The sequence below is a fragment of the Clupea harengus genome, unplaced genomic scaffold (assembly GCF_900700415.2).
Source record: "Clupea harengus unplaced genomic scaffold, Ch_v2.0.2, whole genome shotgun sequence".
Lineage (NCBI taxonomy): Eukaryota > Metazoa > Chordata > Actinopteri > Clupeiformes > Clupeidae > Clupea > Clupea harengus.
This window is the reverse complement of record NW_024879746.1, coordinates 10,123-78,113: the sequence shown is the minus strand read 5'-3', so window position 1 is coordinate 78,113 and position 67,991 is coordinate 10,123. Positions and strand designations below refer to the sequence as shown.

The 67,991-nt window shown below is 41.2% G+C and overlaps 4 protein-coding genes and 2 long non-coding RNA genes across 6 annotated transcripts in view; 1 reads left to right on the top strand and 5 right to left on the bottom strand.

Annotated features, from left to right (window-relative positions):
• Nucleotides 1–7,522: 7,522 nt before the first annotated feature.
• On the top strand, nt 7,523–11,351 carry LOC122130211. The gene is made up of 3 exons (XR_006151841.1): nt 7,523–7,558; nt 8,599–8,644; nt 10,674–11,351. It is a non-coding gene; the product is annotated as an uncharacterized LOC122130211 (long non-coding RNA).
• A 5,822-nt stretch (nt 11,352–17,173) lies between these two features.
• On the bottom strand, nt 17,174–22,709 carry LOC122130213 (apoptosis-associated speck-like protein containing a CARD). The gene is made up of 4 exons (XM_042704874.1): nt 22,579–22,709; nt 22,264–22,307; nt 17,796–17,852; nt 17,174–17,562 (listed from the first exon to the last, which is right to left on the bottom strand). Exons 1-4 carry the CDS (start codon nt 22,707–22,709, stop codon nt 17,294–17,296), a joined length of 501 nt encoding a protein of 166 aa, XP_042560808.1. The 3' UTR covers nt 17,174–17,293.
• Nucleotides 22,710–22,754: 45 nt separating this feature from the next.
• LOC122130215 lies at nt 22,755–28,474 on the bottom strand. The gene is made up of 3 exons (XR_006151842.1): nt 28,259–28,474; nt 25,994–26,081; nt 22,755–22,883 (listed from the first exon to the last, which is right to left on the bottom strand). It is a non-coding gene; the product is annotated as an uncharacterized LOC122130215 (long non-coding RNA).
• Nucleotides 28,475–34,473: 5,999 nt separating this feature from the next.
• On the bottom strand, nt 34,474–35,490 carry LOC122130212 (ladderlectin-like). The gene is made up of 3 exons (XM_042704873.1): nt 35,398–35,490; nt 35,067–35,201; nt 34,474–34,632 (listed from the first exon to the last, which is right to left on the bottom strand). Exons 1-3 carry the CDS (start codon nt 35,488–35,490, stop codon nt 34,474–34,476), a joined length of 387 nt encoding a protein of 128 aa, XP_042560807.1.
• A 3,062-nt stretch (nt 35,491–38,552) lies between these two features.
• LOC116218628 (galactose-specific lectin nattectin-like) lies at nt 38,553–49,683 on the bottom strand. The gene is made up of 6 exons (XM_042704872.1): nt 49,611–49,683; nt 49,482–49,517; nt 49,182–49,264; nt 48,851–48,985; nt 44,651–44,768; nt 38,553–38,743 (listed from the first exon to the last, which is right to left on the bottom strand). Exons 1-6 carry the CDS (start codon nt 49,675–49,677, stop codon nt 38,553–38,555), a joined length of 630 nt encoding a protein of 209 aa, XP_042560806.1. The 5' UTR covers nt 49,678–49,683.
• Nucleotides 49,684–67,275: 17,592 nt separating this feature from the next.
• LOC122130214 (T-cell-specific guanine nucleotide triphosphate-binding protein 2-like) overlaps nt 67,276–67,991 on the bottom strand; it is a 1,382-nt gene continuing 666 nt past the window's right edge. Inside the window, exon 1 of the mRNA XM_042704875.1 lies at nt 67,276–67,991. This exon is cut by the window's right edge and continues 666 nt beyond it. Coding sequence (XP_042560809.1) covers nt 67,942–67,991 — 50 coding nt within the window. The 3' untranslated portion in view covers nt 67,276–67,941.

The following is a 67,991-nucleotide window of genomic DNA, read 5'->3' as shown; positions in this document are numbered from 1 at the left end:
CTTACACAGTCTTTCTCCCTCATGTGACAGTCATTGCTTCCCCAACCAAACGAGTTCTCAGAGAATATTATTTTATTTACAATTTTATCAACATCTGTACATCGCTTTGGGTAAAAGTGTCTGCTAAGTAACTTACGTTTACTTTTCATTTAAGAGCCCCAGTCCGCTCCATTTCTGAATATAGCTGCTATTTGTTGAAATGCTAATGAAAGCATAATCTGACTGACTAACAGGTGGCATCAGGGAATGTCAGCAGCAGAGGGAAACAGACGTCTGGCTGGGCACTGCTGGGCTTTGTGCTCTGGGTTGCTGTTGCGTTGTGCTGTTGGGAGCTCTAAAAGTATTCAGCATTCTGACTGATCAATCCCCCAAAAATGAGAAAAGACAAACGATTGCTGTTGTGTAAATCAAAAGCAGCTGATGTACAATTTAATCTGATCCGTCACCATCTTCATCTTTTAGCATTCATTTCTAAGCTTTTTCTTTTCCAATGCAAATTCAATTGCAACCTATATCCATCATAACAACAGTCAAGATTTAACAGGCCACTGTTCATTAATTTCCTTCAAGATTTGAGCTTCCCCACACCTTTCAATATTGTAATCTATTAGACATTTATCTTAACCATTATGAGCCCTGAAGGACAGTAGTCTAAAAAGCCTCTTAACTGAACAGACAAATATGAAATTGATATTGGTGGTAAACTTTCCATTGTCCCAGAAGCACATTACAGTTATCTGGGCGACCTTGCAGACAGGGGCGGTTTGTCCATAAAGGCGATTTGGGCAACGCACCGCCAAACGGAAAAGGAGATATTTTATTCTGTACGATTCTACGAGAAAATGCCAACATCACAGTGAGTTTCCCACATCCACACACTACTTTTTTGAATAGTCATACCAACAGATACACAAATTCCCCACCAACCAAATCAAAAGGCCACCACTGCATAAACTTCCATCACAACACTTTCTGTTCATCGGCTTTCAAAAGGGCATGCTTAAAATCAAAAAACAATTCATGAATGGATCGGGCCATTATTATTGCATCTGTCTTAAGTGAACGGAACTAATGTCCTTTTATGGCTGTTTTGACAATGTAACATTTCCTCTCTTAACTGCAACGACAAGCTGTTGGTACCGAGAAGTAGCTAACCACCAAGTGTCTGCTTCTGTTATGAAAGCAAAATCTTTTGCAGACAGGCACGCGTCTGTCTGCAAAAGATGTCAGTACATTTTAGGCTGGCAAAAACTGTGTTTAGTTCTGCTTTTGTCAGACCTCTGAAACATTTGTTGGCATTTGAGCTCTGGCCTTGGCGGAGATTCTTCACTCTGTGAAATATGCAACCGATGAAAGAGAGAATTCTGAGCCATGCTGCTGTACCATCTTCAGAAATTATGGCACTGCTTCAGGATATTGGGGAACTATTAACTATTTAACTGGATAAGTTAGTTTGATAGCCGTTATACTGGTGCCAATTCTTGCAAAGATGTTATTGTGTTATTTGTAGTTTCTTTTCTGGCATTTCAATGAACTTCTGCACAATCTGAGCAACTATTTATAATAGGTAAAAATTCACTCTAGTTACCTCAAGACTCCGGAGCTGCATATAAGTATATTTATTAGACAACAACAATTGCAATCGGGCTCACTCACAGCACAAGACTGAAAGTGAAGCAATATTAAACACATTGCACAAGGTTCATATAGACAGAAGTTTAGCGTTCAGCAGGGATAACCATGTGGTGGATCTCTGACCTCCGAGGCTCTCTGTCTTGCAAGGATGGCAGTTTTGCACAAGGTCGGAAGAAGCACAGTTCCCTTCTTATCACCTCTGGTCTAAACATGCTGTTGTACATATGCAGACTAAGTGGCACCTAATAATCTAAGTTACACACACGCAGAAACACAGAAAAGCCATGTTCCTGCTTACATAAGCACATGATTCATACAAGGTATATATTAATACAAGACACTTGATTCAAGTCATTTGAAATTCATTGTTTGGAGGATAACCCCTTGAGATGCAGCATCTCCTTTTTCGAGGGGGTCCTCAAGACACAAGACAAATACAAATACATGCACATTGAAACTCGCTCAAGTTCCCCCTCTCCCAGACCTCACCTACCCTACCGACTCCCTATTGAACACATATCGCATTATTGAGAGGCATATATACACATATACATACATACACATATACATACATACATACATACATACATACATACATACATACATACATACATAGTATATATGCACACATATATACACAAACCTTCACCCATACACACGTACAGTATGTACTCATAAATAAAAAAGAAAGAAAAGTCCAGTCACACATGAGCAAAACATTCACAGCAACAATTTGCTTGTAACTAATTATAAAGGGATATTTTAAAGGAGTGCAAAGAAGTGACAGATCTTAGAGACCCTGGCTGGCTATTCCAGTCTGAAGGGGCTTTAAATTTAAAGGTACGCCTGCCACTCTCTTTTGAGATGTTTGGCACAGTAAAGAAGGGATATTCGGTGTGTCTCAGTCTGTAGGTAGATCTATATGGAATTAAATATTCCTTCAGGTAAGAAGGATAATCAGAGTAGATACATTAAAAAAGAATCTGGTACCAGTGAAACTGTCTTCTGGCTTTTGGTGATAATAAATTCAGTGTGTTATACTGTACATAATACAATGGTGAGTAGTAAAAGAACATCTCAGCACAAATCTGCATATATTATTGAAAACAACATTTATTGCTTTTAGATTGGATTCTGATGTGTTTTGATAGACAACATCTACCTAGTTTAATATAGTAAATATTAGCTGTGTCACAACTCTTAACCTAATCAGTTGAGTCGTCGTCGTTCGTTTCATTTTTTGTCTTTCACAATTCAGACTGGGATGTCTGCATCCTCCAGCCACTTAATAGTAATGTGGTCGAGAGCGAGGAGACCGTCTAGCCCAGGGGTTTTCAACTGGTTTTGTCCCAGGGACCACCATTCTGACTAGAAAGTAATCCACGGCCCACTTATGTGCCTGCGCGCGCGCGTGCGTGTGTTTGTGTGTGTGCGTGCGTGCGTGCGTGCGTGTGTGCACGTGTGTGCGTGCGTGGAGAGAGGGGAGACCTGTCAGTGTAATGTCTGTGCATGGTGAAGTCCACACAGCCGGTCTATTCGTGGCGAAATGGTATATAGCGACAGTCTCATATCATTCTCTGGTTCAAGCTTTGCCCTGTACTTATTCTTCAAGTACGCCAGTGCAGAAAAAACGCTCCCATACAAGTATTTGAAAGGGCAAAAGACACCATTGCATTTGCAGCAAGCTCTGGGAATTCTGTCTGGCAACTTATCCAGAACTTAAGTCATATGAAAATAACGCAAGATCTGTTGCATGTACTCAATAGGCTTGGCATTCAAGAAAACGTGATGCGTCTCCATATGCCGCAATAGTTTCGACGGCTTTTTGGCTTCAGTTGACAGTAATGTTGAACACACGAAACACATTGGTACCTCCTCTCCTGCTCTGTCTGTCGTCACTGTAAATCCGTATTTGATGTATTCCTCATTGTGTTTTCTTTTTCTTTTTTGAATTTGTTTCCTTGTATCCTGTGAACGTGTAGCTTCAGCAACTCTCCATAAATTGCCTCTAGACAAATGAAAACTAAACCAAATGAAATATAGGAATAAATAAATTATAGGATTGTAACTTTCACATTAAGGCAAGGAAAACAAATGTAAATAGATAGATATAGGTTTTATAAAACTGCAGTTTATACATTGTTACATCATCCTGTCATGTAAAATTCTGTGTAGTTGTGGTGCGTGTTATACCACATCATAACAAAAATGGAATATTCAGTTATTTTATAGTAGCACCCATAAGAAAGTATTTGTCTTCTTTTAAAAAACATTCTGTATCATGCTGTCAAGCAGGGACGTGCACAGGAGGGGGCTAAGGTTGCTTGGGCAACTGCCCGTTTGCCCTCCTCGACTGAATTTGCCCCTCCGAAGGAAATATATATTTTTTTTTAAATAGTATTACGGATAAAATAATCGCGGAATAAGCGCCCAGGGGGAGAGGGCGTGGCGGCGGCGGTTAGTGATCGACCCTGACAATTTCAGAGTTTCAAGTGATATAGGCAGAATATGCGTCCAGGGGGAGGGGGCGTGGCGGTGGCGGTGACAGAAACTAACGTGTTGCCCCTTTTTTCCAGGGCAGAGCAATGGCCCTTAAAAATTCCTGTGCACGTCCCTGCTGTCAAGTATTTTAAAGCAGCTGAACTGAAGTTCTCCGACAGAAACCAATTTGCAAGCTGATGTGCATACGTGTCATTCAAAATCATTTCACCAACATAATGATGACACACACACACACAAACGGGATGTATATTTGGTTTTCAGACACAGCTGCATAAGTATGGAAACCATTGCTTCTATGTTTGGCCTGTCATGCTAGGAGGGAAAAAGCTGAGTATTTGGAGTTAAAACTGCATTTTATAACAGTTATGAATTGATTTGCATTTGATTGCATGAAATTCTTAACTTTTTTGTCAGCCTTCTTTGACTTCACAATCCTCCCTCACACTCCATCTCTCTGCTTCACTCCATTTTCTCTCCTTCTTTCAGTATTTTCCCTCTTCACTCTCTCTTTACTGTCTTTATCCATGGACACTCTTGTTCACTTTTCTTTCCTTTCTTCTTTCCCTCTTGTTCACTCTTTTTCCCTTCTTAACTTTTGCATTTCATGCACTGGTATTTCCTTCAGAATGCATATTCTAGTTATGTAGTTATAATTGTATGTATTATGTAGGCCTCAATGGGAAAGAGCTACCGCTACTCTATCTCAGGTATTTACTGTAGATTATCTATTTGGGCTATGGACAGGAACGGTAGATTCCTTTTTAGAAATTTTTTAATTCCCATCACCCCAAAATTGAATTAAAACACAACCTGCAAAAAGAGAAAGTGGAGTTTTTAGACAGGCTGGCATTTTTCACAGAATTGGACGGTGTCAAGAATACCAAATGTTTGGCCACTTAAGTTTTTTATTTAAAGATACTGACTGGGACGCTCTTTTACATGAACAGAGTTTCCATCCCAAGCACACTTTTAAAGGTCTTATCAAGGCACAATTAATTTGCTTTTACCATAGTTGCACATACTCTCAGGACATAGAGGAGGCCACTTACATTATTTGTAATGCCCTCCTCCCTCATGGATATTCCGAATCCGAATATATTAAACAGGATGATACTCAGACACCTCTTATTCCCCTGGTTATGTCTTACTCTAGCAGTGTGATGAGGCTTAGGAACATGGTGGCACAGAACCTCCAGCAGGTCTGTCTTTATTGCCCTCAGCTGCAGTCCTTTCACCTCATCACAGCACTGAGGAGAAACAAAAATTCACGAGACATTTTACTACACGCTTCCTTGAAAATGTACACAATGCCTCAACCTTTGACAGTAGTTGACCTTAGGCATTGGAGTTTTCTTTTTAACAGACACTGTAAAACAGGTAGATGCATTATACCGGGGATAGCCGCCAACACACAGAATGCATTATTGGCCAAAACCGCCACCAGATTTACATGGGAAAACAGAACACAGAATAAAAGAGCACCTGCATCACATTAAGAAAGGCGACCTTCCTGTGCCTCTGTATGCTCCCTTTAACAGACAAAGATGTAGTGAGTTCTTCTTTGTAGGCCTTGAGACACAGTCTGTGTGGACAGATGCACAAAGAAAAAGAGCAGAGAAGATTTGGACTGACACACTCCAGAAAATGCAGCCTTTGGGCCTCACCTGTACCTCTGCCTTTAGAATCCATTATCTCTGCTTCTATCTAGTGGCAAAAAATATTTACTGCACAAATACATTTGAATAATTTTAGTATTTTAGATTTTCCATTTTAGTGTTTTCCATTTCAGTATTTTACTTTTTAGCATTTAACTTTTAAGTACTTAATCATTTAAAGTTTGACTTGGTCCTGTTCCCGTATGACAGTATGCCTTCAAGACTAACCATATTATCACACTCCCCTCCACAGCACTTAGGTTCCCTTTCTCCCTTCCGCTGACAGACCCCCGCTGGATTCCCGCCTTCTGCAACTTTGCACAAACTCAAATTACTCATTCAGATTTTCAGTGTCCAGTATTTATGATTGTCTGTGGTATCCATTGTTAATAAAAATTTTTTTTAATGTATTTATATTTATCTTTGGTGTGCGGTGTTTTTCACAGACTCTGACTTAAATTGATTTGATTTGAAATTACTTTGATGATTTGATTTATTTAACTTAATCTCCTTTCTTAGCACTTTTTCACTGGTTGCCTCCATATGTCCAAAACCTAAGGTCAGGAAACAGGAAACACAATCGAGTGACCAATATTGGTACACTGAATGACACATGTATGGTACGGCACAGGACACAGCTTTCTCAATTTCTTGTTTTAGCTTTAAAGTTTAGTTTTGATAATTTTAGAGAAATTTAGAGAGTGAAGAATCTATTTTTTTATTCATTTATTTTTTTATCGTGGAATGGCTGCAGCTGTGCCTTCGCACGTGACTTTTTTAATGGTTCAGTGGTGAGCCTATGGGGAAGATGTTGAGTGATGGAGCGAGTAAGTATATACTGTGTTTGTGAGTATGTGTGTCTGTAAGTATGTACTGTGTTTGTGAGTATGCGTGTCTGTGAGTTCACTGGCTAATTGCCTGTTTTTCATCAGTACTTTGAAGAACAAGGAACTCTCCCCTGTGATTGGCCAGAAAGCCATGCAGTCAGCGCCATCTAGTGGACACTCCCTGTGCACTGATCAGAGTCCTCACACTCTACGGAAAGGTATGTGTGTTTGAGTTAAAGACTCTGTTTACTGATGTGCATGCATGTCATTGTAGCTGTATGCTATATATAAGACTCTGCTGACTTACTCCCCTTCTGTACAGACTCTTGATAACATATCTATGTAGTATTTGAGGGAAGCTTAACAGTTAACTATGTTCAGTGAGATGAATTCCTCTACATTATGTGTGTGTGTGTGTGTGTGTGTGTGATTGAGTGTCTGTGTGTGTGTGTGTGTGTGACTGAGTGAGTGAGTGAGTGAGTGTGTGTGTGTGTGTGAGAGATAGTGAGTGTGTGAGTGCATTTGCCTTTTTTTATATTAAATATCTCTTCCCTCTTCGTCCTGCTCCAGTCTCCAAGAAGCTGGCCCCCATCCCCCCTAAAGGCTCCTACCCTCCGTCCGACCAGTCCACCGGACAGCCCTCGCCCATCAGCCTGTCCCCGACCCCGCCGAGCACGCCGTCCCCCTACAGCTTCAGCTACCCGCAGGGCTACGCCACCATCGCCTCGCCCAGCCAGTGCCAGTCGCAGGCCACCACGCCCCCCTCCTTCTCCGCCAGCTCCACCGGCACCCTGCCCAAGGCCCGGCCTGCACCCAAACCCCGCCAGCGGCCCAGCCTGCCCCCGCCGCAGCCCCCCAGCACCCCGGGCTCCAGCCCCCTGCCCCTGGAGCACGGCGGCCTGCTGGAGGGGCTGTCCCCTGGAGAGAGCATGTCAACCGGTAAGGATGCAGCTCACATCACATCACATCTACATCACATCTACATACATTATGTATGTATTTATGTATGCAGAATATTTATGGATGGATGGATGGATGTATGGATGCAGATAGCACGCCCACTGGTAAGGAGGCAGATAGCATGCCCTCTGGTAAGGATGCTGTTCACCTCACAGATTGTATATACAGTATGTATGTATGTATGTATGTATGTATGTATGTATGTATGGTTGTACTATGTATGTATGTAGTTATGTATGTATGCAGAGTATGTATGCAAAATATGCATGTATGTATGTATGCAGAATATGTATGTAGTATGTATGCAGAGTATGTATGTATGTACATATGTATGTATAGTTGTATGGTTGTATGGATAGATGCAGATAGCATGTCCACTGGTTTGGGATGCAGATAGCATGTCCACTGGTTTGGGATGCAGATAGCATGTCCACTGGTAAGGATGCAGATAGCATGTCCACTGGTAAGGATGCAGATCACCAATGATTCTGTAGGGGTAAAAGTGATGCATTGTTTTGGTGAGTAGGTAGGTGTTGGCTCTGTGTGTGATTTGGCCATGATACAGGCTAGATCAGGGTCAGGTTCATACCAGAGATGAGTGCTGTTCCAACCATTATCATCTCTCTCTCTCTCTCTCTCTCTCTCTCTCTCTTTCTTCTCTCTCTTCCTGTCCTTCTCCGTCTGCCTCCCTCTCTCTCTTTTTCCTTTGAATCACTTTCATTTCTGACATGTTGCCTTTTTTCAATGAGAAAGCCAGATACATCTTACCCAGGCTATCCTGCCACCATATTACAAATGCTCTATGTCTCTGCAGTTACAAACATGTGTGCTAAACGTTTAAAGATCTTATTGTTCTTGTTCACGATAACTCAATTCAATTCAGAAATTTCAATTCAGTTAAATTATTATTATTTGTTTAAGGTTATTGGACTTAATATGGTAATTATGGCCATTTTTGCTAAATGTTTCCAAACTCAATATCCTCTTTGTCGACTCCTCTTGTTGTTGTTTACCTGCAGCGGTATGAGGCCAGTCATTGGTTCAGTGTGAGGCAGTGAGTGAGGGGTAAGCAGGCTTCGACTGTACACTAAAGCTTGACCCTTCCCAGCCACCGTCCAAGCATTCACGCATAATAACTCCTGGTCTGGCTCTCCGTTCCGTATATGTGCATATACCTGTTCACACGGATCCGCATACGTATATATGAGTATATATGTATGTATATATATGTATGTATATATGTATGTATGTATACGTATATGTGAGTATATATGTATGTAAGTATGACACCGCTGTGTGTGTATGGTCCTCCACTAACCGTCCTGTTCCACCTGTGCATGGAGGGCTGAGAGGCTGAAGCAATGCATGGCTTTGTGGACCAGTCTGATCGAAGAGGCCATGTGCAAGTGTACAAGCAAACACACACACACACACACACACACACACACACACACACACACACACACACACACACACACACACACACATACACAAACACATACACACACACACACACACACACACACACACACACACACACCGGCAAAGAGTGTTCATAAGTAAGGAGTCCATTTCAAAGCACTCAACATGAACTGACAGACTTCTGCTTCGCCCGTGCCCCCTACCCCAACTTACCCCACAGCTCCCCGCTCCCACCCTCTGGTCGACCCCTTGAACCCAGTGCAGTGCTTGGGCCTGGGATCAATCTGCCCTCTGACCACCCCCCCCCCCCCCCCCCCATCACCAGTCGAACAGCACCCTGTTGCCCCTGCCTGTGCTTGCCCTCCACCAACGGACCCTCTGCAACGATCCCGGGCACCATGACCATGTGTGTCCCAGCTCCCATAAACAGCATCAGCGGCAGCTATGAGAAGCACTACAGAGCCCAACAGAGCCTCGTGATCTCTCCAGGCCTTATGTTATATTGTTGTAACACTAGCCTAAGTTTGACATTTAAAATATATGTCCTTCACGGTGAGGCAGTGCTTTCCTTAGCTGCATTGGTCTGGTCATGGTCACTGATTAAATGTTGTATGTCATCGTGAAAAAACATGTTGTCTTTCTCACCAGATGTTTCGCCCCAGCAGTGTTGCTGCTGCTGATGCAGATGTCCTCATTCTCAGTCCTCAGGGGCATGAACACACACACACAGGGCCCTAGTTTCATTGACGGGCAACGAGCAAAGCGGCTAGCGAAGTCCGACGCGCGTGAACTAAAGATATTGTGCTGACCCACCCATGTTTGCGCTTAGGATCTATCTCACGGTATTAAATTAGCAATATGATTTTGCCAATATATTAAATTGTCGTTAGTTTCACGCGCGGCAGACTTTGCTCATTGCTGGTTCCTTTGCTCATTGCCAGTTGGCCGTCAATGAAATTTGGGCCCACACTGTGTAACAGTGTTCTCCCTGTTTGCCTGGTCATTTGAGAGCACTACAATCATTATCGGGCGGCAGTGGCGCAGGAGGTAGAGAAGTCGTTTAGTAATCAGGAGATTGCTAGTTCGATTCCCTGTCGAAGTGTCCTTGAGCAAGACACTGAATCCCTAATCGCTCCTGATGTGCAGTGTGCCATCAGTGTAAATGTAAAATGTGTATACATTGTAAGTTGCACATATGTAAGTCGCTTTGGATAAAAGCGTCTGCTAAATGACTAAATGTAAATGTAATTACGGTCATTCAGAAATTAACAACTTACTTCAAATCAAGTCAGTGAAAATGACAAATGTTTAGAAAAACTACAGCTGTGGCGTCAGTCGTATGTCGCCAGTCGCTCATGTGTCCAACAGAATGTTCAGTGATTCTGATGGTGGTACCCTCTACAATGACCAGGAGAAACACCACATTAATATAATGTCTATAATTGTATGTTAAACATTGGTCAGTGCACCTGTTCCACATATCAAAGAGTCAAGTTTGTTTAATTACTTACTAAATTGCATAATGACATATTTACCTCTTTTTCTTTGCTTTTTCTTCTCTTGTTTCATCAATGCTATCTTTTAAATTCATTCTTCTTCTACATCTCTCTTTTGCCATCCACTCCTCCTTCCTTTTTTGACCCCTCCCTCACTTATCCACTGCCCCCGTCAGAATCTTTCTGCAACCTGGACATTCCCGCCATCAACGTGGAGCTGGACGGCATTCTGGAGGTGGCGTACGGCGCCCTCCACAGGCACTCTGTGGTCATGGCGGCCGTGGCGCTGGAGGCCTCGGGCAGGGCGGAGCCAGAGGAGGACTCAGAGAGCACGGCATTATGACATCACGACACCCTCACCCAATCCCAGACCACCTCCACTGCAACCTCATACACCAACACCCCCTCCACCACTCTTGGATGCTATACACCCAACCCATGTTCTCCACCTGCACAGGATTGGATTGCATCATCTACTGCAACTACGGAGGCCTGTAGTGCCCAAAATAGCCCTTCATACTAGCTTTCCCTACAGACTACGACATGACATTGTCAATAAACAGTATATAAGATCAATATGAAAACAGTGTACAGAAACCAGAAGTACCACTGGCAGAACACAACCGTGATGCATCAACAGAGGACACAAAGTCAGTTCTTTTTTTTAAACATCGTAACAAGTTTTTTAATGTTGTTATTTTTTCTGTTGTTTGTGTCTTTATCTTTTTCTTTGCCTTACCTATTTTGCCTTTAATGACCTACGAAGACGGAGCAGAGCTGCAGAGAAATTAAATAAAAGACACTTAAGGCATCTTTAGCGCTCTCTTTCACGACAGCTAATCTGATTTCCCTGCACGGTGTCAGTGAGGTCACAATGAACATGGCATCTGTTCTATCCAATCGGGTTTCTGCTCTCAGGAGTTGGCCAATCAGAACAACTTCCCTTTCGCTCATTGTCCAGTGAAGTAGTGGGTATGTCAGGTAATGCATAAATTCTAAGAATGTCCACAAAATAAATAGTTTATGATATAACCACAAGATGACACACTTTAAAAAATATATAAGAGGAAAATAGGAACAACATGACTTTATTTTCGAAGCTGGGTTAAACATTTAAGTTGAAGGTGTATATACAAAGAGATGTGTTTGAATAGGGAGGGGGTAAAGATGTACTGTGGGAAAAGATAAATAATCTGGTTGTTGAAAATGGTCGAGTATTAGACAATTGTGTGTGTGTGTCTGTGTGCATGTTTGTTTTATGTGTGTGTGTATGTGTGTGTGTGTGTGTGTGTGTGTGTGTGTGTGTGTGTGTGACTGTGTGTGTGTGTTTGTGTGTGTGTATGCGTGTGGTTTAAGCTCATTGGTCCCCCTCAGTGTGATACTACCACAGACTCCTGCTGTTCATGAAGGAGCCGATGGCTGATTCAGTGTAGATGGTAAAGGCCCTATGACCACACTTGTGACTAAGGCTCACAGCAGTAGCTCATCCACACCTTCCAACAGGTGTGTGTGTGTGTGTGTGATTTTTGAAAAAGGGAAATGTCCTCTGTCCATTTAGTGACCGCTGAGATAAAATCACTTTGCTTAAAGGTGTAGTCCGCAAATTTCTGGCTCTGTAGATCAGACCGATCCATACACTATTCCAGCCAATCAACACTTTTGGACAGGTGTAATTTGATTGGCTGTTGAGCTGAAATGTCAACAACCTTTTGTCGGAATCACAGACTCAACCTTTAGCCAGAATCACAGACTCCACCTTTAATGTACCATGTATTAGCAAAGGAGGACAATTAATAAATAGTAATTATTTAAGCGAAGCAAGGAATGTTTGAACCAGGGACATGTTTGTCCATTTAGTAAACGTTGAGATAAAATCACTTTGCCTAAATCTTACCCAGGTTTGAACAAAGTAGGACAACGGTGCACTGCTCCCCCAGCAGGTGAAGGTAGATAGCTGCCCGCTTTGGAAGGACTCTGGTCAGAATCTGGTCAGAATCTGGTTTGGACCATAACGCTGTCATACTGTGCTGTCAGTCAGTGTTGCTCCAAGTTCTTGTTTGCTGAACATCAGGTGCACCTTTTGTCAGGAGATGATCAAATATGTCATTAGATGCAGTAAGGACTAAGAATAGTCTAAGGCCTTTTTCTTTGAGGAGGATTAAAATGTGATCAGCTGCACTAAGGACTAAGAATGGTCTAAGGCCTTTTTTTTCAAGGAGGATTAAAAGTTGACCTTCTAAAGTAGAACATATAACACTGGTTCAGATCTGAAATACTAATGTTGCCAATCTCACCACATGATTTGAGTTTCTTTTCACACAGTGTGTGTATTGTACTAATCATGTTCTCATTTGAAGACCAATGTCCACCCTCCCCTTCAGAAACCATGGCTCCGAGGAAGAAGAACTGTGTTGATAAAAAAGATGCTCACTGATGTGCTTGCTTCCTCCATACGCCATTCTCCACAATGTACATAAATATACAGTGTGAGGAAACCTTGTAAATAAAAAAAGCTCAATGTGTATATACAGATGTGAAGGGAAAAAGACAAGCTATTTATAAAGAGAAAAAAATATCTATTATATGGATCTATATATTGATATGGTGGTGTGCATTTTTACTGCCTCTTAACAGTCCTGAGCACAACGTTTTCAAAGTCACTCGCTAGGCTTGAGCATGGTGAGAGCTAGTTTTCTATAGCTAGGCATACCATGCAATTTATCAATAAGTATTGAGGTAAGACAAATTGTATTTATGGAAATGATTTCATGGCACAACTCAATGGACTGTGCTGTATCACATGTGTGTGTGTGTGTGTGTGTGTGTGTGTGTGTGTGTGTATGAGCGTGAGCGTGTGTGTGTGAGTACGTGCATGAAGGCTATGTCATATTTTATTTCTCTGTACTGATAAATAAATATATGTATTGACACTCAGTGTGGCACATTAGACAACCCTATACGTGTCAACGTGTCACAGAGATTCTCATGTTTGCCAAGAAAATAAATAAACAAACAAACAACTTAAAAAGCATATCATAGTCTAGCAACCCCTCAGCTAACAACCTATCCAGCACAACTTGCATACTTAGAACACCCTTCTGCTTAGCTGAGGTGATTTAACAGTCGGCTTGCTTCTGCTCACATACTGCACCTTTAGTACACACAGACAGATGAAGGAAATGAAGACGATCAGGATGAGGTTGCAATTCAAAAAACAAACAACAACAAGAAATGACAACAACCACAACAACAACAAAAATTTCCATTGTAAAGATGAGATGGCTGCTCACAGTCTCACTGGTTCTGACCCGAGTCTGTCATGGAGCTACTCCACATGAGAACTACATCCAGGCCAGACCTAGGCTAGATCCAGTACAGACTTGGGTCAGACTTATGCTAGATCCAGTACAGACTTGGGTCAGACTTAGGCTAGAACCAGTACAGACTTGGGTCAGACTTAGGCGGGATCCAGTACAAATTTAGGTCAGACTTAGGCTAGGTTCAGCACAGGTCCTCTCCACAGTCAGTAGTTATCTGGGACTGTATGTAGGCTTTGCTGTTACCCTTTAGCAATAAGAGATCAGGTTTGATGTGAATAGACAGACTGTAAGGAAAGTGATTTTTTTTTTTTTTTTGAAAATCAAAAGTTGAATTGTTGTATGTCATGTGTAACAGCTGTTTGAAATTCTTTTGTAATTTCATAAATTCTGCTCATTACTGAGCTATAACTTGTTGTACTGCTGAATGGAGAAAAAAAAGAACAACACAATTTGGATGAACTTTTTTGTCAAGAGTAAATGAAAAAAAAACTGTTTCTAAAGATTGTTTGATAATGTTTGGATATTCTGGGAGCCACGGGGCGATTTTGTACAGTATTTGTTCGGACCCATTTTGTCTGTGCAGAACCCTGGTAGTGGCTGACTTTGAAAACGGATCTGATCCTTAACTTGGAATACCCCCTTGACCTGAGGTGCATTCAAACTAGCAAACAAAGGCAAATGTTCACCATCATCTTCAAAGTATTTAATTTTTTTACTTTTGCTTGGGGTTCACTGCAAACCTTTGCGAACACACACAAGCAGTCTTAAGAGGTAGTTCTCGGCAAACAAACACAGACACTGGACCAAGGGTTACCGTTTAAATCAAACAATTTGGAATATTTGCACATGAACGTTAAAATTCAAATAGTTTAAAGAAAGCCAGTTGGCCTCAAACGTTCGCTGAACTTGAATGCACCTCAGGTTTGGAGAATCTGGAGATCGTGGCCCGATCAATTCGGGTATCAGCCGCTGCATGGAAAACGTCTTGTAAAGATGGATCGTCTTAAATGTTATGAGGTGTCAGTGCTTTGTACTGTACAGACTTATTGGCTGCTAGAGGTCTCACAAACCTCGTCCAAGAATTGATATATTTGAAGCATGCCCATTTGAAAGTTAATGAGCAGAAAGTGTTGTGACGGAATGTAGCTGTTTATGCAGTGGTGGCCATTTGATTTGGTTGGTGGGGAATTTGTGTGTCTGTTGGTATGACTATTCAAAAAACAAAGGGAAATATTGTTGGATAATCTCCTGTAGTGTGTGGATGTGGGGAACTCACTGTGATATTGGCATTTTCTCGTTGATATGCGCTCACATCACAACTTCTGTATCACCCTTATTTTACATTAAAATACTCATCACAGTTTATGAGTTAAAGATGTTACATGATACTGTTCTTGATTGTTTTGTACAACTCTGTGGAATGATGTTATTTGTTTATGGTCTCTCATTGGCTAGTTTAGGTGCTTGACAAAGAATTAGAGCCCCCTTAAACCCGGACATCGTTTTTTTTTCTGTGTTAAACCTTCATTCAACAGCATGACTTAGCTTTCTCATCAACCTCTCACCCTTCTTCAGGAAGTGCAGATAATGGGTGAATGGGTCAGTGATGTCAGATGGGTCTCACACTTTGGGATCTAAAATAAAAGAGCATCCAAGTCTGAGGGTTATATATGGAACATCTAACTGTGGTGCATGCATGTTATTTTTTGGTTCATTTTTACACACACACACAAAATACAGACATACCATACAAAAATAACTCTAGAATGTTTTTCTCTGTCCCTTGTTGTCCACATGGAATCAGTGAACGGGGCCAAAATGAAAGAAAAGCTGTCTGTTTACTTGTTTGTTTGTTTGTTTTTTACAGAATGGCTTGGGTCAGGCACAATGATAGAGGGGTACGCCTTCTTTGCCCCTCTCCTCCAAGACACTCTGTGTGCTGTGCTTAAAGACAAACAGTCCTCATCAGAATGTGGTATCCATTAAAAACTGCATTTGTAATCAATCAGGTACCTGAAGCTCTTCATGTTTATCTTGAGTGCACATTTAGCTTCTGTGCATTCCCATATTGTGTGGAGTAGGGTAGAGTTTTGGGGACTAATCCTCAAGCCACATTTAACCATAAACCATAGAACTTTAAACCATAACCAACTAAATCTTTCAAATGTAGCTTGACAAATCCAAGGTGTTCACATGTACTGATAACAGAGCTGAGTGAAATCCAGAGCGTGTCACTGCATGCTCAGCAAAACAGTGAACACAGAACAGTGCAGATTAAGCTTTTTTTTGTCATTTTTGCATGTCACAAATATGTTGCCATGGTTGAATATCATCTGTTGATGGAGTATGACCTTCAAGGATCAGTTTTTCAAAACTTTAAGTATGGATCCAGAATCCAGAAAGTGAAATCTCTATTTCCACATTGTTTAATTAGAATAGTCTCACCTATTTTAGGGATCTGACACTTATCAGTATTTGTTACTGTGATGTCAAATATCAAATATGTGTTGGGCACATAATGCCTCACTATGTTTTTTAATGAGGAACAGAAATCATTAATGAGGCCACTAGGAGATTTCCCATCTATTAAATTATATAATGATATGGCCAAACGTTGGACAGATTATCATTGTCCACATCAATAGTAATATTATGAACATACTGTGTTGTTCATCTGTTTTTCAGGGCACAGGTTGTTTTGCCTTAAATATTTACAGTCATTTTTTTAAGAATTGTATTTAAATGTCTATATCAGTCCTCCCTAAACACCCCTCTTTGGCAAAAAAACAAGGTGTATTAATTTGATTTAGCTTGGAATGTACAATTACCAGATTTAACTGAATGTAATACCTATAATCCCATCAAAGAAGTTGGAAAAGTCATAGTTCCACGTTGGTGGAACGAGCTGCCTAGCACTACCAGAGCAGGGGCGTCCCTCTCTATCTTTAAGAAGCCCTTGAAGACCCAACTCTTCAGAGAGCACCTCCTTTCCTAACTTGTACTTCCTCTTCCTTCCTTAACCTCTCTTTATCTTTCCTCTAATGCTATCTCATCTAACTAGTACTTAACTTGCACTTACAGTAGTAACATTCCTGCACTTTCCATTTCCTATGTAAAGTAGTATTTATTGTTACACTAGGTCTCTATTGTTCAAGGCTTGATTGTTCTCTCCTTTGTACGTCCCTTTGGATAAAAGCGCCTGCTAAATGCCTAAATGTAAATGTAAATGTAAATGTGAAAAATATTCATAATACATTCATTTATGGGCAGACTTGATTTTATGACATTCAAGGACTCATAAAACTGAATAGTTGCCAAAGGAATAACAATCACAGTCTCAATTATGACACAGTAGATTCTGTTTCAATTACACAAAGAGCTTGATAAAAAAAAAACATGGAATGATGGAAGTCCTGTGCCCACACTTGGTAATTATCTAGTGCGAGGGCTCTGGTGGACCTAGATGATGCTGGTGTTTACTTCACACCAGCATCCTTCAGCTCCTCCATGACGAAGGGCTCCAGCTCCATAAGCACATCATATAGGCAGTCTTTGCCATTTAGAGTGGAGAGACTGCCTAGGTCAAAGAGCTCCCTCATTTTCTGGGTACTGGTGGACTTGCTGCGGATTTCACGGTAGTTCTCTTGGGTGATGGTATTCTTCGACATCAGACGATCCAGGATGGGGTCCACCGTGGAGATAGTGTCAATAAGCCGAACGCGATGTTTGTCGATGAAGTGCTGATCTACACGACAAGGGGGGGGGGGGGGGGGGGGTGAAGTGGAGGGACAAAATTAATAATTGATGGAGGTGGAAGTAGAATAGAAAAAAGCCTTGTGTTTAAAGAGAGGATGATATTATGTGAGTTTGCTTCTTCAGAGCCACTCTAAATGGCTGTAGATATCAAAACATGATTTCAAGTGTAATAAATTATTAAATCACTGTTGTTACAGGCTACACAGTGTAAAGGTATCTTACCTCCGATCATATATTTTGTCCGGCTCTCAGAATTTTCTTGTCTTGAACCAGCTGCAGCTGCAGCATGTAACCACAAGGAGGTACAATGAGTCTCCCTATAGCCTACTCACAATTTGGCAATGATATCCAGCTTCGGTACCAATACACAACACAATCATAACCATGCATATATAATACCCATGCACAAATAATTCCTTAAAACATTACAACCCTAATTTTCATCAGACCATCACATTAGCCTTTACTTATGGTTTGTTTTCAGAGGATAGTTTGTCAGGTTACTATGCTTTTTCCAGGGCACAGATCAGTCAAAAATAAGCCAGCTACGGCAAAACATTTGTTGCCTGACCTCATTTGAATGGTACCATCCAGCTATCCAGTGACTGAATCTAGGTCCCGGACTAACAGCACCCAACTCATCCTTTCCATCCCCATGTTAAGGGGCGCCAAATATGTTGCGGCGGAAAAACCAGCCACACTCTCTCAATTCCACAATCAATAGTCGAAAGGCCACATGTGTAGATCTGAGGTTTATTGTAGTCATTAAGCTACAATAGGAAATGGTCCATGGATTAGCTCGATCTCATTGTATGAATGTCGGGTCAGACTTTTTAAAGGAACCTAGTTCCTCCCACTCTCCTATGTTTGGCTATTTTCCATGGCCAATCTCCTTAACCCCTTCTGTCTGTCTGTCTATATGTGTGCATGTGTGTGTGTGTCTTTCTTACCCTGGTATCCTGTGGAGGATCAATTAATCATGTCAACAGCTGGGCTTTTTTCATTAAGTCAGTCTGCCTATTCCATTTCTTTTGTTAGTCATGTGAGAGTTTTCATACTTATGAGTTAATCTATGTTCATCAAGTTATATAAAATATCCGTCACAGGCCCCACAGTAGGAACTCAATGCAACAACAGTCAGTTTCATTTCTAAATTTTAGTTTTTTTAATTCCTATGTCCGCCTATGTTTTTGATGTCAGACTCCTCGACATGGAGGATACCACTGTTGCACTGATTTCTGAGAGATGTTCAGCCATTCTTCGGAGAATTTTTTTTTCAGATTGACTGGAGAGGTGGTATTGCTCTACCTATGTTTTTAAAAGCCCCTAAAGGTGTATTGGATTCAAACAGGACACATACATGGCCAGGTCATAGTTTTCATTTTTTCTTCTTTAGAAACTCTTGCGTGATTTTGCCCGTGTCTTTAATTAGGACCACTCATTGCCGGAACTCTGCCAGGCACCAGCTCCTTGACTGGTGCGCCTAACGTGCTATTACGTAAATCAAATAACCCTAACACACGAAAAAAATTATACGGTCAACCAAAAATAAATCAACCCAACAAATAGCTACTTGTGATGGTCCATGCAGCTCTCAGTTGCACGGTGCTTAACGTAATCACTTGCTTTAGATCAGACAAGGGCAACACTCACCAATGAACTGGGAGGGGACGAATTTAGCTCCCAGTCCATGTTCAATGCTGCTTCCCTCAGCCGTCGCAGTCACAGACTGTCCGCTGCTCATTTTAAAAACAATGCCAATCAGAGCCATGACCAGGCACAGGGATATTACAAGGCCATTGCTCTGCCCTGGAAAAAAGGAGCAACACGTGAATTTTTGTCACCGCCACCGCCACGCCCCCTCCCCCTGGACGCATATTCTCCCTATATCACTTGAAACTCTGAAATTGTCAGGGTCGATCACTAACCGCCGTGATGGCACGGTAACAGGTGCTGATGGTCATGGCTCTGATTGCCACCCTTTTTAAAATGAGCAGCGAACATTCTGTGACTGCGACGGCTGAGGGAAGCAGCGTTGAACATGGACTGGGAGCTAAATTCGTTCATTGGTGAGAGTTGCCCTTGTCTGATCTAAAGCGAGTGATTACGTAAAGCAAGGTACAACTGAGAGCTGCATGGACCATCACAAGTAGCAATTTTTTGGGTTGATTTACTTTTGGTTGACCGTATTATTTTTTTCGTGTGTTAGGGTTATTTGATTTCTGTTTCCTGTGAGTGTGCATTGTTACTTGTGGAGATACTGGTGATTCCCTCTCTCTGTGTGGGTGTGCGTTTGTCAGTGGGCGTGTTTGGCAAACCAACGTAGAGCTGCTGCGGTGCGGGGTGGCGGATGCTGACGGACTTGTATGAAAACCCACTGTGCTCCTTTCGGCAGTGGCCCACAGACTGTTACACATGTACTTTAATAACTGTCATTGTGTTTCTTTCTTTTAGAAAACAAAGTTTGCAATAACTATTATATTTTATCGGAAATTGTTGGCTGGATGAATATGTGGTGTTTCTCCCACTAAACTAAGAACCTGAGTACCTTAAGTATATTAGAGTGCCATCTCTGTAAACTGGGTGGCGTGGTCGATCTACACTGCCCGATCCCCTGTTACACAAGCAAGGTGTTTTTTTTATACTCTACCCATAGAGGTTGACGTTAATTGATACCCCCTGTTCCTGGTCTGAAGCACTTGTCCATCGTTTTTTCCCGAGATTTGGCAGGATCGATCTGTGGCGGCGGCGGTAGCAAAAGAGACTTTGGCGCAGGGGAGAAGCGAGCGAGAGAGGATCTGCCCACACAAGCGCTCGCACGCTCAGCCGACCCACGGCGCTAAACATCCCCTGGAATTCTGTCAAATCCATCATAAAGAAATGGAAGGAATATGGCACACGTGTAAATCTGGCTAGAGTAGGCCGTCCTCACAAACTGAGTGACCGTGCAAGAAGGAGACTAGTGAGAGAGGCCACCAAGACACCTATGACTACTCTGAAGAAGTTACAAGTTTCAGCAGCTGAGATGGGAGAGACTCCCTGTGTGTGTGTTTTTGGCACCACTTTCTTACCCTGGGATCCTGTGGAGGATCAATTAATCATGTCAACAGCTGGGCTCAGCTGGGCTTTTCTCTCTAAGTCAGTTTGTCATTCCATTTCTTTTGTTAGTCATTTTAAGTGAGACTTTTCATACTTATGAGTTAATCCATGTTCATCAAGCTATAAAGAATATCCGTCACAGGCCGAACTCTGGGAGTAGGAATAACTGAGATTCAAATTTTTAAATTCCTATGTCCGTCTATGTTTTTGATGTCAGACTCAATCCTCGGCACGGAGGATACCACTGTTGCACTGATTTCTTAGAGACGTTCAGCGGTGTTTCCCCTACCATTATATTAGGGGGGCGCCCCGCCCCCCCAACGGCAGGAGAATGAGGCCCAATGAAAATGGCTACACCAGACGTGGAAACAGAACGTACCCCCATGTCCGCACCGAAAATTCAAAAATAGATCTGGGTTCATTTTCCTTAAGTTGTGCGTGGCCCTTTTTACATAGAGTCTGGTAAAAAATCTATGAAATGTAATGAAAACTATTTATTTTGCTGTGAATAATGAAGGAAGCAATAAATCCAATTATTTCCCAAACCCTCGAGAGCTGTTGCCCTGGAGATTTAACGTTACTCTCTGTTTGAAGATAAGGTAGCAGCTAGCATTGGAATGGATGATTTGAAATTGGATGACTTTAGATTAATAAATGAAATAGAACAACATCGACACCTATAAGGATAAAATAAATAAACAAGGATAGCAAAACAGATTGATAAGCATAGAATGAGAACGGCAGAAACGCAGGCAGGACGTCAGATGACGAGACAGATCACAGTGACACAGGCTGTTTTTTTTCCGTCATATGTGAAGGCTGAGACATTCATAACATTTTATTCAGTCTTACTGATGGTCCTTTTGTAATGCCAACAAACAGGTGCACTTCGTTGTGGATAAGTAAAGCCTATTCTGCTACATTTTTGTAGTCCTGGTAATCTTTTGTTTGGCATATTGGTCAGGTTATTTAGAGGACCATTTCTCAATGGTTTTGTTCTTGATGAATGAATGTTTGTTTATTAATCAGTTATTTTTCAACAAATAACTTAATTATAATTACAAAGAAGAAAATTCACAACTTTTTATCGCAACTTTCACTTGCTCCGGCAATTTCATTGCAACTTTTTGGAAAAGCTCCTGCGAAATCAGAAATTTTAGGCCGCAACCAACTCAAAAAATGTCCTTCCAGAAGCCCAGAAAGATGCACTGCAGTGACAAAAGCTGCACACTTTGTGGATAATTGTCATAAAAAGACATGTTATGTTTAGTTCAATGTACAGTTCCAAAAATTGTTCAGTTGGTATAATGACTGCTGTCATTAAATAAACACATGAACACCATGATTCCTTTAAGTGTTTGTGTCGGTGGCCAGTATTTTGGTACTGTAATTTCCCGACTATCATCCACAGTTTATACATCGAATTTCTGCTGCCCTGCAGTTAATACTAGGATATGGTCTATACATGGGAATATTAAATAAATGAATTAAGTTTGATATTAAAATGATATTGTACAGAGGGGTACTCACTACTTTTGGATACTTTATATCAGCTATTGCTGGTAACTATTAACTGACCTAGAAAACTCACCATATCCATTTGGTTTATCACTTGGAGAGGCATCTAGTTGACTCCTAAGACATGGTAGGAAACATAACAAAAGCACCACAACACTTTCAATACCAGAAAAAGAAAACCATCAATATAGATGAAATTGTCATTTAAAGATGATAATAAAGTATAAGACCTAGACACACAGCACAACTGGAGAGTTTTAAGTAAATATAACTTCAAACACTATGGAGCTCTGTATGTTTAATAGACTGGTAAGAAACGGCATACATGTGGTTTACAGGCTCTCACCAAAACATGGCAAATAAGATTGAGATTTGAGAATTTGGTCACCTCTGACCCACTGAATTTCTCTGTGTCCCCCACTTTTGCTCAAGTCTTGCAGCAAGCTCGATTTGTTTAATTTCTTTCAGAATATGAAGCGCGATCTTCAGCGAGCGTTCACCGCCATACAGCTCAGTCATCAGACGGGCAATGGCTGAGGCATCAAGAGCCTTCTGCAGCTTCCCTCTCGGTATGCGCTCAATGCCCTCCAGTGCCCCCTGGCTCAGATACAGTTTGAACTCATCCAGCTTCTCCGACTCCAAATCGTTCAGACCCTCCAGAAGAAGTGTCAGGTGATTTGCCATGATGGACACCTGAAATAAAGTTAACTGACCAGTTGAACCACAGTATGTACAATTCAACCACAAACACCATGATCCTTATCAAAGACCAACATGTTCTCATGTCACACTAGTTAAAGCCTTATGACCTTACTAGTTTAACTAGTGAGAGCCAAGATGCTCGAAAGATGCAGGAAAGGGGCATCAATTGAACCTTCCTATTGGCTCTCCATCAAGAATTCCGCCCAGTCAGAATGTAATCCTATAAAGTCCGAAGAGCATTCACAGTGTCAGCTCCTCGCTTGCTATCCATGCAGGATAATACATGGAAATGTATGTAGGCTACCGTCAGAATAATTCCTTTTTTTTTCTATGCACAACAATGAAACAAAATATACAAAATTATTTCCTGAAGTAGAAGTTCCCTGCTTCTTTGCTTCTCCCTTTAAAGCAGCAATAAGGAGTTATGTTTCAAAACTATCAAGCTAACTACCTAAAAGGTATGCAAAAACCTTGCAATCACCACCAACAGCCCAGTTGACACTGATATAAGCTGGCCAACACACTAGCTGGTGTGTTTTGGCATTATACCTGGCAATGTAATGCTGGGAAAGCTTTTCTTTCATTTTTGCGGGGTGTCCCAGCCCACAACACAGAACTACACAGGGCATTTCCTGGATGGCCAGTGGGGAAAACACAGGTGTTTATCTGTCTTTCACATGACCATATGCTATCCAAATGAATTTGAGGATGGTACCAAAACTATCTGCCTATAAAACCATAACTCAAAAAGTGTCAACTTATTGCATGGCGTTCCTTTAAATAGTAAAACACAAAGCCTTGTAAGGTGGTATAGTTGCGCGATATTGCATATGGCCTTGGCAGGGGTCGGCGCTCTCCGAATGCCCTTCTAGTTTTGGAATAGACAAAAGGTCTGGGTGACCTCACAATGGGTGAGAGAAATCCAGAGGGTGTCTCAAATGGGCAAAAAATCTACATGCACAGTGTTGAGTTCAAAAGTCTGAAGTTGAGATGGCAAGTATTCGACAGTGAGATCACCAAGTGTGCTAATCCACTGGCAATACACCAGGGTCCCGTTCCTTGTACGTGGTTCAACTAAGTCGATGAAATGTCCTATTAGCCAGCTTAAATTAACCTGATGATTGAAGTCAGATCTCAGTTTCTCAAAGGCTTATCCGCAAACAATCTTGTTAATTAGAACCAGACTTCAGTTATCAGGATAATTGCGCATGCCCGTCCTACTTCAAAAGGGGGAAGCATCGATCACCGAAAACATGATTTTCTAACAGTACAATGGCAAATAAACTCAAAGAAAGAACCTCTTTTTTCTCCGCTGACGAGCAGGATATGATCATGAATGCATATGAGGAATTCAATACCATAATCATGGCAAAATCTTACACCACCACCGCTGCGAGGGCTAGACAAGAAGCATGGCAAAATATCGCAGACAAGTTATATGAGTAATTGTTGGGAAAATGTATAGGCTAATTTGAAGTGCCTCATCACCCCAATCAATCAGATTATATTTCTTTAAATTTGCCTGCTGGCAGTAGGCTTAATGGAATGCATCTATAATGAGCTATTGTTTACGAAAATAATTATCTCAACTCAGAATAAGTAGATAAAAACAAGCCCAAAGAGTATCTAATTGATACGAATGAATATATACTTATGAGGATATATGTACTGTATGTGCTTATGTATCATGTACTATATATGTGTATATACATGTATGTGTAGATGACCATATAGAAGCAGGAGTTTGAATATGTGTGTGTGAATCTGTGTATGGACGGATCAGTATGTATGTATGTATTATTCATAATCAGAAATTCAATCAATTGAAGCAGTGAAAAGAAATTGTGTGTGACTCTCTTTATTCTTACCAAGAGTCCACCTTAATCATTTTCTACAATAATGATGTGCTATGGTGTACTCATAACACTGTCATATAATTATGAGTGCTTTCAACCCCCATGAAGTTGCAATCCAGCAAATAAGAGGACATAGGAGCAAGTAAAAACTAAGCACCAAAACATTATTCAGAATGGTGAGTCAATACAATATGTGCCATGGTAATGTATTGAAGAGCTTGTCAGTGTCATATCCTTCATATTTTAGCAAACATAAAGAGGGAATGTAATGAACACATCCATAAGTTTCTTAAGGGCCAAATGCTCTTTACAAACAAGCACAGCATGCAGCGTCAATGTTATCCGCATCGCCGACACTGTATAAAACCACTTGCAAAAAGAGCGCAAGGCTATACATACAGTCTGTGAGACAGTCAATGCTCGGCTGCGGCCTGTGGTGTTCGCAATGTATGGATCGAGAAGTTCTTGTAAATAAATGATTCCTTGTCGGCAGAATCGATAGCGCTCATATAGGAAGTCATCATGATGTGATAACGGATCTTGGCGATCTCGAAGAACTCTCTCCCTATAAAACGCTAATATAACTAATATCACTCCTTAGTCAATGGGATCTCTGAGGAAGGGAGCTACCATTTTTTCCCGGGGGAGTGGCACGCTTATCCAGCTAACTTAAGTTAGCCTGCGCTGGAGCAGGTTCAAGTTTATGGATGTGTTCCTATGGTGATTTTGCCAAACTCGCTTTGTGGAACCGAAAAGTCTGATTTATGAAATCTTATCCTGAAAACAATCCGGCTAACTCAGTTAGCCAGGTACGAGGAACGGGGCCCTGCTCAGTAATCCACAAAGTAATCAAATTGGGAATGAACCCCGTTTAGGAGGACTCTTAGGTGAAGTAGAATCTGTATCTGACCAGTGACATTCTCTAGTGGCCACAAATGTCTATCACTAAATCTGTCATGTGACTTCTCAGGTCGCCATGTTGAATAGAAATGACTGTTTCGCTGATGTTCTCTATAAAGATCTGAAAAATAAGTTGCAACTCTTTTCCTATTTTGCATTCTGTTTGGAATTGTCTATCCAGCTACCAAATGAATGATTATATTCATACTGACTATTTACATACACAAGTGTTGTCCATGTTTACAGAAGTTTGGGTTAATTCAGTTAATGATTATACATCATTCTAACTTGATTTGCAAAATCAAAATCAATAAAAGTGTGGTTTGAAAGTGTGTTTAAACTTACGCGGTCAGTTTTCAGCTTTTTGTCCAAACTAATGCTGATAGTAGTCAGGGAAAGTTGTCTTCAGTACAGAAGTTATGTCTGGACACACCTGTGAATGAAGTATCAGTGTAAAATTGGGGTTGTGATTCTAACTGTCTGAATATTCAGCAGTGCTTTTGTCAAGGTGTTGATGGGTGTTTTAGAAAAGCATGTGGTACACCCTTAGGACTTAGTACACGCCTTAGGAGTGGTGTAATCCCCCACCCTTCACCACTTCCACAGTCTTACTCCCTCATTCTAAATGTGATGGTCTTCTCAGGTCACTAAACATTGTCATCATAGGGAATTGTTATTAAATGAAGTAAACTATTAATTCTCCCTCAAAGTAGATCCCCATGCCTCTAAAATGCACTGTGGGACTTGAAGTAGACTATCAATATGGGCCAGCAATAAAATATCAGCTCTGTGAGGAACATGAGAACAGTGGAAGTTAAAAAAAAATAACACACTTTTGTGAGTGTTGTAAATGAATGACTTCCTTTCAATTTTTTTCTTAACCCTCCTGTTACCTTCAAATGTATTACATCTTTTATCCTTGGGGTCAATTTGACCCGAGCAATTTAAACCTCTAGAAAATGAATATAATTAAAACCCTTTCACCCTTCTAATCTTTCCTTAGAACCTGCAATCTCATGTGGTCTGCATTTCCAATATCTGTCTGACTTCTGTCAACATATACTCAAAGAGTGAAACAAAGATTCACTTTGTATTCACTCCCAAGAATACACTTTTTATACGAGAGAGTGAACTGTCCCTAGGCTGGATCCTGCGTGGTTAATGGTTGCGATAAATTCTCTTCAAACTTACTATACAATTTTAAGATAAATGTTATAGTCTGACTTAATCAAGTCTCAGCTACACAAATGTATTAAAGACCTAAATATCATGCCCGCCGTGTATTGCTTTTAAAATAAAACGTCCTTATTAGGGCTGTCAGCGTTAACGCGTTAATCTATGCGATTAATGCGGCCGCAATTAACGCGATAAAATATTTTAACGCAATTAACGCAAAATCAGTTTTTTTTTTTTTTTTTGAATGCCTTTATTTGGATAGGACATGAAGTTATGACAGGAAGTGAGGCCGAGAAGAGGTGGGGAGAGGATTGGGAAATTACATCAGGCCAGACTTGAACCTGTGTCCCCTCGGGCAATGTAACCCGTAAGTAGGGGGCTTGGCCTACCATTTTATGGGAGCGATGAGGGACAGGTGGGGCTTGAATAGCCCCCCTTGTTCAAAGTGGGGAATGACAGAAAAAGTTTGAGAACCACTGCGGTAGTTGAAGATGGAGAGAGCTGAGGGATTGTTGGGCGGAAAGTCTCTGTTTAAAAGCCAAAATGACGGAACAATCGACAAAACTAAAGTTGTATGTAGCATTTGTCAAGCTGAATTTAGCTATCACAGAAGCAGCTCGTCTTGAAGTTATCACCTTAATGCAAAGCACCCGACAGAAAGCAGTCCCAGGTTAGATGATCGCCAACCCACACTCCATGACTTCTCTAGGAAAATAACTAGACCAGTCCTTGAAAAGGTTACCATTTGGGTTGCCGGTGACTGTCGGCCCATCTACATAGTTGAGGACAGTGGGCTGATTGAGGTGACTTGAATTGCTTCAGGGGAAATTCTTGCGATTTACTGTCGAGGGGCACCATTGTGTTTAAAAAAAATACAATTAAACAACAGTTTCTAAAATACACGCTGTCTGAAGTGATTACTTGATTTATTTATTTATAAGATTTAGTCTTAAGAAGAAAAACAAACTTTTAATCGCGATTAATCGCGATTAATTCATTTTAAAATGTGCGATTAGTTAGTTAATTTTTTTTAATCGATTGACAGACCTAGTCCTTATATAACCATCCAATACCACTCAACCCAATTCACTAACCTAAACTGCCAACGTTTCAGATCGTGGAACACCCCTCGGCAGATTCAAGCTGAACACCAAACCAAATTTAGAGCAAAAAAACTTGTTATGACTGCTGTCCCAAACAGGATTAATTCACCTTAAATGTTTCTAAAATAATCACTGGGTGGACACAGAAGCTGCAAATCGGCTCTGTCGAATAACTTGCACACAGATGCATTTGGCCCCAAAGTTTATTTAAAGGCACAAGTTGCTTTAGAAGTCAATCCAGTAGAAAGCCGACAGTTTACTGTTGATACATTACTGAAATGTCTACATCCTATGTCTAAATTAGTAACTTAGAAAATACAAAGTTTCTTACCCAACTTTCAAAGAGCTTCGGAGAGAAAAGTCAAACAAGAAAGAAAGTATAATTTAGCTTGATGTACTTTACTTTGTATATTCAAACTGGATACAAAAATAACAATGGAAAGGCAAAATAAAGAACAAAAAAACTCACTGAAAATGAAAAATAAAATCTAGGCAGATTGCTGCCGTTAAGGCTCGCTCTTAGATAGAGACGTTGTTGTTCCACCGAAGCAGGCTCTCAAAATGAACCATAGTGCACCGTCAGCAACTAGAAACCCTCATCCTCACTGACTGATTTCAGAACACTTTATTCTTCACTCCTCCCAGCTCAACATGTCTCTGAGCTAAAGGTGACCTCACTGTTTTCACAGGTTGTAACCAAATATTATCGTTATCGTTAATGTTATCGATATGTTATACCACATAATAAAAAACAGTTCATTAATTTGTTACTTACTTTCTTCATAAGCATATAAATCTCTCACTGGAATACTTCACTATTTTCAAAAAATATGATATTTCGTAATGACACACTAATGCTAATAAGGATAGAAAATAACTGTTTGTGAATAAAATAATGTTTTGTGACAACTAAACTACTAAAGTGCCCAAGACTAGAGAGTTTCATTGTAAGTCTTCATCTGTCTTTAGTGAACTCTGACTGAACTATTGTCCTTTTCTGTGCTGTTTGACAATGTACCTCTACCTTTCGTTACTGCAACGACAAGCTGTTATACAGATAAGTAGCTAACCACCAAGTGTCTGTTTCCGTTATGAAAGCTACATCTTTTGCAGACAGTTTTTGCAAGCCTAGAATGTGCCTGTGTGCACGCATGGGTAGGTCATAAATATATCTAACTTTAGTTCTGCTTTTATAAGACCTCTGAACCATTATTGGTGTATGAGCTGCTTTTTGTTGCCAGTCCACTGCTGTTCAACTATAACATATGTCTTCATCTATGATGAAAATCACAGTTTAGGACTAGGAGCCTTATTTCTTCTTCATAAATAAGCGCAGCCACAATGAACAAAAACAAAATGATGAGACCAGTTTGTCTTTAAGCACAGCACACAGAGTACCTCCCATCCCCCCCCCCCCCCAACACAGGATATTCTGTAGAAAACACCAAAGAAACATAAGTGATCTCTAGCACCCTCTAAATTCAATTAAGAACAGGACAGATTAATTGTACAGGCCTAGCAAACACTTTTTTGCCATTTCTGTAGACGTGTTACCATGGCATCTCAGTCCGGATTAGAGTCTTTTGCTGCTGCATTCTGCCGGTGGGTTTATAACAAATTGGCTCTCTTATAGCACCAATTGTTCATAATTATTTCAGGACAGTGTAAAGATTTTATTTAAAACAAACAATAAGTCTCAATTTATGTTTCTAAATTCCTAAGTCCTTCAGGTATTTTAGTCCATCATGCACCTACCCTGTGACCCTCACAGTCATCACAGTGGTCAACAGGACCTGGAACAGGTGCTGGAATCTCTTTTGTTTCCAGTGGTGGCACTTGTGGTCCTTAATAAGGACCCAATTCCTGGGTTTATATGGTTCACAAACCAGACAAGAATCTTGTGCAAATGTTGAAAATCCATGCGTATACCATGATGAGTTACACATTCCCCCTTTTCCCCCTTTTCCCCCTTTGCACACGTGATCCCTTCCATGAGCTATTTTAGCATTAGAGTGGAAGAGAGCGTGTGGCCATCATGCTTTACCCTCAGGACCCATCCACACAGAGTTTGTGAATGTAGCGCCTGATTTTGCACAAACTGCACTCTCTTGAGGGCTGGAAACGGTCTGTAGGACTGAAAATTCAGCAAGTGGATGGAGGTCTGGGGAAACAGACAACATTAAACAGTGTACAGAGGAAGTAAAACCAGACACAACAGCTGCCTTTGCAGCAACATCTGCTGCAGCATGTCCTGTGGAAACATGGTCAGAGCTCTTAGTGTGCGCCTCACATTGTCTTACAGAAATATACAAAGGGAAGAGAATAGTATCTAGCAGTGCGTTCACAAGCTTGTGATGCAAAATGGGTTTGCCAGATGAGGTGAGAAACCATCTGTGTTTCCATAGTGCGCCAAAATCGTGCACAACACAAAATGCATTCCTCAAATTAGTATAAATGTTCACTGTTTTACAGAAGCCAGCTTTCAGACTTCAGTTAGGGCCACAAGTTCTGCATCCTGAAATGAAGTGTGAGGGCAATTTAAAACGTCTTGCTTCGTTACAACTGCAAATCCCACTTTGCCGTTGTGTCTGCAGAGCGAGAGGCAGAACCATCAACAAACAATTCCATGTCTACATTAGGCATGGGTTGGTCTAAAAGCTCAGCTCTACGTAGGTGTGCAGACTATGTGGAGAATCTGCAGGCAGTCATGGTGAGGCTCACTATCCACTGCTGTAGGAGAAAGAGTTGCTGCTCGTTTGAGCAAACTGACATTTTGAACAGCTTACTTTATGGCCATTAAGGCCAAAAATAAAGAGAAACGGTACAGAGATCTGGAAAACGCAGAACTAAAGATATGTATGACCTACCCCTGCATGCACACAGCCACGTACACATTGTAGGCTTGCAAAAACTGTCTGCAAAAGATTTCGCTTTCATTAGGGAAGTAGACACTTGGTGGTTAGATACTTCTCAGTACAACAGCTTTTTGTTGCAGTTAAGAGAGGAAGTGGTCCACACAACAGCACAGAAAAAGACAATGGTTCAGTCAGAGTTCACTTAAGACAGATGCAAACTTACAATGAACAAAAGTTTGCAAAAGATTTTGCTTTAGATTTAGACAAATGTATTTCTTTATTGTTATGAGATATTCATTGTAAGTTTGCATCTGTCTTAAGTGAACTCTGACTGAACTAATGTCCTTTTCTGTGTTTTAAATTTTTTAATTTTAAAAGATTTATTTTGGGCTTTTATGCCTTAATTTGGACAGGACAGGGGAGAGTTGTGGACAGTAAGCGAGGAAGAGAAGACGTGGGGAGATGATCGGGAGGACGACAGCAGCTTATCGGCTTGTGCCACAGTGCCCCCCTTTCTGTGCTATTTTGACAATGTACCACTTCCTCTCTTAACTGGAACGACAAGCTGTTGTACCAAGAAGTAGCTAACCACCAACCACCTTCTCTTATGAAAGCAAAATATTTTGCAATCTTCAGTTCTGCTTTTGTCAGACCTCTGAATCATTTGTTGGTGTATGAGCTCTGCTGCAAGGTTCTTCAATCCTGACACTGCTTCAGGATATTAGGGAACGATTTACTATTCCACTGGATAAGTTAGTGGGATAGCTGAAAAGATCTCACTGTACACTGGTGCCAGTTCTTTTGCATAGCTGTTATTTTGTTATTTTGCCCATTTGTAGTTTCCTTTCTCCTAAATACCCAAATCATCACACACCACATCAGGTCTGCTGCCATGTGCATGTCTGTCCATGCTGTGACTCTAGTGTAGGGCATGTGTGCAGCTGTATCATCTTCAGAGTTTCTGTCCACTAAATGAGAAAAAAAAGATTTGTAAAGGGCTTTTAAAGAAATATTGCCCTACATAGTCTTAGCCTAGGCTAAACATGTTATATTTGTGCTTCATATACATATAAACATGTTATATATACACACACCCTAGGCTTGCAAACACTGTCTGCAAAAGATTTAACTTTCATAAGGGAAGCAGACACTAACCCTCGTTACAATTAAGAGAGGAAGAGGTACATTGACTGAAATATTGTCCTTTTCTCGGCTGTTTTGACAGAGTTCACTTATGGGAAATGGGCCTCTGTCTCTGGAAATGCGCCTCTGTCCCTCACAATTTTTAGTTGAAAACAGGAGTGGACTGGCAACAAAAAGCAGTCAGCAAATGTACTGTCAAGTGGCGCCAATTTGATACACAAAATTTGAAGGCAGAGTAAAGGACAGAGGACCACCTCCTAGTACCCAGTTCTGGTGTGGATAAAGTGCCATATGTAAGAGGTTTTGAAACAAGATATACATTTATACGTATCTATCTGAAACACTCATGCATGCATGAAAATGCAGTATATATATATATATATATATATATATATATATATTGTTAAACACTTATACATTCATAACTGAATCTCTTGCATGTGATTACAAAGATATAAAAAGTTTAGATACATGTGCAAGTGTTTAACATATATTTGTATAAATGTTTCAAATGTGTATGTATAAGTTTTTTTAGTAACAAGTGTATGTATGCTCTTACATGAGGATGTGCAAGCGTTTCACATGTATTCATACAAGTAATTTCAGTAGTGACCGTGAGAGCGTTTCAATAGTGAATGTAAGAGCGTTTCAGTAGTATGTATGAATGAAATTTCAAGGTCAAGGTCCTCAGTTACAACGGTCGTCAGTTACGTCAGTTACACCTTACGTCTAGATATAGTTTTCAGTCCCACTGCGTTGGCTATCTGTAAAGCATTGTAGGAAGCACCTGGATGATCCTCGAAGTAGGAAAGTATTATCTCCTTCAAACACATTTCAAACATCTGAAGTTTATTAGGACCAACGCGAACGGTCAATGGTATAGCAGTGAGTAAGAGCGTGACATTTCAGGGTTATTTCAATCAATATGTTTTTGTGATTGAATATAAAGGTGCAACCGTCTAACTATTTTGATCAATCTGCAGGCCTTATTCGTAATTGGCAATCGCGATGACATCGTTGATTTTTTTCAATAGGGTGCTGCGCTGCGTTCAATGCGCTGCGTTCCTACTCACCAGTCACAACAGTGCAATACTGCCATCTTCTGTTCACGTTAGGAGTGGAAATGTCTTTAAATTTTGGTCTACAACCAATGTGTTTAATTAAATTAAACATATATTTCACAATGATACACGCATGCCTTGATAACCCAGCTGCATACCTACCACAGGGTATGAATGCAAGTACTGAAATGTTGAAATTACTTAAAATGCCCATCCCTGCTAGTAGCCGTGATGAACTAGTACGTTTTGCTACCCTTAGATGAAGCTAAATGTTTACCTCTTCAGGAGAAAATGAACTTGGCACCTGTCTGAAAGTCCTTCTGGGCTCTTAGCTGTCTCCATCTTTCAAATGCACCACCAATATTGAAGCGTATTTTACTATGTCTCTGCTCAGGCAAACTTTTTAGAAGGCTGCAGAGGTTTTTTTGGTAAGGTAGAATCAAACATTATATCTATTGGTCCAGTTAGTTTGCTTACTTCCATGGTAGTCGCACGTTGTGTTTACGTTCCTATCTGGCAAACAGGGGTGTTGAAATGGTACTGGAGAAATGGGCAGTGGGCGGAATCACACAGGCCAAAACACAAACAGACGTTCCGCTCCAGAACAGAAATTTGAAAAGGAGAATATACTGGCTGTAGCGTTGTTGGAGAAGCCAGTATTTCAGTTTAGCATGTTTTCTTAATCTCTGATGACTCATTCTGTCATTTCATGATTTAATGCAGTACATTTTATATAATTGTGCTTTAAGGTTTAGTTTGCTGGAATAATGGCAACATTTTTTTTTACAAAAGACAACAGGTGGTGCACAACCTGTAAATGTTAACATACCTTCCGTTTTTTCCCTATTTGGGTTAACGCCTCATAGGAATGTGTGGGCTACTATTGCGAATTAATTATTTTGTTTGTTTTGAGAAGTAATTTGCTTGATAGTTTTATGGGGGGCTGAGTTGAAAGACAGGTGGGTTGAAGCCAGTCCTAAAAAGAGTCTAGAAACGCCCATGATGGTGATATGAAAATGAAAGACACATGTACACAAACACAGAAAACCCACACCTGTACACTGCATGCAAAGCAATTTATTTACTGATTATTTGAAGCTTGTACTACCACCATCCCATTCTGTGTTTAGGGCAGTGGGATTTTGCTTTTGAGCTTAAAATTGAAGGATTTCTTGTTAGCTTCTCCAGTTTCACATACGCTGGACAGCACACACGGATGGAAACAGACCCTTACATGGGGCATCATTCCAGAGCTCTAAGAAAAAAAAGGTTGATTTTAATACAATATGTCATTTTGAAGTCCTTCTTATCTCCATTGGGCTGCAGTTGGCACTGTGGAACAGTAATGCAATACAAAACTGATGGTCTACTACACTATGAGCTGACAAGAACGAACAAGGTGGTGATACCATAATTACCATAAATTACCATACCATGATTATGACTTGGTTTGATGTATATATAATTATAAATTCATTTCAAGGGATTCAAGATTTGTATTGCAGCAGAAATATTATTTGAATAGTGATGACTGTACCTGGAAAATTCATTTCCACACAATGCTCTCCTCCAGCATTATCAGGCTGACCAGGAGCCCAGTTAGTGTAATCAAACCTGGACCCATCACTCCAAAACCACAGACCCTCCTGACGAAAAGAGACAAAATGTCAACCTAAACAGATATCTGCTTGTGAACAGAATATTGCTTTAAACTGAGCATGCATTGGTATGTCATCATATTGTGTCGTCATGTGTTGCTGTTGTAGTATTCAACATGCCAGAATCAGAATCAGGTTTTATTGGCCAAGTAAGTTTGCACAAACAAGGAATTTGACTTGGTAAAGTGCTTACACAAAATATACATTACAACACAATACAAAACAAACAGTGCAACAGTGCAATGGTCTAAGAAGTTTAAGAAAGTATATACAAGGCGGAATGGCTATATACAGTAGCTGTGAAATGTTACACAACAATAGTGCAAAGAAGAAGTGGAGAGTGCAAGAAGTGCAGGGATAAATATATATGCCCATGTTAGGAAAGAAAGATGACTATGATCAATACATTGCAGCTGTCATACCTGAGCAGCATCATATCCTCCGATCCAAGTACGAGGTGCGCCTTGAGTGCGTTTGCGGATCAGTTCCTGGATGAAGCTGTACTCAGCTATGCTGTGCACCGAAGCCAGGTTCCCTCCCATCGCCACACAGTGACTCTGCAAGAAGAAGTTTCTGTTGAAGTTTTGTTGATGACATGATAAACAACAGGTGGACAAAATATCAGAAACACCCCTGAAGATATACAAGTCACATCAGTCTTCTGGTTAATAATCAATTCATGTGGTAGTGAAAGGGTGAATACAAGTTAATGACAAACCAGAATGGCTTTAATGTGATAGAAATAGGACACACCTCAGATTCGGCCCAAGTTCTTGCTGTGGAGACAAACTGGAAACAGCGGGTACCATAAGGAGTCCAGTGCTGAGGGCAAGTCTCTGTGAGCATTTTTGGATACAGATGTCACAGCAATGCATACAGACACACAGCAAAACACAAGTTATCTAAAAATTCTGTCTTTTACTTCTCCTGATTTTTTTTGTTGCTTTGCTCAACCAATGTGTAGGATTACAAGAAAATACTGCTTAGAGAAAATACTATTCAAAACATATTTCAAACAGAGAAGTCTGTGGCACCAAAGAAAAAATACTTACGAAGACAGTGCACTTCAGCCTTCTGATGTAAGCCCTCTGTACCTCCAAAACCAAATGTTAGATGTAGATTTAAATAATCTTTGAAATGCCATGTATTTGTGTTTATTTGTAACTGATGAGGCTGCATACCTGTGTCTCCACAGTAGATGAGGAGAGCAGAGAGGAGAAGAAAGCTGGCTTTGTTGATCATGTTGCTGGCCAAAGCAAGAGACGATATTAAATACATTGCATAAAGGAAGAATACAATTACAGAAATACATTCATTGAAATGTGTGATACATTGCTCACATAGAAAAACATTTGTCAAAAAATACTGACAGTTAGGTTAAAAGATGGTAAAATGTCAAATAAAGATAGACAACAGTTATCCAAAGTATTTTCATAGGATATTCCTTACTTGAAATGTCCAACCTTAAGAGAAAAGGTATATTGGATTTGCCTAATATACATTATCTATGTGCTATACTGCCTTTTATTTTGATCAATTCTGAACCTAACTTCCACAGGTGTACGGACGGAGGTTCTATGTATTTGTGTATTTGTGTGGATGATGTTTGTCCTTTTATAACGTTGTTTTAATGTTTTGCAACTGCTTCAGAAAAACGTCCACTTTTCTGCGTATCGTATAGCATAGTCATTGTGAGATTTCTAACTATGACCGTAAGTCTACTCTAGTCTTGAATAGCCAACAGACATATCTGAGAAAGGCCCATTTACTTTTTAACTTTCTAAAAAAACTAAGAACTTGCAGAATTCCATATATTTTTCCACAATGTACAGAGATTCAGGGGTCAAAGGTGTCAGCCTGCTACCCCCCTTCCAAAAACTAGTTGGTGAAGGACACTGCACACTCATACAGTTTGTTTGCCATGTTTGTGTGACATACTGTACATACTGGCACCTGGACTGTACTCCTAAGTCATGTGACTTTATCATCCTTGTCAGGAACATGTTGTGTTGGCAGTATTGTACGCTGGGTTGAACATGTGTGACATGACTTCATCTCCTTCTCCCTGCAGGCTGCCCAACCTGGGGCAGACCTGCTACCTGAACGCTACACTGCAGTGTCTGCTCCACCTGCAGCCTCTCTGCACTCAGCTGCTGGTGCAGGAGGTCTGAGGATGGAGCCAGAGGCACTGCTGCTCAGGTAGGAACACCTCTTTCTCTCTCTGTCTGTCTGTCTGTCTGTCTCTCTCTCTCTCACACACACACACACACACACATTTGGTTTTATGTTGTTTTCTGGTGCACAATACAATTTTGATTGCAATAGCTAGAGGAAGATTTTCTTGTATTCATTTCTAGGCTCCCACCTGTAGCAGGTGCTGATGTTGCTCTTTGTGACACATAACAATCGCTTATTAATAAGAATGGAATATAGATTAGCTCAAATAAGCGGGGTGTCTGTTGGCGCCCGACCTGGTACAAATACGAAAAGGTGGGCCACGGAGTAGAAAAGGTTAACAACCCATGATATAGAGGATCATAACATCAAATTACACTTTTTTCATATTACCGAGTTCAGATTGTAACTCTAACATTAAGCCTACTAGAAAGTTTCCTTCTGTTTTATAAGGCAAGATAGACGAAATTAGGTCTATATGTGAAAATATTAACTGTCCAAATATATGGTCTATCATGGAAAAGTCAGCAATCGCCAACACAGTAACAGAGGGCTGTGCAGTCTAAGGCAGCTTTTTTGCAATTGCACTTCTTAACACAGCCCTTCTTACATTTGCAGGAGACAAGTTCATAGCTGGACTGCCCTGCATCTGGTAGGCATGTCCAGAATGGTTCATAATGACCCTCAGATGTCTTTGACCAGCCCCCTTTACAGGGTGAAGGTAGCTCTGGTGTAGATACCAGCATCTGACCCCACACATGGCCTCCCTGGTAGACGGCCCGCTTCTAGCATGCTCCTTTAGGGCAGCCTTTGTTGGGGGGATTGACTGCACATTGTGCCGTTTCGCAAATAATTTCCTTCTAGCATGGTCTATTTCTGTGGATGTGCTGGTTCGGTCATAGAGCAGGATGATAAACCTTTCTATTACTCATTATTATTATCATTTCTCATTACCTCCTGTGGAATGTCATGTGGGGCGGAACATAGCTCTAACAGGGCATTTGTAAGCTCTGGAGAGACAGTCCACACAGCCCATGCAGTCTTTTTCCCATGACCAGCAAAGCTCGATACTGTCTCACAGCCAGTCAATGCATGAAACACAGGAAGAGCAGGAAGAAACACAAGTTCTGCAAGTCTGCTTAGGGCTGGGAAGGTTTGGTCATGCTTTTGCCAGCAAAGAATTGGATCCTTATCTCGTGGACAAGATATCCAACTACTCTATAAATTCTCAGGGCCCATGCAGTCTTTTCCCATGCCCAGCAAAGCTTGATGCTGAGTCACAGCAAGTCAATGAATGAAACACAGGAAGAGCAGGAAGAAACACACGTTCTGCATGTCTGCTTAGGGCTAAGATGGTTTGGTCATGCTTTGCCACCAAAGAATTGGATCTTTATCTCGAGGACAAGATATCCAACTACTCTAAAAATTCTCAGGGCAGGGCAGACAAGTAATCAGTCAATCAATAAACAGTGTGCAGTTTGTGCAGAAGTGGATCCTTATCTCATGGAACCAGTTTTTACTCAGCAAAGCTTGATACTTTGTCACAGCCACTCAATTCATGAAACACAGGAAGAGCACGTGCCTTCTCAGGCCCAAGTCCTCCTGAGATTTCATGGGCTGCTAGGTATCAAAGCTTTGTCCAGTACCAAATGCCAACCAAAGCTCATCGGCTGGCTTTAGATCTTGAGCTGCTACCACCGCCAAAACCACAACATCGGTATTAACAGTTTGGATCATAATTCTCTGGTGACCATGTTGTGCTGCATGAGCCACATGAATAACATGCGGGTATCAGCTTCCTTGTGTGTGCATGGAGAAATTGAGGACAGATCAGCTAGGGGTGGTTTGCTGAGGACTGCTACATCATCTGTGACAACAAGCTCTTTATCCTCCCGCACAACATCAAGCCATGTGAGCAGAGCATCTGAGAGGAAGGTGAACAACTCAGTCTTATTGCTGTCTACACTGAGAAAATATTCAGAAAGTTTCTGACTAGTCAGTGAAATGACTCGGGGGCCACACCCTTTCGATAGGGAGGGGGAGAGAGCTGTCCACAGTTTCGAAGTTGTACTTTTAACTCTACCCTTTCATAGAGGCATTCAGAAAATGACTATTACAAAGGAGGTAAAATAGCCAAGGACAACAAGTTTTGAAAAGATTGAAGTCTATATTTTACAGTGCATTAGCAAAAATATAGCACATATCTGTGTCTCTGCTATCTTCCTACCAAGTACAGTCTCATATCAACAGCAACCTACCATTTCGAACTGGTGTTAGCACGTTAACTATTTATGTAGAACAGGGTATCACTAGGGGGGAAAAGATTAAAAGTGTTTTTCTTAATTTTAGATATGGAATTTAATCTAAATTGAATGTAAATTGTATCTATTTACCTGTAAGCCTAATTACAGCATATGACAAATATGAACACAAGGTTTGTTGCACAGTCAAATCATATCTCTCTTTTAACTTGGAGGTGACACCAACATGTCACTTAATAGCTGTAAGAAAATGGTCTTGATTTGTGAGAACAAAAAAGATTCTGGGCTAATGTTAACATTACTGATTTTAATTCTGCATCTCAAAATGTTTGATTCAATATGGAAATCATCCAAATCATATGCAATATACGTAACTTTATTGTTATTACAAATTCCATGCTAATCATGGCTATCACTTGAATTTTAAATATTTTTAAAGTATAAAATTCCCAAAACTATGTATTATGACTAAATTTAACTAACAGGATCATCAACATCATATTATATTCCATAATAATAAGAAAATTGATCTGAAAACTCTTGAAAAATGGCTGCTATGACCGCCATGTTGAAAATTCAAGATGGCCCGATATCTAAAAATGTTTGGACTGTGTCTTTGGCTATATGTGTACCAAATTTCATGCTTTTATCACAAAATGCACAATTGTTCAGGTTATCTGCCCCACTATTAGTAATTATTTAAAGAATAATTAATGAATAAAATAATTCTGTATACACACTGTCCACGCGGTCCTGTTAGTCTTCCAATGATCTCACCCTATAATGTGTCATATACGTCTTCTCCTCAGACTGCTACTCTTCCCACTGTTCTCTTCAGTTTTACACAAAATGTTCTTTTTAGTCAGTTCCTCTTTAGGAGAATTTTGCAGGATCGGGTACAATGGAACTAAGATCTTATTTTTGGCAAGAACAAAATTGTCATACCTTATTTTGATGTTCGTTTTTTTTATGTTCTGCCGATTCTTGGTCCCCCAACCCCTTCTGTCCTTGGAATTTCCGTCCTTTTTCCTATTCTGTTCGTGACAGCCAGATATGTTGTGGATAATTTTTTCATTTTCTGATGTCACATTCAGTATGGCCTATCATGACAGGACAGCAAAGTATGACATGTGATGTAAGCTGGGTTAAGTTTTATGGCCACCATTTAGTTTTCTTGTTAATGCTCAAACTTGCTAAATGGCTGATATTAAATGCATGTAGACATGGCATGAAACTACCTACGTCATTACCGTATCATGTTGTTGCATACTGACTTTGTACATTTATTTTATAAAAACGTACACAGTCAGCAGTGGATTTTCGAGATTGACATTTGATCCTCTAGTTTCATGGTCAGTGTGTTTCATGTGGTCAGCATAAGGCAAAGATGCTGACCACACACAGACAACTTACAACTGCTTTTCCTCAAGGACATTAGGCCAGTAGATTAATCTAACTTTTTTAACCTGTTGCCATTTAGTTTCTTGTTAAATCTAATAAGTCTATGTATATACTGACCCTATTCTGGGAATTAATTATAGATCGGGAACCTTGCTTCTTTTACTCCATGTCTCTTTAGCCCCAACCAAAATGGCGTCTCAAATTGTCTCATGTCTTTTGTTCCACAGAGCTAGTGCTTCCAACCACCCAACACTTCCTTTGCTTTACTGATTTACTGCTCATAACATATTGTGCTGCATACGACTCTTTCTGCTTGATGTAAAATGCAGTCAACAGTCTCCTGACATACTGATCTTCAACATGTAGACTCACACTACTCGAACATCTATTCCTTTCCTGGGTATAATTGTCTGCTACTAACACAAATTCAGTAAAGAATTAATTCATGTGTATATCGACTGACCTCGTTCTAGTCCTTTCATCACATTGTCAAAAGAACTGCATTGTATCTCATTAAAATGCTGTCTAATGCTAGAGCGCCACATGGGTTCATCCATAGATCATTTACAATCCATTCTAGACAGGCAGCCATGCTGTGTCCTTTAAAAACAAAAAACTACAACCTGTGTAATGCATATTCACCCCTCTTCGGCCTTCAAAAGGGAATACTTTAAATCTTACATTTACAAGAAAATACATTTATAGAAAGATGACTATGAATGAATAACGCCTATAAAAATGCTCAGCTGAATGCAGGCTTTAACATGATTACTAGAAAAGGAATAAAGTCATCAAAATAAAATGTGAATGTCTTACTTAATTTAACCAGTATTGTACAGCAAAGAGAAAACGTTGAAAGACGCGACTCCCTTGTAATCTATTACCCTGTTCCAATGTGGTACCTGTCATATTCGAATCGATCCGGAAGTTGCCATGAAAAGAAACGACACACAAATTTGAACTTCCTTCAGGGGCTCCTTTGAAAGACCAAACTTAACCAAAATTATGAACTACTACGGCACAAGGATTGTTAAAAGATGTTGCTTCAGCAACTCTCCACAAATTGCTTCTAGACAAATGAAAACTAAACCAAATTAAATATAGGACAATTAAAAAATGATAGGAGTGTAACTTTCACATTAAGGCAAGGAAAACAAATGTAAATAGATAGGTTGTTTATAAAACAAAACTGTGTATTAACTGCAGTTTATACATTGTTACATCATCCTGTCATGTAAAAAAATAAATGCTGTGTAGTTGTGGTGCGTGTTATACCACATCATATCAAAAATTGAATATTCAGTTATTTTATAGTAGCGCCCATAAGAAAGTATTTGTCTTCTTTTAAACAAATGTCTGTATCATGCTGTCAAGTATTTTGAAGCAGCTGAACTGAAGTTCTCGGACAGAAACCAATTTGCAAGCTGATGTACATACGTGTCATTCAAAATCATTACACCAACATAATGATGACACACACACACACACACACGGGATGTATATTTGGTTTTCAGACACAGCTGCATAAGTATGGAAACCATTGCTTCTACGTTTGGCCTGTCATGCTAGGAGGGAAAAAGCTGAGTATTTGGAGTTAAAACTGTATATTATAACAGTTATGAATTGATTTGCATTTGATCACGGGACATTTTTTCAACTTTTTTGTCAGCCTTCTTTGACTTCACAATCCTCCCTCACACTCCATCTCTCTGCTTCACTCCATTTTCTCTCCTTCTTTCAATATTTTCCCTCTTCACTCTCTCTTTATCTCTTTATCCATAGCCACTCCTGTTCACTCTTCTTTCCGCTTTACAGTCCTCTATCCTCCCTTCCATTTCCTTTACTTCCTCCATGCCATGTCTATATCTTCCACTTTATCCATCGACCATTCTAACATCTCCTTCCTGCAGTCTATTCTCTTTCCTATTTTCACTCATTCCCTCTCTGTGTAGAACCTCCATCCACTTGTTTTTTTCTATCCCTCTCCAACTCCTCTTTCTCACACTCCATCTCTCTTTTTCACTCCATTTTCACTCCTTCTTTCAGTATTTTCCCTCTTCACTCTCTCTTTACGGTCTTTATCCATGGCCACTCTTGTTCATTCTTCTTTCCTTTCTTAACTTTTGCATTTCATGCACTGGTATTTCCTTCTGGAAATGTATATTCTAGTTATAAGATGAAGTCTCTTTCAGAAGATTCTGAGTTTGGGGATTCGTTGAGTAGTAATGATTTTGTTTAAGATCAACAAAGGGAGGCTGTCCATGGACAGTCTGATGTTACAAGGAAGTATCAGAGTTATTATAGTCTTATCTCCCCCAATAGTTTTCTCCTCCCATTTTCTGATGTCACATTGAGCATGGCCTATCATTGAGGAACAGCGTCCCCTTGGCAACTTGCCACTATTATTTTGGGTTCTCATTTCTTCCTCCTTCTGAAAACTATGACAGGTGCTGCAGGTGTATGTGCAGGTTGTGTAATGCTTCCTCACAGTTTTCTTGGTAATGCTCAAACTCGCAAAATGGCAGATATTAAATGCATGTAGGAATAACATGAAAATAACTACGTGCTTCGAGCCTGCCCTTAGGGGGGATAAGCGATTGCTAAAGCTTGTGTGGAGGTGGTGTCTTGTATAGGATCCAAAGTGATCAATGTCACCAGTTCACCCTAACACTAGACTGCCCTATTTGCCTATGTTTGTGTTTATAATGTTAGTATGTCTTTGTCAGTGATTTGTCTAATACAAGTATGCAAACTTTGCAAAAATAAAAGGAATATGGGTTTGTTTTGCTTTTTCATGAACCTTGTGTCATGTCTTGTCCTGTCTTACTAACACCCCAATCATGGCCTTCAAAACAAAGTCTTCTAAAACAAAAAGCTTTGCAGTTTGTTTTGTCTTTTTCCACAGGTCTGCAGACTTTAACACATTTAACACAATGCCACAATGAATGACTTTAGCATACAGAGATGTCCCACCTAATGACTGGCACCTATCTTCCTGACATAACACAATACTTAATTTCTCACTTATACATTTTTTTTTATACATACTTTTTTTTTTTTAAACCAACACACAGTACAAATATAACAATAAACAACTTATTTTGATGTTTCCACAGTAATGTTAGCTAAATTACATATTAGAACCATTTTATGATTTAATTTAGTATATTTATTATATAATGGTCCTTTAAGGTGGGAATAATGGTAAACTAAATGAAGGCGCTTTTGACCAAAGACAACAGGTGGTGTGCAGACTGTGGATGTCAACTTAGTTTTCCTTTTTTCCCCCTTTTAACAACATGATTTCTTCCTTTTGCCTTGACAACTGAGAATTTCACAATTCATATTGTTTTCCTGGTTGACAGTTTTGTAATTTTCCTCAATGGCGTATTTCACATTTCATGGTGTTCTTGAACAGACCCATGCATTTATAACATGCCGTAACTGCCTAATGTTATTGTTGTCCTTGGCCATGTACTTTAATAGTTGATAGTTAATTGTGAATTGTTAATACTACTATTGAGAATAAATTATGTTTTGTTTTAAGAAGTAATTTGCTTGATACCCATGTTGTGGGTGGGCTGAGATGAAAGACAGGTGGGTTGAAGCCCCTCCTAAAAAAAGAGTCTAGAAACGCCCATGATGGTGATATGAAAATGAAAGACACATGTACACAAACACAGAATACACACACCTGTATACTGCATGCAAAGCAATTTATTAACTTGATGAATATTTGAAACTTGTACTACCACCATCCCAGTCTGAGTTTAGGGCAGTGGGATTTTGCTTTTGAGCTTAAAATTGAAGGATTTCCTGTTAGCTCCTCCAGTTTCACACATGCTGGAAAGCACACACTGATGGAAATGCTTCATTACATGGGGAATCATTCCAGAGCAGTGGATCTAAGAAAAAAAGGTTTGATTTGATTTTAAAACAATATGTCATTTTGAAGTCCTTCCTATCTCCATTGGGCTGCAGTTGGCACTGTCGAACAGTAATGCAGTGCAAAACTGATGGTGGTGATACCATAATTACCATAATTACCATACCATGATTATGACTTGAATTTTTGTATGTGTATCTATAATTATGTATATGTAATTCATTTCAAGGGATTCAAGATTTTCATTGTAGCAGAAATATTATTTGAATAGTGGTGACTGTACCTGGAAAATTCATTTCCACACAATGCTCCTGTCCACCATGGTTATCGTTATCAGGCTGACCAGGAGCCCAGGTAGTGTAATCAAACCTGGACCCATCACTCCAAAACCACAGACCCTCCTGACAAAAAGAGACAAAATGTCAACCTAAACAGATATCTGCTTGTGAACAGAATATTGCTTTAAACTGAGCATGCATTGGTATGTGTCATCATATTGTGTTGTAATATGTTGCCGTTGTAGTATTCAACATGCCCATGTTGGGAAAGAAAAATGATTATGATGAATACATTGCAGCTGTCATACCTAGGGTTGGGTACTGTCATGGAAAAAGGTGTCCGGGTGCCAAAAGGGGTCCGGGTGATGTAATATTGGCGTCGAACGACTCTTGAGTGACAGTTGCTATACCAACGCTTGCATTACGTCACCGGACACTTTTTTGGACGTGACAGACTTGCGCTGCATTAAATACCTCAATAACGCAATTTACCCCAGAGCATCTCCCATTATACTTCTCTACCTGAGACCAGCTTGCCTGTATTTGACCTGCCATAAACCAAGCAAAACAACCATGTGCTTGATGTTTGACTGTGTTAGGAAAGTTGTTGACTCGCTAGTTAGTTATAGTATCCAAGTAATCAAATTTCAGGTTCGCGCTAGCATCTTGTTAGCGATTAGCAATTCCTTTGTTGTGTTGCTCTAAGAAAGTCCTTAATGTGTTGTGATATTTAGACATATCTGACGGCACCCACAATTACATTTTCACAAAACAGGGAATTGTTTGCAGCACCTTTAACTGTAGAGCACAACGAAGTAATTGCTAATCGCTAACGAGATGCTAGCGGCGAAACCTGTTGAAATTTGCTACAGGATACCTGCAAGGCAGGTGTAGCTAAAACTACAGCTTAGTCTCTTAATATTGTGCCTAAAAGGACACTATGTAACCCAGACACTTTTTGGCTATCAGTCAGATAGTCTCAAGAGTTGTTCAAAAGCCATCAGCTGCTTTTTAGTCGCTTAATATTGGCTGCCAGTCTCCTGTAAGTAAGCACATAGGGTTAGCCACTAGCATCTCGTTAGCGATTAGCAATTCCCCCGTTGTGCAACAATCTTAAGCGACTAAAAAGTAGCTGATGTCTTTCGAACGACTTAAGACTCACTGACTGATAGCCAAAAGGCGTCTGGGTTACGTATTGTCCGTTTAGGCACAATATTAAGCGATTCAAAAGTAGCTGATGGCTTTCGAACGACTCTTGAGGCTCACTGACTGATAGCCAAAAGGGGTCCGGGTTACGTACTGTCCGGGTTACGTAATGCTATTGTTGGTATAGCAACTGTCACTCAAGAGTAGGGATGGGTATCGTTTGGTTTTTATCCGATACCGGTACATAACCGATACTTTTAAAACGATACCGGTGCCTAAACGGTGCCGGAACCGATACTTTTATAAAAAATAAAAAAAAATAAAAATAAAAATTACGATTGACGACATTTAAGAAAGGCTTTTTTTATTGCCAAATATATGAACTGTTTAAAGTAGATTATATATATAAATAAATACAAAACACTTTTTAACTTAAAACTTAAATAATATATGAACTGTTAACAAATGTTTAGACTATACTTAAATAAATACAAAACACACACACACACTCTGTACACACACTACAGCTTCAATACTTCAGCAATTCTTTTGTAGAAATATCAGCATATTTGCCTTCTCCGGCAAAATGCGACACCTTTCCTGACTAATCGCATGACCTGCACAGGAGACCTGCACTCTCCGATGCTGTCGATGAGGCCTGTACACACAGATATGTATCTGAAAGTACACAATTAGGGATGGGTATCGTTTGGGTTTTTTCCGATACTGGTGCTAAACCGATACTTTTAAAACGATACCGGTGCCTAAACGGTGCCTGAACCTCTACTTTTTTTTTTTTAAGGCACAAAGCGACGATTGACGACATTAAAGAAAGGCTTTTTTTATTGCCAAGGCAATTTTTTTTCTTCAAATTGAACAATATATGAACTGTTTAAAGTATATTATAAATATAAATACATACAAAACACTTGGCTTCCAACTACAGCTTCAAACTTTTTAACTTCAAACTATGAACATTATATTAACTGTAAACAACAGTTTATAGTATACTTAAATAAATATAAATAAATACAAAAAACAGCTTCAAACTTCTTTTGCAAAAATATGAGCATATTGGCCGTTGGAGTCAAAAATGTATTATTTTGTTTGCATTTATTTCATGAAATTTCACCATTTTATGATTTGTTTATACCTATCTTTTCTATCTTGTTTATAGTTACTCTTGTTACTTGAACACACTCAGTACTAGAAAATGTGTACTGCCCCTTTAAGAGACTACCGTTGGTAGTTTAGCTGTCATCTCCGTATATTTTTCAGTCTTCGGTTGCTGATCTGCCGTTGACTCTTGCCTTCTCTCCCCTCTTTTCACGCAATTATTTTGTTGCATTTGCTGCACGTCGCGATGTTTGAATCTTTTTGTGCGAAATACAGCCACACTTTTGACCGTTTACCTTTCGGTATTTTCTCTGTTAAAAGGTTGATGGCTAGTTTTGTTTGTGCTTGCCTGCTCTTCACTGTCATATCAGAACCGGTTCCAATACAACCGGTACCTACCCGGACCGAAATGCAACGCAGATTTCGGTGCTTCATTTCGGCATTTATCAGATAAGACTGTTGCTATGAAAACACCAATGAGCGTGAGCGACACAGGACAAAGTTTACATTGGGAGCTGGGGCAGTTTTACATGTGCCCCACAGAATCTGCCTAGCGACCGTGTTCAATTGGCTCAGGCACCGAAATGAAGCACTGAAATCTGCGTTGCATTTCGGTCCGGGTAGGTACTGGTTGTATTGGTACCCAACCCTACTCAAGAGTCGTTCGAAAGCCGGACCCCTTTTTCCATGACAGTACCGAGAACCGGTACCAATATGGAACCGGTTCCAATGAACACGGTCGCTAGGCAGATTCTGTGGGGCACATGTAAAACTGCCCCAGCTCCCAATGTAAACTTTGTCCTGTGTCGCTCACGCTCATTGGTGTTTTCATAGCAACAGTGTTTTGACAGTGAAGAGCAGGCAGCATTTCAGAGCAAGCACAAACAGAGCTAGCCATTAACCTTTTAACAGAGAAAATACCGAAAGGTAAACGGTCAAAAGTGTGGCTGTATTTCGCACAAAAAGATTAAAACATCGCGACGTGCAGCAAATGCAACAAAACAATTGCGTGGAAAGAGGGGAGAGAAGGCAAGAGTCAACGGCACATCAGCAACCGAAGACTGAAAAATATACGGAGATGACAGCTAAACTACCAACGGTAGTCTCTTAAAGGGGCAGTACACATTTTCTCGTACTCAGTGTGTTCAAGTAACAAGATTAACTATAAACAAGATAGAAAATATAGGTATAAACAAATCATAAAATGGTGAAATTTCATGAAATAAATGCAATCAAAATAATACATTTTTGACTCCAAAGGCAAATATGCTCATATTTTTGCAAAAGAAGTTTGAAGCTGTTTTTTGTATTTATTTATATTTATTAAAGTATACTATAAACTGTTGTTTACAGTTAATATAATGTTCATAGTTTGAAGTTAAAAAGTTTGAAGCTGTAGTGTGTATGTATTTATATTTATAATATACTTTAAACAGTTAATATATTGTTCAATTTGAAGAAAATTGCCTCGGCAATAAAAAAAGCCTTTCTTTAATGTTGTCAATCGTCGCTTTGTGCTTTAAAAAAAAAAGAGTATCGGTTCAGGCACAGGTATCGTTTTAAAAGTATCGGTTTAGCACCAGTTTCAGATACATATCGACACCATCGGAGATGGTTTTCTCCTGTGCAGGTCATGCGATTAGTCAGGAAAGGTGTCGCATTTTGCCGGAGAAGGCAAATATGCTGATATTTCTACAAAATAATTGCTGAAGTATTGAAGCTGTAGTGTGTGTGTACAGAGTGTGTGTGTGTGTTTTGTATTTATTTAAGTATAGTCTAAACTTTTGTTAACAGTTCATATATTATTTAAGTTTTAAGTTCAAAAGTGTTTTGTATTTATTTATAGATATATAATCTCCGTTTAGGCACCGGTATCGTTTTAAAAGTATCGGTTATGTACCGGTATCGGATAAAAACCAAACGATACCCATCCCTAGTCATACCTGAGCAGCATCACATCCTCCGATCCAAGTACGAGGAGTGCCTTCAGTGTGTCCGAGGATCAGTTCCTGGATGAAGCTGTACTCATCTATGCTGTGCACCGAGGCCAGATTCCCTCCTATCGCCAAACAGTGAAGCTGCAAGAACAAGTTTCTGTTGAAGTTTTGTTGATGACATGATACACAACAGGTCGACAAAATATCAGAAACATCCCTGAAGATATACAAGTCACATCTGTCTTCTGATTAATAATCAATTCATGTGGTAGTGAAAGGGTGAATACAAGTTAATGACAAACCAGAATGTCTTTAATGTGATAGAAATAGGACACACCTCAGATTCGGCCCATGATCTTGCTTTGGAGACAAACTTGAAACAGCGGGTACCATAAGGAGTCCAGAACTGAGGGCAAGTGTCTGTGAGCATTTTTGGATACAGATGTCACAGCAATGCATACAGATACACAGCAAAACATAAGTTATTTTAAAATGCTGTCTTTTACTTCTCCTCAATTTTTTTTTTATCTTTGCTCAACCAATGTGTAGGATTACAAGAAAAGACTGCTTAAAGAAAATACCATTCAAAATATATTTCAAACAGAGAAGTCTGTGACACCAAAGAAAAAATACTTACGAAGACAGTGCACTTCAGCCTTCTGCTCTAAGCCCTCTGTACCTCCAAAACCAAATGTTAGATGTAGATTTAAATAATCTATAAAATGCCATATGTTTTAGTTTACTTGTAATTTATGAGGCTGCATACCTGTGTCTTCTGCTCCACAGCAGATAAGGAGAGCAGAGAGAAGAAGAAAGCTGGCTTTGTTGATCATGTTGCTGGCCAAAGCAAGAGACGATATTAAATACATTGCATAAAGGAGGAATACAATTACAGAAATTCATTCATTGAAATGTGTGATACATTGCTCACATAGAAAAACATTTCTCAAAAAATACTGACAGTTAGGTTAAAAGATGGTAAAATGTCAAATAAAGATAGACAACAGTTATGCCAAAGTCTTTTCATAGGTTCTTCTTTACTTGAAATGTCCAACCTTAAGAGATAAGGTATATTGGATTTGCCTAATATACGCCATTACCTCCCGTGGAATGTCATGTGGGGCGGAACATAGCTCTAACAGGGCATTTGTAAGCTCTGGAAAGACAGTCCACACAGCCCATGCAGTCTTTTTCCCATGACCAGCAAAGCTCGATACTGTCTCACAGCCAGTCAATGCATGAAACACAGGAAGAGCAGGAAGAAACACAAGTTCTGCAAGTCTGCTTAGGGCTGGGAAGGTTTGGTCATGCTTTTGCCAGCAAAGAATTGGATCCTTATCTCGTGGACAAGATATCCAACTACTCTATAAATTCTCAGGGCCCATGCAGTCTTTTCCCATGCCCAGCAAAGCTTGATGCTGAGTCACAGCAAGTCAATGAATGAAACACAGGAAGAGCAGGAAGAAACACAAGTTCTGCAAGTCTGCTTAGGGCTAAGATGGTTTGGTCATGCTTTTTCCACCAAAGAATTGGATCTTTATCTCGGGGACAAGATATCCAACTACTCTATAAATTCTCAGGGCAGGGCAGACAAGTAATCAATCAATCAATAAACAGTGTGCAGTTTGTGCAGAAGTGGATCCTTATCTCAGTTTTTTGGAGAAATTGAGGACAGATCAGCTAGGGGTGGTTTGCTGAGGACTGCTACATCATCTGTGACAACAAGCTCTTTATCCTCCAGCACAACATCAAGCCATGTGAGCAGAGCATCTGAGAGGAAGGTGAACAACTCAGTCTTATTGCTGTCTACACTAAGAAAATGTTCAGAAAGTTTCTGACTAGTCAGTGAAATGACTCGGGGGCCACACCCTTTCGATAGGGAGGAGGGAGAGAGCATCAACATATTATATTTCATAATGTTGAAAATTCAGGATGGCCCGATATCTAAAAATGTTAGGACTGTCTTTAGCTATATGTGTACCAAATGTCATGCTTTTATCACAAAATGCACAATTGTTCAGGTTATCTGCCCCACTATTAGTAATTATTTAAAGAATAATTAATTAATTAAAAAAATCTGTATACACACTGGCCACACGGTCCTGTTAGTCTTCCAATGCTCTCACCCTATAATATGTCTAATACGTTTTCTCCTCAGACTGCTACTCTTCCCACTGTTCTCTTCAATTTTACACAAAATGTCTTTATGAGAATGTTGCAGGATCGGGTAAAATGGAACTAAGATCTTATTTTTTGGCAAGAACAACATTTTCATACCTTATTTTGTCCAAGTTGTTTTGCCGATTCTTGGTCCCCCAACCTCTTCTGTCCCGGGAATCTTGGTCCTTTTTCCTATCCTGTTCGTGACAGCCAGATATGTTGTGGATAATTTATTCAATTAATTATAAAATAAAGTCTCTTTAAGAATATTCTGAGTTTGGAAATTCGTTGAGTAGGAATGCCTTTATTGGAGATCAACAAAGGGAGGAAAGTCTGATGTTACAAGGAAGTAACAGAGTTATTATAGTCTTATCTCCCCAATAGTTTACCTCCCATTTTCTGATGTCACATTCAGTATGGTCTATCATTACAGGACAGCCTCCCCTTGGCAAAGTATGACATGTGATGTAAGCTGGGTAAGTTTTATGGCCACTATTTTTTTTTTTTGTTAATGCTCAAACTTGCAAAATGGCTGATATTAAATGCATGTAGAAATAACATGAAACTACCTACGTCATTACCGTATCATGTTTGGTTCATACTGACTTTGTAAATGAATTTTATAAAAATGTACACGGTCAGCAGTGGATTTTCGAGAGTGACATTTGATCCTCTAGTTTCATGTCAGTGTGTTTCATGTGGTCAGGATAAGGCAAAGATGCTGACCACACACAGACAATTTACAACTGCTTTTCCTCCACGACATTAGGCCAGTAGATTAATCTAACTTTTTCAACCTGTTACCATTTAGTTTCTTGTTAAATCTAATAAGTCTATGTATTTACTGACCCTATTCTGGGAATTAATTATAGATCGGGAACCTTGCTTCTTTTACTCTATGTCTCTTTAGCCCCAACCAAAATGGCGTCTCAAATTGTCTCATGTCTTTTGTTCCACAGAGCTAGTGCTTCCAACCACCCAACGCTTCCTTTGCTTTACTGATTTACTGCTCATAACATCCTGTGCTGCATTCGACTCTTTCTGCTTGATGTAAAATGCAGTCAACAGTCTCCTGACATACCGATCTTCAACATGTAGACTCAAACTACTCCAACATCTATTCCTTTCCTGGGTATAATTGTCTGCTACTAACACAAATTCAGTAAAGAATTAATTCATGTGTATATCGACTGACCTCGTTCTAGTCCTTTCATCACATTGTCAAAAGAACTGCATTGCATCTCATTAAAATGCTGTCTAATGCTGGAGCACCACATGGGTTCATCCATAGATCATTTACAATCCAGTCTACACAGCCAGCCATGGTGTGTCCTTTAAAAACCAAAAACTACAACCTGTGTAATGCATATTCACCCCTCTTCGGCCTTAAAAAGGGAATACTTTAAATCTTACATTTACAAGAAAATACATTCATAAACCAAATCAAATTAAATATAGGACAATTAAAAAATGATAGGAGTGTAACTTTCACATTAAGGCAAGGAAAACAAATGTAAATAGATAGGTTGTTTATAAAACAAAACTGTGTATTAACTGCAGTTTATACATTGTTACATCATCCTGTCATGTAAAAAAATAAATGCTGTGTAGTTGTGGTGCGTGTTATACCACATCATATCAAAAATTGAATATTCAGTTATTTTATAGTAGCGCCCATAAGAAAGTATTTGTCTTCTTTTAAACAAATGTCTGTATCATGCTGCAAAGTATTTTGAAGTAGCTGAACTGAAGTTCTCGGACAGAAACCAATTTGCAAGCTGATGTACATACGTGTCATTCAAAATCATTACACCAACATAATGATGACACACACACACACACACACACACACACACACGGGATGTATATTTGGTTTTCAGACACAGCTGTATAAGTATGGAAACCATTGCTTCTACGTTTGGCCTGTCATGCTAGGAGGGAAAAAGCTGAGTATTTGGAGTTAAAACTGTATATTATAACAGTTATGAATTGATTTGCATTTCATCACGGGACATTTTTTCAACTTTTTTGTCAGCCTTCTTTGACTTCACAATCCTCCCTCACACTCCATCTCTCTGCTTCACTCCATTTTCTCTCCTTCTTTCAATATTTTCCCTCTTCACTCTCTCTTTATCTCTTTATCCATAGCCACTCCTGTTCACTCTTCTTTCCGCTTTACAGTCCTCTATCCTCCCTTCCATTTCCTTTACTTCCTCCATGCCATGTCTATATCTTCCACTTTATCCATCGACCATTCTAACATCTCCTTCCTGCAGTCTATTCTCTTTCCTATTTTCACTCATTCCCTCTCTGTGTAGAACCTCCATCCACTTGTTTTTTTCTATCCCTCTCCAACTCCTCTTTCTCACACTCCATCTCTCTTTTTCACTCCATTTTCACTCCTTCTTTCAGTATTTTCCCTCTTCACTCTCTCTTTACGGTCTTTATCCATGGCCACTCTTGTTCATTCTTCTTTCCTTTCTTAACTTTTGCATTTCATGCACTGGTATTTCCTTCTGGAAATGTATATTCTAGTTATAAGATGAAGTCTCTTTCAGAAGATTCTGAGTTTGGGGATTCGTTGAGTAGTAATGATTTTGTTTAAGATCAACAAAGGGAGGCTGTCCATGGACAGTCTGATGTTACAAGGAAGTATCAGAGTTATTATAGTCTTATCTCCCCCAATAGTTTTCTCCTCCCATTTTCTGATGTCACATTGAGCATGGCCTATCATTGAGGAACAGCGTCCCCTTGGCAACTTGCCACTATTATTTTGGGTTCTCATTTCTTCCTCCTTCTGAAAACTATGACAGGTGCTGCAGGTGTATGTGCAGGTTGTGTAATGCTTCCTCACAGTTTTCTTGGTAATGCTCAAACTCGCAAAATGGCAGATATTAAATGCATGTAGGAATAACATGAAAATAACTACGTGCTTCGAGCCTGCCCTTAGGGGGGATAAGCGATTGCTAAAGCTTGTGTGGAGGTGGTGTCTTGTATAGGATCCAAAGTGATCAATGTCACCAGTTCACCCTAACACTAGACTGCCCTATTTGCCTATGTTTGTGTTTATGATGTTAGTATGTCTTTGTCAGTGATTTGTCTAATACAAGTATGCAAACTTTGCAAAAATAAAAGGAATATGGGTTTGTTTTGCTTTTTCATGAACCTTGTGTCATGTCTTGTCCTGTCTTACTAACACCCCAATCATGGCCTTCAAAACAAAGTCTTCTAAAACAAAAAGCTTTGCAGTTTCTTTTGTCTTTTTCCACAGGTCTGCAGACTTTAACACAATGTGACAATGAATGACTTTAGCATACAGAGATGTCCCACCTAATGACTGGCACCTATCTTCCTGCCATCACACAATACTTAATTTCCAACATATACTGTACATCAAGTTTTATTTCTTTTAAACCAATACACAGTAAAAATATAAAGATAAACATATTTCAACCAGATTTGATGTTTTCACGGTAATGTCATCTAAATTACATATTAGCACAGGTGAAGAAAGGTAGATTAAGAAAAAATAATTCTGCAGAAGGATCAGAATCACACAGAGTGGCAAGTAGTCTGTGAGAGTCAGAATAATTCTCTCATAGGCAGTGTCTGTTTATACAGAGTTACTGAGATAAAGAGAACATGACGTATCACAACGTTTACATGAGGGATGGTATAACGTGACGGAGAGCACTTCTCCAAGAATTTGATTACGCCCTTTCTTTGTTCCAGCACACTATGTTCTCACAAACCCCCCTTCTTAGTATTTCACATGACATGTTTTGCACGAAGAACATTTGCTATTTCGCATAATTTCTACTACACTAGTGTACTGGCCTCACTGAGTTAAGTTAAGTTAAACACCGACACAAAACAAACTTGGTCACCGAGGGTGAAGTTTATCTTGGTAATGGTGTGAAACTGCAATACAGATATATACAAATACGATTACAATTACAATAATAATTACGATCGATTACAACATCGTAATACAAAACACAGTACAAAAGTATCAAGTAACCTATTAGCTAACGGCATAGCGATGACTAGCAACATCAATATATCCAATAAATATACAATAATTAAGCAATATAGTACTCGTGCGAGTGGGGTAGGTAAGGGATATTCCCACGGGTGGTGTTCGGCCGTAGCCACGAGGCCGGAGGCCGAGTGGCGCAGGCAACAACACCCGTGGGAATATCCCTTACCTACCTCACTCGCACGAGTACTATATTGCTTTTATAAAACAATTTTATAGTCAACCAATTATTATTCAAACACGAAGTTATTGATTAAAAAATGTTTATTTCGCCATTGTTTCTCCGCAACAAAAAAATAGTTCCATTGTCAACGTCTTTTGGAAATATAAGAACTTTGAATTAACGGTTATCGCTTAATTGTATCAACGTGCTATAGAATGTTTCATCGCGGAGTGATTTATTATTAGCTGTGAAAAGTCCGAGTTGGGATGTCCTGGGATATTCCAACTCATGGAACGTCTCTCGTCCAATCAGAAACAGCTAAATAATTCAATAAAACCCAATTGTTTTATAAAACAATGTATTTACATTAACTAGTAGCCTATCTCTTAGTGATTGACATTTCCTGAACATTTAACTAATACATCTATTAGTGCTGTCAGTTTAACGCGTTATTAACGGCGTTAACGCAAACCCATTTTAACGCCGTTAATTTTTTTATCGCGAGATTAACGCGATCTTTAAAAAAAAAAAAAAAAAAAAATATTTTATTTTTTTTTTTATTTTTTTTTATTTTTTAAGATTAACATTATTTTTGGCCTCGCAAACTGTGTAGTAGGCTAACGTTACGGTTTGAGTGAATGGTGAGCGCGATACAGCGAAATGGATGATAAAAAGCTTCTGAATGGAAAGTTTACTTTTAAAAGTTGTGTTGTGCAAAAGAAGCGAGCTTCACTGTTGTCTGAAAATGTCAACAGGCAGCTGGCTGAAAGCAAAGAAGTAGTAGGCTTACCTTTTATTGGTAACCTAACTGTTACAGTTCATTGTTTCTGAAATAAGAGACCTGACTGCTATGTTCCCAGCAAACTTGGAAAAAAGAAAATATTAAGCCATGGTTTAACTGCACTATAGGCTGTCCTTGTTTACCTGAAATGTGCACTTTATAATTTCATTTTGTACCGCCCTGTTTGGCAATGTTGGTTTTCAATCAAATAAAACATTTGCATAAAGCAAGCCAATCCGCTTTTCCATGTTGATAAGGGCATTAAAATAAAAATAAAATGATGGAAAAAATACATAAACGAAGGGACATTTAGAATAGATAAAAAATTGCGATTAATCGCGATTAATTTTGAGTTAACTATGACATAAATGCGATTAATCGCGATTAAATATTTTAATCGTTTGACAGCACTAATATCTATACTTACAGAAAATGCCTTTAAAGAGCATACGAGGGAGTCGTTAACAAACACATAAGCGAACTTTTAATATTAATTTTCTAACTGCCGAATTATGACCGAATTATGATTTAACGGTCTTTGTTATTTCTCGTTTTCAAACTAAAACTCCTTCTCAACAATCGAACATTCGCTGGTGGAGCCAGAACAACTAGATTACAAAAAAAATATTTTAAACTCGAGAAAAGTCTTTATAGCGAAATAAATGTAAGTATTTCGACATTCAAAACTAATTACTGGCCAAGCATCATATTCAGATTTACGTAGAAACATGTTAGTTCCATTGCATAAACTGACATATGAGGTAGATATATCCAATGATTGATTGATGACAAAGATGAATCAAGTAAGGATGATCCACAGTGGAAGTGTCACAAATAGCCTGAAAGATAGAGGGGACAGAGTATCTGTGCATACACATACAACGCTGTTGAATCATCAACAAACTGTTGGAATCTCAATAAGCACGCTTAAGTTGAAGAAGGGACCGGAGAGTTGAAGTCAGGTTTCTGGAGTTTATTTCGGCGTGGAGACCCCCCTCTCAGCTTGGTGCTCAGAGCAAGGCCTACCTGATAGCAGAATATGTAGGTATTTATACATTTCAGTCAGGTAGAATACAATAGGGGAGGGGATGACCACACAGATAAGTGAGAGGAAGGGGGAGACAGTGGGTTGAGGGGTTCACCTATGGGGGGAGGGGGGGTGATACCATGGCACAAAGGGTTTTAGCATGAAGGAGCCTATCTGGGGGGGGAAGGGTTCACAAGCCACTTGTTCAGGTCTCAGTAAAACACACAGAGTACACATCCAAAATGAGTTGCAGATACAAAATAAGGAGTTAATGTCTTACAACAGAATAGCAATATTTCCAGTTCCATCAAAACCAACCAACCAACACGCCTGACTGTGGAACCAGGTCCCATGGAAAAAGTTGGCAAACCCTTATAGTCGGACTGGTCAGACAAGTTCCAACTGTCCAGCCACCCTACTGGCTTCCAGCAAACGTCACACCCTTATAACTAGCTCTGTGAAACACAATGTTCCTGGCTCCAGTTCAAAAATGTGTTTGCCTCACAACAAGTGCAGAGGAACTGGAAACACAGGAGGACTTAAACCTCTGAAAAGTCCATCTCTGGTTTGGGGGAGAACACTGGGTAGTAAACACAGGTTTCCAATCTCCCTGGCACAGACCACTCCAGATGTGGTGATTAACTCTCACCCTATGTTTGTTCACTGAGGCCAAGAACCAGAGGAGCTAGCAATCATCTGAACTCAACGCTATTAGTTTCCAATCAATGATGTTCCTTATCGCAGTTCACTGCGATATAACACAATGGTACATGACGAATGTCATGGCTACAAATCGAAGCATTTATCTATTCACGCCTGAAAGGCCGCGAGATCTGTCAGCGCGCGCTCCTGGCCCCGCCTGCCAGGAGTACTATAATACCATTACGCGCGCCCAGATCTGCCTCTTTTGAAACTTCGCAAGACGGAGTGAACATCTCTGAGTATATCTCAAACGCTTACCACAGTCAAAAGAGTTTTGTGTGCTTTCGCTCTCTACGGGTTGGTGAGTTATCGGGTTCCTTAACCCTCACTAGCTCAGGGCGCCACGAAATTCATTGGCTTAATTCATTGGCTTAATTTCATTTGAAAGTAGTTGCTGCTATCCTTGCTGCCTGGCTGGCTAAGTCTCTGACTAGCCTGCTAGCTTGCTAACAACGTGTTCGTTGCAGATAGTGTGCTTGTGTTTTAACATTCTTCTCTACTTTCAGATTGATAAAGATGGCCAGACACTACCCCGACTGCGGTCACGTCCGTCCCAAGGGCGACCGCCACCGTCGGTGCGTGACCTGCCTAGGCAGGGACCACGCGGAGGGCGCCTTCTCAGGCGAAGCCCCTGTCTGTCCCATCTGTGCTAGCCTCCCGCTAGCTAAGGCTACCAGGCGCCTTGCGTTCTGGAAGCGCAAGGACACCGAGGAGACTGCACTAGTTCCATCCGGGGCTGACGCCCCCGTAAGAATGAGTGCGTCTTCAGCCTTGGACTTGGTGAGCATGAGCAGTCGCCTTGGGGCTGCGGGCAGCGAGGCGGAGGAGCTTCAACCAAGCGGTGTCCAGGCAATCCCCCACGATGCGCTCGAGCTGGACATCAGCCTGGATGATGATAGTCTGCTAGACTTCTCCGATGGGCACAGCTCAATCGCGGAAGCAATGCAGACGAGCCATGACGTCAGGTTGCGGGTGGAGACACCTCCTACCTCGTCTCGGCTCCTGGGCCAGCAGCTCCACGAGGTTGCGCTGAGAGCAGCCAGCTGCCTCGGGCTCCCTCTCCCTCCCCCTCCCAGTGTGCAGTCCTCGCTGCTGGACGGGGAGTTCTATGCTGGCCCCGCCACGTCAGTTCCCTCCAGCATCCCCTTCTTTGAGGAGGTGCACGAGGAACTGCAGGCGACATGGGTGATACCCTACTCGGGCCGAGCCCCGGTGCCGGGGTTCGCGCCCTACATGCAGCTCCACATGGCTAAGGAGAGGGGCTACCTCTCCTTTCCTCAGGTGGAGGATGCAGTAGCGGGCTACCTCTCGCCCGCATCCCCCACGATGCGTCTCGGCCAGAAGCCTCTCCTGCCCACGCGGGTGAGCAGACACCAGGCTCAGCTGGCAGAGAAGTCCTACTTGGCTGCAGGGCAGGCTGCCTGCACGACCAATACGGCTGCATTGCTACAGCGCTACCAGGCAAAGCTCCTGACTGAGCTTGCCTTGTCGCTGGGGGAAGATCACCCGTCTGTGGCAGAACTCCGTCGCGCGACTGATCTGTCGCTCAGACTAACTCGGTGCACGGCACAGGCACTGGGGAGGGTGATGGGTGCCGCGGTGGCTACCCAGAGGTCTCTGTGGCTATCACTGGCTAAGCTGTCAGACAGAGAAAAAGCACCACTCCTCGACGCCCCGGTCTCTGTCCAGGGCGCCTTCGGGGAAGCAGTGGTCACAATGGCTGCCAAGTTTGAAGAACAGCAGAAGAGCAGAGAGGTATTCCAGGCTTGGATGCCTCGCTCTAGTGGCGCGGGTGAGACGTCCTCCTCAGGACACACCACACCCGCACCGGGCCGGAAGAGAAGCGGGTTCCGCTCGCCAGCGCCTCCAGCAAAGGTATCCACCGGGCGAGGCTGGCAGAGACATCCCTTCCGCCCTCCAGCGCAGCCTGCAGCACAACAACCAGCTGCGCGCCCTGCCCAGGGCGCAGCCCAGGCTCCGCGGCAGCACTCCGCTCGCCGCGGGCGAGGCAGAGGGAGACCTCAGGCTCCCTGACCGTGACAGTCAGCCACTCGTCACACAGGGGGGAGCGGTGGAGCCCACACCGCCTCCAAAGAAATCAGCCCGTCGCTCACATGTGGAAATCATGTCCAGCACGGTAAGCAGGTTTTCACAAGCACCACAATCATATGTCCTAACTCCTGTCCCAGATGGCGCAGTGCCCAGGCATGCTTGTGCAACTCCCCCCGCGATGCACACAGTGCGATCGCACCCCCAATTTTTTTTTCGAAAACATGAGGGGGCAGCCCCAGATCTCGTCCCCCTCCCTAGGCGGAGTGGGTGTAGATCTAGGCTTAGACTCATTGACCATGAGCGGGTTAGTCCCCGACAAATTCAACTCAGAGCACAACCTCCCCGGTTGTGCAGAAAGTTGGCGCGCATGCGCAGTGTCACCATGGGTGCTAAAGACGGTCTCAAAGGGTTACGTTCTGCAGTTCGCCCGTTCCCCTCCGCCTTTCAGCAGAGTAATACAGTCTGTGATACAGCGAGAACAGTCTCACTTCCTACGGGAAGAGATTATCTCCCTGCTCAGAAAAAATGCCATAAGCAGAGTTCCTTTCAAAGAAAGGAATGCAGGCTTCTACAGCCGTTACTTCCTCGTACCCAAAAGAGACGGGAATTATCGGCCTATATTAGATCTACGTGTGTTAAACAAAGCACTCATGCCGCTGCGGTTCAGAATGTTGACCCCACGCAGGCTTGTGCAGTTTATAAGGCCAAACGATTGGTTTATCACGATAGACTTAAAAGACGCTTATTTCCACATTCCGATCCACCACAGACATCGGAAATATCTGAGGTTTGCGTTCGGAGGAATAGCGTACCAATTCAACGCACTCCCATTCGGCCTGTCCCTAGCGCCGAGGGTATTCACAAAGTGCGTAGAGGCATCTATCGCCCCATTACGTCTACGCGGCTTACGCGTGTACAACTATTTGGACGACTGGTTAATTGCTTCCCATTCAAAAGCTGCAGCAGTGCAGGATGGCCATCTAGTGGTGGCACACCTGTATCGACTGGGTTTTGTTGTAAACAGAGAGAAAAGCGTTCTCTGCCCCAGGCAAGTTACGCATTTTCTGGGTATGATCTTAGACTCCACCTCCATGGAGGTCAGGCTGTCTCAAGAACGGATAAGTGCCATCAAAGCATGCGTGCGCCAGTTCCGACGGGGACAGTCAGTCTCGTCGCTGCGCTGCCAACGCCTGTTAGGAATGATGGCGTCGGCCGCTATAGCGCTCCCGTTAGGGATGTTGCGTATGCGGCCATTCCAAATATGGTACCTGTCTATGAAGCTCAACGCAGTCACAGACAGGCATCGCAGAGTAGTGGTGTCCTCCAGATGCAGGAAAGCCCTGGCGATCTGGAGAACCCCCTGGTTTCTCGCCGCGTCAGGCACTATGGGCATAGTGTCGCGTCGCGTGGTGGTGACCACAGACGCTTCCACCAAAGGCTGGGGAGCGGTCTGCGAAGGGAGAGGCGTGAACGGTCTCTGGTCTGTGACAGAAGCCGCGTCTCACATAAATGTGTTAGAGCTGCGAACAGTAGTCCTAGCTCTACAACACTTTCTGCCCAGGCTGAGTGGTCAGCATGTACTAGTGAGGACGGACAACACTGCAACCTTGGCATATATAAATCGCCAGGGCGGAGTGCGCTCCCCGTCATTACACCATTGGGCGACTCGCCTGCTCCTGTGGGCAGCGAGACACGTCCTGTCCCTCAGGGCAGTTCATATACCAGGCCACCTCAACTACGGTGCAGACCTGTTATCGAGGGGCGATCCTCGAGCAGCAGACTGGTGCCTTCACCCACAAGTAATAGGTCAGATCTGGGTGCGTTTTTTCAAGGCGCAGGTGGACCTGTTCGCGAACAGGCAGAACACCTGCTGCCCGCTCTGGTTCTCGCTAGGGGGCGACGATCCCCCACTAGGCATAGACGCGCTGGGCCACCAGTGGCCAGCCCTACCCCTATATGCTTTCCCCCCGATCCCGCTCCTCCAGCAGGTGCTGTGCAGGATTGCGGGCGAGGGCAGGGAATTGATATTGATAGCCCCCCACTGGCCCAACCAGCCGTGGGTGGCAGATCTGGTCAATATGTCAGTGCAGCAGCCTTGGGAGCTGCCTCTACGGAGAGACCTCCTAACGCAGGCGCACAGGACGGTGTGGCACCCCCATCCGGAGTGGTGGCGTCTCAAAGCCTGGCACCTGAAAGGTGCAGGCTCATAGCGTCAGGCTTGTCGGACGCGGTGGTGGCTACAATACAGAGTGCCCGAGCTGTATCAACACGGGCTCTGTATACGCTGAAGTGGCGCAGTTTTGAGCAGTGGTCTGCTGCGCGTCAGCACGACCCCGTTAACTGCGCGCTGGGCGTTATTCTCGAATTCCTACAGCAGTTGTTTGATGAGGGGAAGGCGGCTTCTACTCTCAAAGTGTACATGGCTGCCATTTCAGCCTGCCACGCAGGCATTAATGGCAGTTCTCCTGGCAGTCACCCGCTAGCGTCACGCTTTATGGCGGGGGTGAGACGGCTCAGGGTGCCAGAGAGACACCTCATACCCTCTTGGGATCTGCTAGTGGTGTTACGTGCTCTCACAGGGCCTCCGTTCGAGCCCCTGGAGACAGTGGACATAAAGTTTGTCTCTTTAAAGACCGCGCTGCTGCTGGCGTTAACGTCAGCAAAACGCGTTGGTGACATGCAAGCCCTGTCAGTCAGTCCATCGTGCCTTCAGTTCTCGATCGCTGGTGACAGAGTGGTTATGCGACCTAATGCTGCTTACACACCTAAAGTGGTGGTAACCCCATTCCACAATCAGGTGATTGAATTAGCAGTTTTCTCGCCTCCTCCTTTTGCGTCAGCAGAGGAGGAACGTTTGAATAAACTCTGTCCAGTGCGCGCTCTCCGCTGTTACGCAGAGCGCACTAGAGCTTTCAGACAGTCAGATCAGCTATTCGTGTGCTTCGGTGCACGCGCAAAAGGCAGACCTCTATCAAAACCGAGCCTCTCCCGTTGGATAGTAGAGGCTATCGTGTTGTCTTATAAGAGCTTGTCTTTAGATCCCCCGGAGAAGTTGCATGCGCACTCTACGCGGGGGGTCTCGTCTTCCTGGGCCTTACTAAAGGGCGTCTCAGTGGAAGATATTTGCAAAGCTGCAAGCTGGAGTTCTCGCCACACTTTCATTAGATTCTATATGTTAGATGTGGCTGAACCTAGTTTTCTTCATAGCGTTCTGCGGGCAAGCGATCTCTGAATCCCTTGGCCTGAGAACGATAGATATGATAAGTGTGTTCATTAGTGTCTACATGTTATGTTGCACATGAAACATCCCAGGGTTTTCTTACGGGCGCAGGATCACGGATCCCTGTCGCCTATGATAAAGGTGGCCCTGTTAAATTCTTGGTGTTCTGCAGGCGAGCGATCTCTGAATCCCCTGACCTGAGAACGATGTATATGATAAGTGTGTTCATCGGTGTCTACATGTTTGTTGCACATGAAACACTCCAGGGTGGTTTCCTACAGGCGCAGGATCGCGATCCTTGCCGCCTATGACAAAGGTTGCCCTGTTAATATGTTCACCGCCAGCGGCCGTATGAACCTCTATGAGGGCAAAGGCTTCAGTAGAGCTGGTGTGTGTAATTGGCTGCCACTGTATTATCACGCGGGAATGTATAGGGTCCCATTGTGTTATATCGCAGTGAACTGCGATAAGGAACGTCTCGGTTACTTACGTAACCTCGGTTCCTTAAGCAGGAACCAGATATAACAAGGTTGGCGTGTACAGTGTTACCTTGGATTGATTGTCTTGCTCAGTTTCTTTCCAAGGCAGATCTGGGCGCGCATAATGGTATTATAGTACTCCTGGCAGGCGGGGCCAGGAGGGCGCGCTGACAGATCTTGCGGCCTTTCAGGCGTGAATAGATAAATGCTTCGATTTGTAGCCATGACATTCGTCATGTACCATTCAATCAATCAATCAATCAATTCAATTTTATATAGCGCTTCTCTATATACCCGAAGTCGCTTTACAGAGTCCAGTAGTCATACACACACAGTCATACCGGTGGTGGTAAGCTACCTCAGTAGCCACAGCTGCCCTGGGGCAGACTGACAGAAGCGTGGCTGCCAATCAGCGCCAACGGCCCCTCCGACCACCACCAACACTCATTCATATTCACGCAATGCAATGCATGTCTTTAGGATGGTGGGGGAAACCGGAGTACCCGGAGTAAACCCACGCAGGCACGGGGAGAACATGCAAACTCCACACAGAAAGGACCTGGAACGACCTGGAAGGACCAGGATGCGAACCCAGGGCCTTCTTGCTGTGAGGCGACAGTGCTAACCACTGAGCCACCGTGCTACACCATTGTGTTATATCTGGTTCCTGCTTAAGGAACCGAGGTTACGTAAGTAACCGAGACGTTTTTTAGCTATGCATATTTCTTGTAATTGCTACTAAATAAAAATGATGGATTGGTTTTGAATTTTTGTTCTTTTAATATTTCAGTTAATTGTTAGCCCTCTCTGTCACTGTTTCTGGCAAGTGGTCACTCACTCCGGGGACAGAGAGAGAAATACAAAACACATAAAACACATCAAACAATACCACAGTAAGATTACACTGATACATCCACCATTCTACATGTATTCTACCAGCAACACATCTGGGTTCTCAAACAATACTACAGTAAGTATGTAGTAGGCTATTTTTAAATAGGCTAGGTCCAATTATTCTGGCAAATACTCTGAATATTTTAAGCTTCGCCCTGAGTATTTTCGCCCTCAAAACAGGTGTTTAGAAAAACAACAGACAGACTGTGTAACGGAGTAGAACTTGACTTGCAGTGTCCAAAAGACACCGGCATCAAGCTATCGAACATTTTTGTATTTGGTCTCCGCTATTCTTATGTTTACGGTGTCCATTGTCTATTCGCACAACTGTTTTTACTTGCACCATTTCACTTTTATAATACACTACCATACCTGAAGGACGTATACACATGGAATGGAACTATATGTGTTTCCACAGGTCTACAGACTTTAACACATTTAACACAATAACACAATGAATGACTTCAGCATACAGAGATGTCCCACCTCATGACTGGCACCTATCTTCCTGTCATCACACAATACTTCATATCTCACATATACATCTTTTTTTTAATAAACTAACACACAGTACAAATATAACAATAAACAACTAATTTTTACTGTTTCCACAGTAATGTTAGCTAATTACATACATTTGAACAGGTGTGAATATGCATCAGAGAAAGCTATCTCATTCACAATTTCCGTTTCCAGTATTTATGATTTTCTGTGGTATCCTTTGTTAATAAAAACCCTTTTTTATATATAAAAATTTGCCTTTGGTGTGCTGTGCTTTTCACAGACTGAATTTACTTTGAGATGAAATTACAGTATATTCACACTATGCACTAAGGGATTTGAAGGGAAGGTTTTAGAGTAGTGAAAGTACCTGGATCTTCTCCTTTTAATCTCCTTTTCTTAGCACTTTTTCACTGGTTGCCTCCATACGTCCGAAACCTAAGGTCGGGAAACAGGAAACACAATTGAGTGACCAACATTGGTACACTGAATGACATATGTGTGGTACGGCACGAGACACAGTTTTCTTAATGTCTTTTTTTCGCTTTTAAGTTTTTTACAGTTTTGACAATTTAAGAGACCTTTAGAGAGTGAAGAATTTTCTTCCTCTTGGTGAAACTAAACTACTCTACTCAGGGCGTGTACACTCTCAGAAATGTTCTGATCAGCTTCCACTCATGAGTATCCTGTAAGACATACTGTGAGATGGCGGTGGCACCAAAATGGAGATGTACTCATGTTGCCCTGCAAGAGACTTGGTCTCCCCCTCTACAATGGTTGAGTCCGGTCTCCCCCGTGTCAATGGTTGGACCTAATTGGACCAATTTAGCCCAATGGGCTGCCCTATTTAAAGGGTGCCTCATTCCATGAGGTGCGAGATCGGAGAGGCCTGAAAGAAATAGCACTTACCTGGTGTGAGTTGTGAAAAATTCGCCTTTGTGCACACTTCCACACCAGGATGGTGGCGGCCAGGACTTCCAGAGTTTGTAGGTGAGGGTGTGAGGAACACAGCAATGGAGGTGAAATGTGGTGCAATTTTGTGCACATTTATTTACAGTGCAAAGAAAAACAAGTGCAGCAACAAAGTCCACCAAAAATACTTTGAAAAACAAACTAAACTCAACCAGAAGGTTGTTTACTCTAAACCGCACAATTCACAATAGAAATAACCATATACTTAGCTTCACAGCAAGCTACCGCCTGTAAATACTCTCCAGACTCCCACAAACTAAGGTAGAACATACTCAGATTAAATAAAGCCATCCAATTAGCCAAATTGGATACCAAAATGAGTAGGGGACTATGCAGTCTGTTTATACAATGCTCAACATAATACAACATAACCCCTGCACAAATCAGTCTTTTCCCCCTAACCCAATCTTGTAATAAACTATGCACTTTTCTGGGCCTTTTCACATGAGGTTAAGTGTAAACTGTATTTAGCTGTTTTTGTCCCTAATTTTTAAGCCCAGTCAGAATTGTGCCTAGTTAAATGAGCCTAGAGATTGCCTAGTCTTTGTAGCACTTTGAGTGCATTTGTCTTATGATTTATGTCTGTTTGTTTCGTGGGCACAGGTTTGGGGGCTGATACCGGAGAGTCCCCCTTTTAAATAAATACGAATATTTTTGTATATAACAAGCCGCCATCTCCTGCACCGTGTTTTTCCCCATCCTGGGGTGACTGACTCGGTCCCTCACACATACCTTTAACTTACCTGTTGTTGATAGGACATTCTCTCCTTTTTCACTTTGTCTCCATGTTGTATGTACGATACGCACAGACTGGTACAGGAAATAACACTAAATGAAAACCATATGTAACCATGTATGTAACCATTCTTTTCCTCACCCTCTTTTCACATACATAATGCTTTTTTCCCCTTTAAACATCATACCTTAACCTAATCCTTATGTTTTCTTATGGCTTATAAACTTTTCATCTCCTTTTCATATACATATCATTTCTATTTTTTTTCCTCACCCAGTCACATCCCAGGGAATGGCTTCACTTCCCTGTATCCCTCCCCTTTTTCCCTTTAAAATTCATACCTTAATTTAACCTTCTCCCTTTATGTTAGGCTTATAAACTTAAAGATCCCCTAAATCTTTTCCCTCTGCTAACCCTTACCAAGTCCCCCCTTTTCATTTGTTTGTTTATATCTCCACCCCGAACCCCTGCCCTTAATCTAACTGTAAAACCTGACCTTATTATTCTAATTTTCATTTGTTTGTTTATATTTCCACACCCCCCTCTTTTACCTTATTATTCCCCTCTCCTTTCCATCTTCTAACCCTAAACAGGTTTCTCATTTCATTTTTTTATTATTCATTCCTTTTTCTTTCCAATAACAGGATAGTATCCAGAATTAAGAATATCCTGCTTAATACATTCCACATCCTTATTACAAACACATTTTACTCATCTTTTGTTTTTTATTTCTTTCTGTAGAACATTCTACAGATTACAAACATTTACAAAGATAATACTATAAGTAGAGTGGTACCAGGAGAGGCCACCAGATGGCATCTGTGTCCATGCCCAGGACGTTCCATTGATGGACTCTACCCTGATATGGGACATCCCCTTTTCTTTTAACCTAACCTTAACCTTAAATTATAGCTTCAACAGATAGTTTGTTTACAATCTGAGCATCTGTATATAGTCTGTAGGGGACCATCCAAATAAAGTGTGACCCAATTTGATACAGATGAGTCAGATAAAACAAAATACAGCACAGTGCATTATCAACAACCACTGAATTGTTTGAGTTGTCTATTGAAAATCAAAGAAAATGTGCATGACATAAAGATGTGTCACACTCAGCAAAGGTTGCAGTTCATGATGCACACAACACAGAAGTAAGCCCCACCCAGTGCTACTGTCACCCACCTACACCTTGATTACAATGCAATGGCAATTAAAGTTAATTCCCAGTTAGAAGCACTACACTTACATGTCAAGAACCCTAAAGAGAACCCAATAACCCTAAAAAGAGAAAAAGAAAAACAGTAACCTTTCCAAACCACTAAGTCTTGATTAACATGAGTTGATTTCTTTACTTTAGTCCTGCTATTCCAATCACTTTTCACTAAGAGCACTGATTCTTGACCACAATGCTCTTAAAATAT

Bases quoted from the DNA above. Each gene is read 5' to 3' on its own strand.
- LOC122130213 (XM_042704874.1), bottom strand. From the start codon at position 22,709: ATGACTGAGCTGTATGGCGGTGAACGCTCGCTGAAGATCGCGCTTCAT. The intron at 22,308-22,578 runs GTGACCAAATTC...ACCATGTCTTAG, and splicing joins AGAAATTCAGTGGGTCAGAG to GAGTCAACTAGATGCCTCTC. The intron at 17,563-17,795 runs GTAAGATACCTT...CTTGTCGTGTAG, and splicing joins GACAAAATATATGATCGGAG to ATCAGCACTTCATCGACAAA.
- LOC122130212 (XM_042704873.1), bottom strand. From the start codon at position 35,490: ATGCTCACAGAGACTTGCCCTCAGCACTGGACTCCTTATGGTACCCGC. The intron at 35,202-35,397 runs GTGTGTCCTATT...TTCTTCTTGCAG, and splicing joins GAACTTGGGCCGAATCTGAG to AGTCACTGTGTGGCGATGGG. The intron at 34,633-35,066 runs GTATGACAGCTG...TCTTTTCGTCAG, and splicing joins GAGGATATGATGCTGCTCAG to GAGGGTCTGTGGTTTTGGAG.
- LOC116218628 (XM_042704872.1), bottom strand. From the start codon at position 49,677: ATGATCAACAAAGCCAGCTTTCTTCTTCTCTCTGCTCTCCTTATCTGC. The intron at 49,265-49,481 runs GTAAGTATTTTT...AAATGCTCACAG, and splicing joins GGCTGAAGTGCACTGTCTTC to ACACTTGCCCTCAGTTCTGG. The intron at 38,744-44,650 runs GTACAGTCACCA...CCTTCCTCTCAG, and splicing joins TGTGGAAATGAATTTTCCAG to ATGCTCTGCTCACATGGCTT.